Below are 71,772 nucleotides of genomic sequence, written 5' to 3' on the forward strand. Positions count from 1 at the left end.
CCTTGTTTAAACCTTAGAATGGTATGACAATTTTCCCTTGTACAAGGCAGTTGTTGCTAATCGTAGGTCATACGGTAAGAATGAAGCCCAGACCCATTTCCTGCAGGAGAAACCATAAATGGTTGACCACCATGAGATATCGATAGTTGTTTAGTATTGGTGCCAGACCCGTCAGCTAAGAAGGACCAGTCACAGAAGAACCGTACCAAGATGAAAGGACACAAGAATTGAGGAAAAAGGTTATGCCACTACCGGAAGAGCCCAGAGTAGGAATTTTCCCGAGGATCTGAGAAGATCGACACTGCCAACAATAAGGATGGCGTATATGAGATTTGATGGAACTGTAACAATGCTTCTATGGGTGGTAGCACCCGAGACTCCCTGTGATGATCGATGGATTTTGAGAAGACCCTCGAACCTAACCTATTTCTTGCTAGCCTCTCCGAATCCGAGGACGAGATTCATTTTAAGGGTGGTAGGTTTGTAACATCCCAAAATTCTAAATTTTGGAATGTTGTATTAAATAATAGTTTTGATTGATTGTTTGATTGTGGTGTGGTTGCTTGTGTGAAATTGAGTGAAATTTGAAACTTTTTGAAAGATTGAATGAGAGGGAATAAAAGGACTTTCCCAAACTTTCACTTTGCATTATGATCTCCATGAATCAAATTCATTCCATCACAAAACCCTAGAGTGAAGATGACATGACTTCTTCCATTTAAATAAATGAAAAGGGTTTTGAAAATATTTGAATTCCATTTGGAAATATTTCAAATTCAGAAACTTTATGCAACTCAATGATTTTCATGAGAGAAGATAAAATGACTTCTTCAAATCATATGAAAGAGAGTTGGAAGTTTCAAAGAATCAAATTTAACGTCCCGTTGAAATTATTTTCAATTTGGAGTTATTTGGTTTTATTCAAATTATTTTTCTCAAAAAATAAAATATATGGAAAATAGGGTAAAATGATTCCCTACAGTAGAAAAATGGAAAGAAATAAGTTTGAAATCATTTTGGTATTTTTAAAATGTTTTTTATTGCAGCAGTAGCACTGTTTGCTTTATTTGAATTTTGTGTAATTTATTTGCCATTGAAAAAATGTTCATGTTGTAGAAAATCTTTTTCTGAAAATTTTGATATATAATATGCCTATGTTATATTTTATTTTTATTTGGTTTTATTTTTATTTTGTTGCGTCTATTTTTTATTTTAAACTTCGGACCGACTGGGCGGAAGCCCAGCCGGCCTAGCAGCGCCGCCTTCCCCGCGACTGACTCCCGCTGGAGTCCGGCCGCCGCACGCCACGCCGCCTCGTCAGTCCGGCTCAGACTCCGCCTCGCCGCCGTCTTTGCCCCTCCTCCAAGCACCTCCCCCCCCCCCAGTTTTATTATTAGGTTAGTTTATTTAGCGGATGTTCGTCCGTTAGTTTTCGGTAGCGAACAGTTTTCGTTCGTTAGATTTTTTCTTTTTCTGTTTATTTTCGGTCAGGGACCTAGCCGTAATTATTATCATCACAGATTAGTCCCTGATCTTTAAACCCTCACAACTTTTTGCTCGCTTATCCAAATCACCCTAAGCCAACGCCAAAATCTTTGTTATGATCCCCTTTATCCAGATAACCAACTTAAACATATTTTTGAAATTTTAAAATTTGATTTCAAGCAATTTTGAATTTGAATTTATTTTGTTCATAACTTGAGTTTCGTAACTCCGATTTAGTTGATTCTTTTTGCAAATTGAAGCTCTTGATCTAAACTTTCTGTTAAGAACTAATCCACATAATTTTGGTACTATTAGAAATTGTTTTCTGTTGCAAGAGTTAATTGCTTGTTTTCGAAGTTTTCCGAGATCTCTTCTTCGATTCTTTTGCATGAGTGCTTATGTATGCAATTGCTTGGTTACGATAGATTGATCGGAGTGGACGAGTAGATCTATCACGAGTTATGAGTGCGACGAATCTTCATCAACAGTACAAGGCAAGTTCACACTTTGATCATACTCTTTTATACCCAGTTTTACTTGCATTAGTTTCACCGTCAAAGATTGCATGAGTAGGATTGGGAATTGGGGTATTGCTATGTAGTTGATGAAGTAGGAACCTATTACCTTTTCGATTCACCCCGGGAATTTACGTTATGCTCATATAGCTTAGCCTTGCTCGTAGACGTGGACTGGTATGTGTGATTCATGAAAGATGAGAGTGATAAAATAATTAAGGGAAACTTAAGGTGGCTACTTTAATACACTTCTGGGTGGAATGGTTGGGGCACCCTGGGGATATACCAGTGGCTTGCTCGGGCACCTGGGGAATCCAGTGTTGTCCTAGGAGATCCCGGGGTATCTGTGTGATCATCCTATGGAATGCCACCCAGCCTCAAAGGGATCATAAGATTATTCATGCTAGAAACTTCCGTGTGCAGCCACAAGCCATTATGGGCTCTGGCATAGTTGAGTAAGATGTGGGAAACCTTTCCATGATAGGCTAGCAGATGTAGGGGATTGTAGGTGTACCGGCCTATCTATCGGTTAAGGGGACCTCTTCGGAAAGACTGTGTCTCGATCATCCGTTTCTCAAACATCATGCATTGCGAGAAATACAACGGAGGAGATCGAGTCTTGTGGGGAAAAGTGCGCAAACCTCTGTAGAGTGTACAAACTAATCATGATTAGCTGTGTCCCCGGTTATGGACAACTTGAGTATCTGGTATTTGGATTATTGGTTGATCTCATCACTCTATTTAATGAAATTGTTGGGTTATTAATGATTTGGTGATTTTTGGGATTGGGTTGGGGTTACCTTCTCAATATGGGTAATTTAACTTGGTAGTTAAATAAAATCTATTCCTTTGTTGTAGGGAAAAATTAGCTTTATGCAAAATTAAACCTAGAGCCTCCACCAGCCAAATATGCATATAGAGATAGACCTTCTCATTATTATTCTATGGTGTGAATTTGCCAGTACATTCAATGTACTGACCTACATGGTTGCAATGTCTCATGTTGCAGGATTCTTATGACGAGTAAGTGATACGTTAGGGTTACGATGTCTACACTCAACTTTGTCGTTGGTGTTGTTGGGACTTCACAACTTTGTTGTTACTTCCGCTATATGGATTGAGGTAATAGTATTTACGTTACTTTATACATGTGATTTACCTCTGTTATAAATCCTCGAGTACTGTGTGTGTCAGCATACCGATCCAGGGATGACACCTAAGCACAGAAACTTTGATCCATTCGGGTCGGGTCGCTACACCGGTGCAAGTCTCTGTTCTCCCGCGATCCCATCTGGAGGCCTTCTCCGGCACTCTGCCGGAGGGGGGATCGATCACGGAGGACTTCTACATCAACCTTCTTCCCTTTCGATGATGCGTGAGTAGTTCACCACAGACTTACGGGTCCATGATGTCTACTACGCAACCTTCTTCTTGTAGATTCGTGTTGGGCCTCCAAGCGCAGAGTTTTGTAGGACAGTAGCAAATTTCCCTCAAGTGGATGACTTAAGGTTTATCAATCCGTGGGAGATGTAGGATGAAGATGGTGTCTCTCAAACAACCCTGCAACCAAATAACAAAGAGTCTCTTGTGTCCCCAACACACCCGATACAATGGTAAATTGTATAGGTGCACTAGTTCGGCGAAGAGATGGTGACACAACTGTAATATGGATAGTAGATATAGGTTTTTGTAATCTGAAAATATAAAAAAAAGCAAGGTAGCAAGTAACAAAAGTGAGCAAAAAGGGTATTGCAATGCTTAGAAACAAGGCCTAGGGTTCATACTTTCAATAGTGCAAAGTCTCTCAACAATGATAACATATTTGGATCATATAACAATCCCTCAATGTGCAACAAAGAATCACTCCAAAGTTTCTATCGGAGAATGTAGGACGAAAACTTGCATCAACCCCTATGCATAGATTACCCCAATGTCACCTCGGTAATCCACGAGTTGAGTGCCAAAACATACATCAAGTGAATCAATAGAACATCCCATTGTCACCACAGATATCCCATCGCAAGACATACATCAAGTGTTCTCAAATCCAATACTCAATCCAACATAACGAAACCTCAAAGATCAAGACTCAATTCATCACAAGAAGGTAGAGAGGGAGAAACACCATATGATTCAACTATAGTAACAAAGCTCGCGGTACATCAAGATCGTGCCAAATCAAGAACACGTGATAGAGAGAGATCAAACACATAGCTACTGGTACATACCCTCAGCCCCGAGGGTGAATACTCCCTCCTCGTCATGGAGACAGCCGGGATGATGAAGATGGCCTCCGGTGATGGTTTCCCCCTCTGGCAGGGTGCCGGAACAGGCTCCTGATTGATTTTTCATGGATACAGAGGCTTGCAGTGGCAGAACTTCCGATCTAGGTTTCTTTTCGGGGGTTTCTATATTTATAGGAATTTTTGGCGCCGGGAACAAGTCAGGGGTGTCCACGAGGTAGCGGCAAGCCAGGGGGCGCGCCCTAGGGAGGGCACCCTCCACCCTTGTCGCTTCCTCGTGAAGCTTCTGGCCCAACTCCGATGCTCCGTGGGCTTCTTCTCGTCCATAAAAAAATCACTGCAAATTTTCAACTCGTTTGGACTCCGTTTGGTATTCCTTTTTTGTATAACTCAAAACAAGGAATAAACAGAAGCTAGCACTAGTCTCTAGGTTAATAGGTTAGTCCCAAAAATAATATAAAATAGTATATTAATGCATATAAAACATCCAAAACAGATAATATAATAGCATGGAACAATAAAACAAATTTGATATGTTGGAGACGTATCAAGCATCCCCAAGCTTAATTCCTGCTCGTCCTCGAGTAGGTAAATGAAAAAAAATGTGGAACGCTACCTAACATATTTATCAATCCAATCTTCTTTATTGTGGCATGAATATTCAGATCCATAAGATTCCAAACAAAAGCTTAATATGAAATAAAAACAATAATACTTCAAGCATACTAATAAAGCAATCATGTCTTCTCAAAATAGCATGCCAAAGAAGGTTATCCCTATAAAATCATATAGTCTGGCTATGCTCTATCTTCATCACACAAAGTATTAAACCATGCACAACCCCGATGACAAGCCAAGCAATTGTTTCATACTTTTGATGTTCTCAAACTTTTTCAACTTTCACGCAAAACATGAGCGTGAGCCATGGATATAGCACTATATATTTTGGGTTCCTTGGCCTCTTTTTTCTTTCTTTTTTCTCTTTTTCCCTCTTTTTATTATATTTTTCGTCCGGAGTCTCATCCCGACTTGTGCGGGAATCATAGTCTCCATCATCCTTTCCTCACATAGGACAATGCTCTAATAATGATGATCATCACACTTTTATTTGCTTTACAACTCAAGAATTACAACTCAATAGTAGAACGAATTTATGACTCTATATGAATGCCTCCGGCGGTGTACCGGGATGTGCAATGACTCAAGAGTGACATGTATAAAAAATATGAATGGTGGCTTTGCCACAAATACGATGTCAACTACATGATCATGCAAAGCAATATGACAATGATGAAGCGTGTCATAATAAACGGAACGGTGGAAGTTGCATGGCAATATATCTCAGAATGACTATGGAAATGCCATAATAGGTAGGTATGGTGGCTGTTTTGAGGAAGGTATATGGTGGGTTTAATGCACCGGCGAAAGTTGCGCGGTACTAGAGAGGCTAGCAAAGGTGGAAGGGTGAGAGTGCGTATAATCCATGGACTCAACATTAGTCATAAAGAACTCACATACTTATTGCAAAAGTCTATTAGCTATCGAAACAAAGTACTACATGCATGCTCCTAGGGGGATAGATTGGTAGGAAAATACCATCGCTCGTCCCCAACCGCCACTCATAAGGAGGATAATCAATAAATAAATCATGATCCGACTTCATCACATAACGGTTCACCATACGTGCATGCAACGGGAATCACAAACTTTAACACAAGTATTTCTACCAATCTACAATTACTCACTAGAATGACTCTAATATCACCATCTTTATATCTCAAAACAAATGTAAGGAATCAAAATTCTCACATATTCAATGCTCTTTATATGAAATTTTTTATTATATCCCTCTTGGATGCCCATCATATTAGGACTAAATTCATAACCTAAGTAAATTGCCATACTATTTATAATACTCTCAACAAGATATAAGTGAAGCATGAGAGTTCATGACAAACCACTCCAAAAGGTATAAGTGAAGATCAATGAGTAGTTAAATAATTAAGTAGCTATGTGTAGACTCTCTCTCATCTAAGAATTTCAGATATTAAGTACTTTATTCAAACAACAAGCAAAACAAAATAAAATGACATTCCAAGGATAGCACATATCATGTGAAGAAGCAAAAACTTAGGCTCAACCAAAACTGACTGATCATTGTTGAAGAAGAAAGGTGGGATGCCAACCGGGGCATCCCCAAGCTTAGATGCTTGAGACTTCTTGAAATATTAATTAGGGATGCCTTGGGCATCCCCAAGCTTGAGCTTTTGTCTCTCCTTAATTCCTCTTATATCGCGGTTTCGCTAATTCTTAAAAAATTCATCCACACAAAACTCAACAAGAACTCGTGAGATAAGTTAGTATAAATCAATGCAAAACCTTATCATTCTCTACTGTAGCAAATCACTAAAATTATTATTTAACATTGCATACTAAATGCCTCTGCATATTTAATACTCCTATCCTCAAATAGAATCATTAAACAAGCAAACATAAGCAAACAATGCAAACATAACAACAATCTACCTAAACAGAACAGTCTAAAAAGAATGCAAGAGTATTCATACTTATTTAACTCAAACAATTCTAAAATTTTACCACACCGTAGGAAATTTATCATAACATACTGTGTAAAAATTTCAAGATTTTATCGCGTTCTGACATTTTTTAACAATTCAGACAACGATAGAAAACTTTCTGTTTTCAAAACAACAACATATGGACTTGCAAAATAAGCATGGTAAAGACTATACTTGACCTTTCTATTGAAATAAAATATGCAAAACATTACTCTAAATAACAGAAAGCAAATAATAATAAAATAAAACGATGCTCCAATCAAAACTCATATCATGTGATGAATAAAAATATAGCTCCAAGTAAGGTTACCAATAATGTTGGAGACAAAAGAGGGGATGCCTTCCGTGGCATCCCCAAGCTTAGTTGCTTGGATCTTCCTTGAATATTACCTTGGGGTGCCTTGGTCATCCCCAAGCTTAGGGTCTTGCCACTCCTTATTCTCCTCATATCGATGTCTCACCCAAAACTTCAAAACTTCAATCACACAAAGCTTAACGGAACTTCGTGAGATGGGTTAGTATGATAAAGACGAATCATTCACTTTGGTACTGTCAAGATAAGATTCATAATTGTTCTCACACAAAGCCTACTGTAACTTATCATTTCCACAATTTATATCACTAAGTATAAGCTATGGAAACACTAAAACAAGCAAACTATGCATTGAAAACAGAATCTGTCAAAAAACAGAACAGTCTGTAATGATCTGAACAACAACCATACTTCTGTTACGCCAAAAATTCTGAACAATTAGGACAACTTAGGAAATTTTTATATCAATAATGTGTAAAAACTTCAGAATTTTATCACGCTCCAGTGAATTTAAACAATTTTGTGACTGGAAGCTAAAGTTTCTGTTTTTGCACACAATCAAGTAAACTATCATCCACTCTATCCCAAAGGCTTTACTTGGCACTTTATTGAAACAAAAGCTATAAAACATGATTAGTACAATAGCCTAATCATGTGAACACACAAAAACAGTAGTGGTAAATGTTGGGTTGTCTCCCAATAAGCGCTTTTCTTTAATGCCTTTCTAGCTAGGCATGATGATTTCAATGATGCTCACATAAAAGATAAGTATTGAAACATAATGGGATCGTCATGAAGCATATGACTAGCACATTTAAGTCTTACCCACTTCCTATGCATAGTGATTTTGTGAGAAAATAATTTATGGGAACAAGAATCAATTAGCATAGTAAGGCAAAACAAGCAAAACTTCAAAACCTTCAACACATAGAGAGGAAACTTGATATTATTGCAATATGTAAAAGCATATATTCCTCTCTCATAGTAATTTCCAGTAGCATCATGAATGAATTAAACAATATAACTATCACATAAAGCATTCTTTTAATGATTTATAAGCATAGAAATTTTACTACTCTCCACATAAGCAAATTTCTTCTCATCAATAATAGTGGGAGCAAATTCAATGAAATAACTATCATATGACACTTGATTCACATAATCAATTTGAGCATTAAAATCATGATGAAAAGTTTCATGGATATCATTACTCTTTATAGCATACATGTCATCACAATAATCATCATAGATAGCAACTTTGTTTTCATAATCAATTGGAACCTCTTCCGAAATAGTGGAATCATCATTAAATAATGTCATGACCTCTCCAAATCCACTTTTATCATTATAATCATCATAAATAGGAGGCATGCTTACATCATAATAAATTTTCTCATCAAAACTTGGGGGACTAAAAATATCATCTTCATCAAACATAGCATCCCCAAGCTTGTGGCTTTGCATATCATTAGTATCATGGATATTCAAAGAATTCATACTAACAACATTGCAATCATGCTCATCACTCAAATATTTTATACCAAACATTTTATTGACTTCTTCTTCTAACACTTGAGCATAATTTTCCGCACCATCATTTTCAAGAAAGACATTATAAAGATGAATAATATGAGGCAACCTCAATTCCGTTTCTTGTAATTTTATTTTATAGATTAAACTAGTGATAAAACAAGAAACTAAACGATTCAATTGCAAGATCTAAAGATATACCTTCAAGCACTCACCTCCCCGGCAACGGCGCCAAAAAAGAGCTTAATGTCTACTACGCAACCTTCTTCTTGTAGACTCGTGTTGGGCCTCCAAGCGCAGAGTTTTGTAGGACAGTAGCAAATTTCCCTCAAGTGGATGGCCTAAGGTTTATCAATCCGTAGGAGACGTAGGATGAAGATGGTCTCTCTCAAACAATCATGCAACCAAATAACAAAGAGTCTCTTGTGTCCCCAACACACCCGATACAATGGTAAATTGTATAGGTGCACTAGTTCAGCGAAGAGATGGTGATACAAGTGTAATATGGATAGTATATATATAGGTTTTTGTAATATGAAAATATAAAAACAGCAAGGTAGAAAATAACATATTTGGATCATATAACAATCCCTCAATGTGCAGCAAAGAATCACTCCAAAGTTTCTATCGGAGAATGTAGGACGAAAACGTGCATCAAACCCTATGCATAGATTACCCCAATGTCACCTCGGGAATCCACGAGTTGAGTACCAAAACATACATCAAGTGAATCAATAGAACATTCCATTGTCACCACAGATATCCCATCACAAGACATACATCAAGTGTTCTCAAATCCAATACTCAATCCAACATAACGAAACCTCAAAGAGCAAGACTCAATTCATCACAAGAAGGTAGAGAGGGAGAAACACCATATGATTCAACTATAGTAACAAAGCTCGCGGTACATCTAGATCGTGCCAAATGAAGAACAAGAGAGAGAGAGAGAGAGAGAGAGAGGGAGAGAGAGAGAGAGAGATCAAACACATAGCTACTGGTACATACCCTCAGCCCCGAGGGTGAACTACTCCCTCCTCGTCATGGAGACCACCGGGATGATCAAGATGGCCTCCGGTGATGGTTTCCCCCTCCGGCAGGGTGCCGAAACGGGCTCCTGGTTGATTTTTCATGGCTACAGAGGCTTGCGGCGGCGGAACTTTCGATCTAGGTTTCTTTTTGGGGGTTTCTATATTTATAGGAATTTTTGGCGTCGGGAACAAGTCAGGGGGGTCCACGAGGCAGCGCCAAGCCAGGGGGCATGCTCTAGGGGGGCACCCTCCACCCTTGCCGCTTCCTCGTGAAGCTTCTGGCCCAACTCCGATGCTCCGTGGGCTTCTTCTGATCCATAAAAAACACCATAAATTTTCAGCTCGTTTGGACTCTGTTTGGTATTCCTTTTCTATAAAACTCAAAAACAAGAAAAAACCAGAAACTGGCACTAGCTCTAGGTTAATAGGTTAGTCCTAAAAATAATATAAAATAGCATATTAATGCATATAAAAAATCCAAAATAGATAATATAATAGCATGGAACAATCAAAAATTATAGATACGTTGGAGACGTATCAGTCCATAGCTAGTAGGTAGATGGCTTCTTCTCTCTCTTGGATCTTCAATACAATGCTCTCCTCGATCTTCTTGGAGTTATATCCAATGTAATCTTCTTTTTGTTGTGTGTTTGTTGTGATCCGATGAATTGTGAGTTTATGATCATATTATTCATTGAAAGTAATTGAGTGTTTTGTGAACTTTATTATGCATGATTATTATAGCTTTGTATTTCTCTCTGATCTATCTGTTTGGTTTGGCTAACTAGATTGATTTATCTTCAGCGGGAGAGGTGCGTTGTAGTGGGTTCAATCTTGCGGTGTCCTCACCTAGTGACAGAAGGGGTAGCAAATTTGTATTGTTGCCGTTAAGGGTAGAACGACGGGGTTTAGTCATATTGCTTGGTTTTATTCTGTCTACATCAAGTCATCATACGTCATGAATTACTCTGTTTTTATGAACTTAATACGTAGAAAGACAAGCATAGAAGCGCTCTCGAAGTGGAGCAATGGTAGTAGATGCAGGTAGGAGTCAATCTACTTGTCACGGACATGATGCCTATATATTTGATCATTTCCATGAATAACATCATAACTATGCATTTTCTATCAATTGCCCAACAGTAATTTGTCTACCCATCGTAGTGGGCTATGTTTAGAGAGAGAAGACTCTAGTGAAAAGTATGGCCCCCGGGTATACTTTAATCATATTGCTAAAACCAAAAATACCTTGCTACAATCTATTTACTTTTCAATTTATATATCTATCACTATCAGATTTAGTCCTTGCGAGTAACGAGTTCAAGGAGATTGACAAACCTCTTGCCCGTGCTGGGTGCAAGTATTTGCTCTTATGTGTGTAGGTGCTGCTTACTAGGCATATGCGTGGTTCTCCTATTGGTTGGATAACATTGGTTCTCACTGAGGGAAATAGTGCCTGCTACTATATTGGTTCTCCTATTGGACTTTTTTGCAATGCAAAGTATTTTTTCCAAATTTGCAAAGGTTCTCTTGAAAACGCCAACATTCTCTAATTTTGAAATTTGGCTAAATGCTCAAACATATTTTGAAAAAATGAATATTTTTTTAATGATTTTAGCAAACACGAACATTTTCTGAAACTGCAAAAAAACAATTTTTGAATTGTTTTTCTTATGCCAATGTTTTTCAATCTTGCAAACTTTTTATGAAAAAAGGAAGATTTTACAAAATAAAAATGGAACTAGAATCATTTTATCAAATTAGAAACATTGAAAAATGGATTTTTTTTAATTGTGAACGTTTTAAAAAAGTTTTTTTAAAAAGAATAAGAGAAAACGAAAAAAGGATAAAAACCAGCAAAACAAAACCTGAAAATCAATAAAAATGCACTTGTCCCTATGCGTTTTGGTGACATCTAGTTTGGCAGCAAAGTTTCTAGAAAACCATGCTAATTGAAAACCACAGTATTCCCATGGGTGGGCAAGGAATACTACAGTTTTCTAAAACCAACGTTTTTCTCAGTTTTACATGTGTTTGGATGATGCTGATTTATCAAAGTTTTGACCCAAGTTATTCAAAAGGGAATACAATCCTAGGAGTTGTCGCCATTATATGTCTATACGTGCATATACTCCCAACCGGTCCTAAATTCTTTTGTGCCGTTGTTTACACTGAATCGGGTAGCTAGCATATATAGCTTGCTGCGTACCTACGAGTGTTGTCCAGAGGAATCAATCGATCTAATCAATGTGCTACTCGCCGGAAATAAATTGGTAGCCAAGGACTCAACGGAGAAATAGCCTGAATCGTAACCAGGAGATATAATAATAGAGGTCGTTTACCATATAACAAAAAGAACGAAAATAAGATAGGATCGCAGCTGGATATCTTATCTCAACGTATAGGGCAACATCAACTGCGATCATCCCGATGATTACTGTCCGCTCTGTTTAGAAAAAAGAGGTCGGGACCTCTTTTCCAGATATAGCAAAAATATCATGGTTTCTGGGATACCGTAGTTTACAAAACTTCAATTTTTGTTGAAGCCAAACGCATCAAAGTATTCAAAATCATGGTTTTTTTTTCAGAAACTGCGGTATTATCAGAAAACTTTAAAGAAACTTTGATGCCAAAGGCAATCAGCGTAGAAGAGTCAAAATACTCAAAATCTAATGAGAGACAAATCAGTAATTAGGTTAAAAATAGCAATAGCATTTATTTAGAACACGGGCACCTACCATTGCACACTGCGTACCATTATTGCAAGTGTGCAATTTGAGGAAGATTTTCCAAAATGGAGAAGTAGGAGTGAGTTGTATGGATCTTTCCCGTCCTGCATATCAGGATTGATAGAAAAGAACTGCAACAATCTAGGTTTATCAATAGCTAGTGACTATTTTGGGGGGAAATAAAGGTGGCTGATAGTAAGAAAAAACAATAACTTATTAATAGAACACTTTATTATTTATATTTATAAATTGGATACATTATACATCGATAATATCACAAGATTATCTAGTGCGCAACATAAACTAAACTCCATTTAAATAATACAAAACCATATGTTATTCTTAACACCATACACATTTTTCTACATCTCTAGGCTCTTGAGGATCATGGGAAGCCCAAACTTAGGCCGCAGCGTAATCACATCCATGGGGGCATGGACATACTTCGGTGATAGGGAGAATGAAAATCTCTGAAGAATCACGGGGATCACAGCCTTGGCCTCTATCATTGCAAAGTTCTGCCCTATGCACGACCTCGGCCCACTGGAGAAAGACAACAAGGCATTGGGGTGCTTTCCGGACCTCGTCACTCCATTCTCGAACCTCGTAGGCTTGAATTCGTTGGCATCTTCTCCCCATATCTCCTTGTCATGATGTATTGTCGCGATTGGGATCGTTAGGACCGTGCCCTCGGGCATTTTGATGCCACCAACCTCGAGATCCGAACCCGCCTACCTCTGAATGAGTGACACAGGGGCGTATAACCTCTGAGTTTCTAGAAGGAACATGTTGAGCAAGTGCAGTTTGTTGAGCATGTCACCGGTGGGAACCTCACTGCCACACTCTCTTAGCACCTCCTCCCTGAGCTTCTCCTGCCACTCAGGGTGCGTACTCAGCAAGAACATGGTCCATGTGAGCAGGTGTGAGCTGGTGTCATGCCCGGCAAAGAAGAAGGTCTTGCACTCATCTATGATCTCGTCCATGCTTAAAATCGGATTATGCCCGCCCTCTGCCGCGCACGCCTCCAACATAAGCCCAAGCAGGTCGTTGCCGTAGCCCATGGTGTCTTTGGTGGCAAGACGCTTTGGATGATGTTCATCAGCATGGTCCTCACCTCCTTGTCAAGCTTCCATATCTTGAGGTTCTTTTCAGTTGGGAGGTACCTTATTAATTCCACACACACATAAAGATTAATTTCTGCTCTGTGAAAATGTATGTTGTGTCTCAACGACGGTACAGGAAGAAGAAGAACCACCATTACCTGAATGCTGGGATTTGCACGTTGAATATGGTGGAGAAGGCAAGAAACTGGAGCTCCCTCTGCGCGAGGAAGACCTTTTTCCCCTGTTCGTAGCTGCTACCGAATGCCGTGTGAGAGATGACATCCGCGGCGAGCTCCTCAAACTGGGTGCTCAGCTCAATCTCCACGCTGTCGCCCTTCGCCATCTTTGCCTTCCACTCCGACATCATTGACCCGGCACAGTCGGACATGGTCACGGTCATCATCTGTCGTACAGATAACAGTTAGCGGAATTCACACATTGTGCACACTGAAAATCGAATACTAGTTCAAAACACACACGCCAACGCGTGTCGTGCTGGAGCTGGACACAGACCTTGAGCTTGTCCATGTTGAAGGCGGGGTGGACGACCTTGCGGTGGCGCTTCCAGTCGTCGCCGTCGGTGAGCACGAGCCCGTTGCCGAGCAGGCGGGCGATGTGCGGGTTGCTGATGTTCTTAGGGTACAGCCCGCTGCGGTCGGAGAGCACCTGCTTCACCGTGTTCACGTCGGCCACGCACAGGGTCGGCCTGGCCCCGAACCAGTAGAGGAACGTGCGCCCTGCAGCAGACCAGAACGTAAGAGCAGGAACTAGACGGTGGTGGCATAGAATACAGCCATGGATTGGAAGGAATTGCAGTGTGTCTGAGTTTCGTACCGTGGATTGGGATCCATTTGCGGAAGTACGGCTGGACCATGGGGACGAAGTCGTGGTTGCCGACGTCCAGCGCGGCGCCGGCGGTGTCGGCGCGGAGCCGCTTGATCTCGGCGAGGTTCCCGGCGAAGAACCTGTAGCCCGGCCCGCCGACGCCCTGCGCGCGGAGCTGCCTGGTGATGGCGTGCGGCCTCCACAAGAGGTACACCAGCGCGTTGAACGCCCACGAGGCCAGCACCACCGCCACGGCCGCCGCCACCATCCAGACGAGACCCATGGTAGACCGGTGTTCACTCAGGATTCAGGAACAAGGAGAAAAATACCAGCGACCTGTATTGTATGCCTCTGCCTGTGAGTGATGAGACCGGGAAATGTGTGTGTGTTTCTGCTGTGAGACTCGGGACGGGGAGGTGGGTATTTATATGTTTTGCTGGTCAGTGGCGAGGTACAGAGGGCAGAGGAGAGGTGTTTCGTCGCGGTGCGGCTGAGATCAGCCGTGATGGCCGTGATGCGTGCAGGTACGAGCCAGCCCCGGACGCGCACTAACTACTACTGGGGGGCTCGTGGGAACGTGTGGCGCTGCTGGTCGACGTCGACGGCATATCCGCACGGGTCTGCCTTCTACCTTCTAGACAAAACTTCTTTTATTTTCAAGCAGAAGATGCCTTCTAGAGATACTACCTCCTTCTGCCGCGACCATGCGGCATACATTGTGCAGGCTGACAGCAGCATGCACGCACGGGTCGCTACCAATTGACTTCTCTTCCTCGCAAATAATATACAGTTTTGCTAGAACTCATCTAGATGAGACATAATTTGGTCTCATTCATCTTTTATAGCCATTGAATGTGATGCTATAAGATGCGTGTGTGCTGATGTGGGTTGTATCTGTTCTTGTTTTCTAGGTGAATGAGACCAAATTATATCTCATATAGATGAGTTTTAGGTACTCCCAATAACATATTTCTTTTCAAACATGGTCCTTCTAGAAAACATATATTTAATGCAAACAAATCATGAGTAGTACCCCGCGAAAAAGTATAGTACACCATCAAATGGATAAAAATGTCCTCTCAATATAAAATACAGTAAATGAATAAAAATGTTTCTTTAGACAATTACTACTAATACCTCGTCAAATGCATTGATGCTTAGATGAGGTGTTAAGTGCATAAAAGACTTAGCAACTAATCTCACACGTACTACTAGCTTTTGTATCTAAGAGCATCTTCAATAGATGATGTATATTTTGGTGGTCCAAACCGGTAACGGTCCAAATTTGAAGCATCAAAAAATGTTTTTTACATCTTCGAAAAAGGCTCAACTCTAACAGATGGTCCAAAACGGACATGTAAATAAAAGAGCAACTCCAACAGATGGTTCAAAACGAAGATTAAAACGACCAACTACTACATCTCAACATAGTTCAAACATGAAATTCAACATAGTTCCATACACAAAATCAACTACTACTTATTCGAACTACTAGATGAAACTACTCCTCGTCGTCGGAGCCGCGGAACTGCTCCCAGAACTCGTCCTTGGTTGGGTCATCGCACCCCTCGTCCTCCTCCTTGGAGTCACCCTAGTCCTCATCCGACGACTCGATAGGGATCACAGTCGAGGGGCCGGCCTCATCCTCCTTCTTCACCCTCTCTTTTTTTCGCCTCGACGTCGCGCTTCCAGTAGTGCTCCAGCTCGGCCTGGACGTACTACGGATGCTCTCACGCAAACCGAGCCATCGCCGCCTCGTCACTCTCGCCTGGAGCGACGATAACCGGCGGTCTCTTCTTCGCCTTCTTCGCCGGCATCTCCTCCATCCGGATGCCCTGCGGCACGAGCCACTCCGCCACCGCCTGGGACTGGACCTTCGGGAAGTTGAGGTCCGTCTTCAGCTGTCCGGCACGCCACACCGCCATGTCGTAGGCACGTGCTGCCTCATCGGTGGTGGGATACGTGCCGAGCCACCAACGCCGCCCGGCGTCGGAGAATTCCACTCCGAAGTTCCCGGAGGGCTTTGCCCTCACGCCAAAGAAACCGGACTTGCCCTTCGGCGTCTTCTTCGGCGCGGGGAGCGGGCGGCGGCCGAGCGGGGAGCGAGTCGGGGCGGCGGTGTGCGGCGCGGGGCGGATGCGGACGGAGCGGGGCGGCGGCGTGCGGCGCGGGGCGGAGGCGGACGGAGCAGGGCCGCGGCGTGCGGCGCGGGGCGGAGGCGGACGTAGCGGGGCGGCGGATGGACCAGAGGCGGAGGCGGACGGAGAGGAGGCGGACGGAGAGGGGCCGGGTGGAGGACAGACCGGAGGCGGAGGCGGCCAGAGAGGAGGCGGACGGGGTCGAGGCAGGGCGGAGGCGGCCGGAGCGGAGGCAGACGCGATGGGGCGGCGCGGCGGCAGGCGGCAGCCCAGGTGGGGTGGAATCGGTGGCGGAGGGCTGGATCTACGGTGGGGCAGTGTCGGAAAGTTGTGGCGGGGCGGCGGGCGGGTCGCGGACGGGCGGTCGTGAGGCGGAAGGGGAATGAAGTGGCGGTTGGTCGTTTGGCGGGCGGCCGCGGTTTTACATCAGTCGTATCTCGTGATGTAAATTTGTATCACGAAGTTTTCAATTTTACATCTACGGAAGGCGTTGGTCCAATTTTTTTTTACATATGAACCGTCTGTTGGAGCAACGCCTTTGCTCTTGAAGTTCCAAAAGTTAGTTATTTTTACATATGGACCATCCTTTCTTATTTAATTGTTTAGTATTTTTTTTCATGCATTGGGTGGTAGATATTTTATATAGGTCCCTGCGCTCGTCTTTTACTGAAGTCGTCAGAGTGATCTATCTCTTTAATTTCTTTCGAGGCTCCACCGCCGGCCAGCTGCTCAGTAGGGCCCGAAAGACACAGATTTGTGGCAAGCAGTTCTTAGGGCACCGAGTCCCTCTCGTGTACTTTTATTTTTGGTTTTCGGATTTTAAACTTTTATATCTTTAGAACAAAAAATACAAATTAAGTTTTGTTTCAATATTCGTGTTTCTCGTGATGAGGACTTTCAAATAAGATTCATTTTGAATACATCTTGTTAAATTTTGAAAATAAATGTTAAATTTCAACTCTTGAATATTAGTACAGGCGACCGACAAAATTACAATTTTTATGCCGATGACCGACCAAATAAATGTCTTAAATTTTTTTCTATGAAACTTGGTAAGAGTGAGTCAGAAAATCGCAAGTTTCAGATAAAAAATCAAAAGTTTTAATAGTTAACACTTCAAACTTATTGTGCCCTCGTGGGGGGTCCAACTACTTTGCGAACCATGAGGCAATCGAGCTGCTGGGCAGGGTTTGGCAGGTACATGCCCGGTCCTGCGCGCCCATGTAAATTTCCGGGACCCTGAGTTGTCGTAAACAATACCATGCAGCTACCTCGATCCGCCACGGTTCCAGGACGCACTTATTTTCCTAATCATTTTACAAAAATATAAAGTGATGTTGTGAAGTCATTTATGAAAACATACAATTCCTAGTTGCATGATTTAAAAACGGTATTGTTTCAATTCTGTTCCAGTAATGAAGTCTCTTGTTCGAGACATCCCGACTCTCCGGCACCCCCAGGAAACCTAGTGCCACCACCCTCCTCATGCACCCCACACTCGTCATCACTGTCCACCGCAAGGGGACCACCTCTTGTTCCTTTTTCTGGTTGTGGTCGCCTTTTGGTCATCTTGTGTGTCAATTTTTTCTCGCTATCGTTGGGCAAAGCCCGTATGGCGGACGACGGCGAGACCACCTTTCGTTGCTTTTTTCCGGGCGTGGGCATTATGATCTCGAGTTTCTTGTCTTGTGCGCCATCTTCTTCGACCAAGGGGGTCGAGCGGGTGCTGGGTGGCCCTTGTTTGTTGCCAACTTTCACGACTGTAGAGGTTCCCCTACTCGACCGAAGCCGTCACCTCAATGGTTTCCCTACTTAGCATGTGCACCATCCCGATGGCTCTAATGAGTCACTCTCTATGTTGGGGAACGTAGTATTTCAAAAAAATTCCTACGGTCACGCAAGATCTATCTAGGAGAAGCATAGCAATGAGCGGGGAGAGTGTGTCCACGTACCCTCGTAGACCGAAAGTGGAAGCGTTTAGTAACGCGGTTGATGTAGTCGAATGTCTTCGCGATCCAACCGATCCAAGTACCGAACGTACGGCACCTCCGTGTTCAGCACACGTTCAGCAGGATGACGTCCCTCGAGCTCTTGATCCAGTTGAGGACGAGGGAGAGTTCCGTCAGCACGATGGCGTGGCGACGGTGATGATGAAGTTATCGTCGCAGGGCTTCGTCTAAGCACTACGACGATATAACCGAAGTGTGTAACCGTGGAGGAGGGGCACCGCACACGGCTAAGACAAATCTTGGAGTGCCTTTGGGGTGCCCCCTGCCCACGTATATAAAGGAGGGAGGGAGAGAGGCCGGCCCTCCTAGGGGCGCGCCAAGTGTAGGGAGTCCTACGGACTCCCAAGTCCTAGTAGGATTCCCTTTCCTTTTCGGAGTAGGAAAGAAGGAAAGGAGGGAGAGGGAGAAGGAAAAAGGGGGCCGCGCCCCCACCCCTTGTCCAGTTCGGTTTGGGCAGGGGGAGGCGCGCGCCACCTCGTGGACCTTCTTCCCTCTCTCCACTGAAGCCTAATAAGGGCCATTAACTTCCCCCGGCGAATTCCCGTAACTCTCCGGTACTCCGAAAAATACCCGAATCACTTGGAACCATTCCGATGTCCGAATATAGCCTTCCAATATATGAATCTTTACCTCTCGACCATTTTGAGACTCCTCATCATGTCCGTGATCTCATCCGGGACTCCGAACAAACTTCGGTCATCAAATCACGTAACTCATAATACAAATCGTCATCGAACGTTAAGCGCGCGGACCGTACGGGTTCGAGAACTATGTAGACATGACCGAGACACATCTCTGGTCAATAACCAATAGCGGAACCTGGATGGTCATATGGGCTCCTACATATTCTACGAAGATCTATATCGGTCAAACCGCATAACAGCATACGTTGTTCCCTTTGTCATCGGTATGTTACTTGCCCGAGATTCGATCGTCGGTATCATCATACCTAGTTCAATCTCGTTACAGGCAAGTGTCTTTACTCGTTCCGTAATGCATCATCCCGCAACTAAGTAATTAGTCACATTGCTTGCAAGGCTTATAGTGATGTGCATTATCGAGAGGGCCCAGAGATGCCTCTCCGATACTCTGAGTGACAAATCCTAATCTCAATTTATGCCAACTCAACAAACACCATTGGAGACACCTGTAGAGCGTCTTTATAATCACCTAGTTACATTGTGACGTTTGATAGCACACTAAGTGTTCCTCCGATATTCGAGAGTTGCATAATCTCATAGTCAGAGGAACATGTATAAGTCATGAAGAAAGCAATAGCAATAAACTAAACGATCATAATGCTAAGCTAACGGATGGGTCTTGTCCATCACGTCATTCTCTAATGATGTGATGTCGTTCATCAAATGACAACACATGTCTATGGCTAGGAAACTTAGCCATCTTTGATTAACGAGCTAGTCAAGTAGAGGCATACTAGGGACACTCTGTTTGTCTATGTATTCACACATGTACTAAGTTTCCGGTTAATACAATTCTAGCATGAATAATAATCATTTATCATGATGTAAGGAAATATGAATAACAACTTTATTATTGCCTCTAGGGCATATTTCCTTCACTCTATCCACTGTCGTCATCGGTGCCTAGATCAAGTAAGCTCTTTGCCCGATCTTGGTGCCATAGAGTTCCAACCTCCACACTATTCCAAATCTGTCGCCCTCACATCTCCTTGGTTCACTCCCCATCATTGATGCGTTGGGGTTCCCCTGGCTCGCCGTCGCAGCTCATGAGGTGGGTCATTGCACCGCCGACTTATGTCGTCCTCTTGTTGGTTGTAGCGTTGCCAATCGTGGTTGTCATGTTCCTTGTTTTGGTCATGGTTATGTTTCTCGCTCGTCATCGGTCAGATATGGCAGTTGTTCTCTCGGATTTGAAGCATCCGCCCGCGTTGACTCATCTCCAACCAGGGTTGGTTTTTTGACGTGGTCGTGTCGTGGTTCATCGTGGGCTTGTCTTGGGGTTGGGTGCGGATGGCGGTTTGGCTTGCACTGCTCGGGAATGCATCTTATACGCCCTTTTGCTTCCCCTGATCCGTGCTCGTCTACCTCCATGGTCCCTCTTCTATTGCCAAGTGGACTCAAGTTCGATGGCGTTGGGTAGATGAAGTTGCTCGGTGATGTTAAGCCTATATACTCATCCATGTGGTTGGCTCAAGGCTTGTGGCGCGTCTGCACTGTAATGTGTGGGTTCAATCGTTGTTGTCATCACGTAGTTTAGTTTTGGGCCTTGTTATTGTGGGTGTGTTCCATGTTTTGTAGTGGGTGGTTTTCCCTTCCATGCCTTGTGTTTTATCTTTTGCTCTAGTTTAGGTTGAGTTCGGTCACCAACTTTTGTGTTCATGACCCTTATGTCGTTTAGGGTTTCTTTGTCGAGCCATACGTGCCTCTGTGACGATGTATAGGTCATATCTTCATCGTCATTGTATTATCTTCTTTCTTAATTAATACACATGCAACTCTCCTGCATGATTCGAAAGAGGATAAAAAGATACCAAATCCACACATATTTGCGAGCTACTGTGCTAGTAATGACACGTGAGTGGATATATAGCTATCTACGACGTTTCCGAGCAAAGAACAGAGGCTGTCAACACAAACGTAGCCACGTTGAGCACTTGATTTTATCCCAGCCCCCTTGACTTCTCTTCCTGGCCAAGTATCTTCATTTCTTGTCAAACATGGACCTTGTGTATCAAGACAGTGATGTTTGCAGAGAGAAATTAGCATGTCCGTGGCATGATTCTAATTTCTTATCAAACATGGTCCATGAATTTTTTTGCCTTCGTGGAATGTCAAATTCCATTAAGCAAACGCAAAGAACGTTAGATACTCACAGGAGAGTCAATAAATTAGAAGCCTCTGAGAGCAAATGATTAAAGCAACAACAACCTTTTCGCAAAAAAAGCAACAACAACCGAAACAAATGTTCCTTTAAATAACTAACATCGGCACCACACACACGCGCTAGCTACGACTTCAACGATTTCCTTGGATCACCAGCCGCTGACTATTTAAAATACTAGCTGGTTTCTTCCGCAACTAGTTCGAGGTAGCTTACGTTCTGCCCGCCTTCCTCATCATTTTCTTTGGAAATAGAGGTAATAGCACTGCAGGTCCTAGAACTTATCTATATGTGATGGTTTAGTTCTATAACTTGCAAAAGCTAACAAATTAGTCTTGGAACTTGTCTCAGATGTGCACATTTAGTCCTGGGCCAGTCACGAGCAGCAAAGTGGAGCCAGCTGGACCAAGCCGTTCAGCGCTGCACTTTTTGCATTTACTGAAGGAATATGCCCTAGAGGCAATAATAAAGTTGTTGTTTTATATTTCCTTATTTATGATAAATGTTTATTATTTATGCTAGAATTGCATTGATCGAAAACCCAAATACATGTGTGAATACAAAGACAAACACTATGTCCCTAGTGAGCCTCTACTTGACTAGCTCGTTGATAAAAAAAATGGTTAAGGTTTCCTAACCATGGACATGAGTTGTCATTTAATAACGGGATAACTGTTGGGGATCGTAGCAGAATTTTAAAATTTTCCTACGCTCACCAAGATCCATCTATGGAGTATACTAGCAACGAGGGGAAAGGAGTGCATCTACATACCCTTGTAGATCGCGAGCGGAAGCGTTCCAATGAACGTGGATGACAGAGTCGTACTCACCGTGATTCAAATCACCGATGAACGAGTGCCGAACGGACGGCACCTCCGCGTTCAACACATGTACGGTGCAGCGACGTCTCCTCCTTCTTGATCCAGCAAGGGGGAAGGAGAGGTTGATGGAGATCCAGCAGCACGACGGCGTGGTGGTGGATGTAGCGGGATATCGGCAGGGCTTCGCCGAGCGTCTGCGAGAGGGAGAGGTGTAGCAGGGGAGGAGGGAGGCGCCCAAGGCTGTAATGCTACTGCCCTCCCCCCCTTTATATAGGCCCCCTGGGAGGGGGGGCGCCGGCCAGAACCCATCTGGATGGGGGGCGGTGGCCAGGGGGGTAACTTACCCCCCAAGTCAAGTGGGGCGCCCCCCACCCTAGGGTTTCCAACCCTAGGCGCAGGGGGTAGGCCCATGGGAGGGCGCCCCAGCGCACTATGGGCTGGTTCCCTTCCCACTTCAGCCCATGGGGCCCTCCGGGACAGGTGGCCCCACCCGGTGGACCCCCGGGACCCTTCCGGTGGTCCCGGTACAATACCGATAACCCCCGAAACTTTCCCGGTGGCCGAAACTGGACTTCCTATATATAATTCTTCACCTCCGGACCATTCCGGAACTCCTCGTGACGTCCGGGATCTCATCCGGGACTCCGAACAACTTTCGGGTTTCCACATACTCATATCTCTACAACCCTAGCGTCACCGAACCTTAAGTGTGTAGACCCTACGGGTTCGGGAGACATGCAAACATGACCGAGACGCCTCTTCGGTCAATAACCAACAGCGGGATCTGGATACCCATGTTGGCTCCCACATGTTCCACGATGATCTCATCGGATGAACCACGATATCGAGGATTCAATCAATCCCGTATGCAATTCCCTTTGTCAATCGGTATTTTACTTGCCCGAGATTCGATCGTCGGTATCCCAATACCTTGTTCAATCTCGTTACCGGCAAGTCTCTTTACTCGTACCGCAATGCATGATCCCGTGACTAACGCCTTAGTCACATTGAGCTCATTATGATGATGCATTACCGAGTGGGCCCAGAGATACCTCTCCGTCACACGGAGTGACAAATCCCAGTCTCGATCCGTGCCAACCCAACAGACACTTTCAGAGATACCCGTAGTGTACCTTTATAGTCACCCAGTTACGTTGTGACGTTGGGTGCACCCAAAGCACTCCTACGGTATCCGGGAGTTGCACGATCTCATGGTCTAAGGAAAAGATACTTGACATTGGAAAAGCTCTAGCAAACGAACTACACGATCTTTGAGCTATGCTTAGGATTGGGTCTTGTCCATCACATCATTCTCCTAATGATGTGATCCCGTTATCAATGACATCTAATGTCCATAGTCAGGAAACCATGACTATCCGTTGATCAACGAGCTAGTCAACTAGAGGCTTACTAGGGACACGTTGTGGTCTATGTATTCACACATGTATTACGATTTCCGGATAACACAATTATAGCATGAACAATAGACAATTATCATGAACAAAGAAATATAATAATAACCATTTATTATTGCCTCTAGGGCATATTTCCAACAGTCTCCCACTTGCACTAGAGTCAATAATCTAGTTACATTGTGATGAATCGAACACCCATTGCGTCCTGGTGTTGATCATGTTTTGCCCTAGGGAGAGGTTTAGTCAACGGATCTGCTACATTCAGGTCTGTATGTACTTTACAAATATCTATGTCTCCATTTTGAACACATTCACGAATGGAGTTGAAGCGACGCTTGATATGCCTGGTCTTCCTGTGAAACCTGGGCTCCTTCGCAAGGGCAATAGCTCCAGTGTTGTCACAGAATAGATTCATCGGGCCCGACGCATTGGGAATCACCCCTAGGTCGGTAATGAACTCCTTCATCCAGACTGCTTCCTGTGCTGCCTCCGAGGCCGCCATGTACTCCGCTTCACATGTAGATCCCGCCACGACGCTTTGCTCGCAACTGCACCAGCTTACTGCTCCTCCATTCAAAATATACACGTATCCGGTTTGTGACTTCGAGTCATCCAGATCTGTGTCGAAGCTAGCGTCGACGTAACCCTTTACGACGAGCTCTTCGTCACCTCCATAAACGAGAAACATATCCTTAGTCCTCTTCAGGTACTTCAGGATATTCTTGACCGCTGTCCAGTGTTCCATGTCGGGATTACTTTGGTACCTTCCTACCAAACTTACGGCAAGGTTTACATCAGGTCTGGTACACAGCATGGCATACATAATAGACCCTATGGCCGAGGCATAGGGGATGACACTCATCTTTTCTATATCTTCTGCCGTGGTCGGGCATTGAGCCGTGCTCAATTGCACACCTTGCAATACAGGCAAGAACCCCTTCTTGGACTGATCCATATTTAACTTCTTCAATATCTTGTCAAGGTATGTACTCTGTGAAAGACCAATGAGGCGTCTCGATCTATCTCTATAGATCTTAATGCCTAATATATAAGCAGCTTCTCCAAGGTCCTTCATTGAAAAACACTTATTCAAATAGGCCTTTATACTTTCCAAGAATTCTATATCATTACCCATCAACAGTATGTCATCCACATATAATATGAGAAATGCTACAGAGCTCCCACTCACTTTCTTGTAAACACAGGCTTCTCCATAAGTCTGTGTAAACCCAAACGCTTTGATCATCTCATCAAAGCGAATGTTCCAACTCCGAGATTCTTGCACCAGCCCATAGATTGAGCGCTGGAGCTTGCATACTTTGTTAGCATTCTTAGGATCGACAAAACCTTCCGGCTGCATCATATACAACTCTTCCTTAAGGAAGCCGTTAAGGAATGCCGTTTTGGCGTCCATCTGCCATATCTCATAATCATAGTATGCGGCAATTGCTAACATGATTCGGACGGACTTCAGCTTCGCTACGGGTGAGAAAGTCTCATCGTAGTCAACCCCTTGAACTTGTCGATAACCCTTAGCGACAAGCCGAGCCTTATAGATGGTCACATTACCATCCGCGTCTGTCTTCTTCTTAAAGATCCATTTGTTTTCTATGGCTCGCCGATCATCGGGCAAGTCAGTCAAAGTCCATACTTCGTTTTCATACATGGATCCTATCTCGGATTTCATGGCTTCTAGCCATTTGTCGGAATTCGGGTCCGCCATCGCTTCTTCATAGTTCGAAGGTTCACCGTTGTCTAACAACATGATTTCCAGGACAGGGTTGCCGTACCATTCTGGTGCGGAACGTGTCCTTGTGGACCTACGAAGTTCAGTGGCAACTTGATCCAAAGCTTCATGATCATCATCATTAACTTCCACCCCAGTCGGTGTAGGCACCACAGGAACATCTTCCCGCACCGCGCTACTTTCCGGCACGGAAGGGGTGACTATCACCTCATCAAGTTCCACTTTCCTCCCACGCAATTCTTTCGAGAGAAACTCCTTCTCCAGAAAAGACCCGTTCTTGGCAACGAAGATCTTGCCTTCGGATCTGAGGTAGAAGGTATACCCAATAGTTTCCTTAGGGTATCCTATGAAGACGCATTTCTCCGACATGGGTTCAAGCTTTTCAGGTTGAAGTTTCTTGACATAAGCATCGCATCCCCAAACTTTTAGAAACGACAGCTTAGGTTTCTTCCCAAACCATAATTCATACGGTGTCGTCTCAGCGGATTTCGATGGAGCCCTATTTAAAGTGATTGCGGCAGTCTCTAAAGCATAGCCCCAAAATGAGAGCGGTAAATCGGTAAGAGACATCATAGATCGCACCATATCCAATAGAGTGCGATTACGACGTTCGGACACACCGTTTCGCTGAGGTGTTCCAGGCGGCGTGTGTTGTGAAACGATTCCACATTTCCTTAAGTGTGCACCAAATTCGTGACTTAAATATTCTCCTCCATGATCTGATCGTAAGAACTTTATTTTCCTGTCACGTTGATTTTCAACCTCACTCTGAAATTCCTTGAACTTTTCAAAGGTTTCAGACTTGTGTTTCATTAGGTAGACATACCCATATCTACTTAAATCATCAGTGAGAGTGAGAACATAACGATATCCTCCACGAGCTTCAACACTCATTGGACCGCACACATCGGTATGTATGATTTCCAATAAGTTGGTTGCTCGCTCCATTGTTCCGGAGAACGGAGTCTTGGTCATCTTACCCATGAGGCATGGTTCGCACGTGTCAAATGATTCGTAATCAAGAGACTCCAAAAGTCCATCTGCATGGAGCTTCTTCATGCGCTTGACACCAATGTGACCAAGGCGGCAGTGCCACAAGTATGTGGGACTATCGTTATCAACTTTACATCTTTTGGTATTCACACTATGAATATGTGTAACATCACGTTCGAGATTCATCAAAAATAAACCATTGACCAGCGGGGCATGACCATAAAACATATCTCTCATATAAATAGAACAACCATTATTCTCAGATTTAAATGAGTAGCCATCTCGAATTAAACGAGATCCAGATACAATGTTCATGCTCAAAGCTGGCACTAAATAACAATTATTGAGGTTTAAAACTAATCCCGTAGGTAGATGCAGAGGTAGCGTGCCGACGTCGATCACATCGACCTTGGAACCATTCCCGACGCGCATCGTCACCTCGTCCTTTGCCAGTCTCCGTTTATTCCGCAGTTCCTGTTTTGAGTTACAAATGTGAGCAACCGCACCGGTATCAAATACCCAGGAGCTACTACGAGTACTGGTAAGGTACACATCAATTACATGTATATCACATATACCTTTGGTGTTGCCGGCCTTCTTGTCCGCTAAGTATTTGGGGCAGTTCTGCTTCCAGTGACCACTCCCCTTGCAATAAAAGCACTCAGTTTCAGGCTTGGGTCCATTCTTTGACTTCTTCCCGGTAACTGGCTTACCGGGTGCGGCAACTCCCTTGCCGTCCTTCTTGAAGTTCTTCTTACCCTTGCCCTTCTTGAACTTGGTGGTTTTGTTCACCATCAACACTTCATGTTCTTTTCTAATCTCCACCTCCGCTGATTTCAGCATTGAATATACCTCGGGAATGGTCTTTTCCATCCCTTGCATATTGAAGTTCATCACAAAGCTCTTGTAGCTTGGTGGAAGCGACTGAAGGATTCTGTCAATGACCGCGTCATCCGGGAGATTAACTCCCAGCTGAGACAAGCGGTTGTGCAACCCAGACATTCTGAGTATGTGCTCACTAACAGAACTATTCTCCTCCATTTTACAGCTGAAGAACTTGTCGGAGACTTCATATCTCTCGACCCGGGCATGAGCTTGGAAAACCATTTTCAGCTCCTCGAACATCTCATATGCTCCATGTTTCTCAAAACGCTTTTGGAGACCCGGTTCTAGGCTGTAAAGCATGCCGCACTGAACGAGGGAGTAATCATCAGCACGCTGCTGCCAAGCGTTCATAACGTCTTGGTTCTCTGGGATTGGTGCTTCACCTAGCGGTGCTTCTAAGACATAATCTTTCTTGGCTGCTATGAGGATGATCCTCAGGTTCCGGACCCAGTCCGTATAGTTGCTGCCATCATCTTTCAGCTTGGTTTTCTCTAGGAACGCGTTGAAATTGAGGACAACGTGGGCCATTTGATCTACAAGACATAGTGTAAAGATTTTAGACTAAGTTCATGATAATTAAGTTCATCTAATCAAATTATTTAATGAACTCCCACTCAGATAGACATCCCTCTAGTCATCTAAGTGAAACATGATCCGAGTTAACTAGGCCGTGTCCGATCATCACGTGAGACGGACTAGTCAAGATCGGTGAACATCTCCATGTTGATCGTATCTTCTATACGACTCATGCTCGACCTTTCGGTCCTCCGTGTTCCGAGGCCATGTCTGTACATGCTAGGCTCGTCAAGTCAACCCAAGTGTATTGCGTGTGTTCCGAGGTCATGTCTGTACATGCTAGGCTCGTCAACACCCGTTGTATGCGAACGTTAGAATCTATCACACCCGATCATCACGTGGTGCTTCGAAACAACGAACCTTCGCAACGGTGCACAGTTAGGGGGAACACTTTCTTGAAATTATCATAAGGGATCATCTTACTTACTACTATCGTTCTAAGCAAATAAGATGCAAAAACATGATAAACATCACATGCAATCAAATAGTGACATGATATGGCCAATATCATTATGCTCCTTTGATCTCCATCTTCGGGGCACCATGATCATCTTCGTCACCGGCATGACACCATGATCTCCATCATCATGATCTCCATCATTGTGTCTTCATGAAGTCGTCACGCCAACGATTACTTCTACTTCTATGGCTAACGCGTTTAGCAACAAAGTAAAGTAATTTACATGGTGTTATTCAATGACTCGCAGGTCATACAAAATAATAAAGACAACTCCTATGGCTCCTGCCGGTTGTCATACTCATCGACATGCAAGTCGTGATTCCTATTACAAGAATATGATCAATCTCATATATCACATATATCATTCATCACATCTTCTGGCCATATCATATCACATAGCACATGCTGCAAAAACAAGTTAGACGTCCTCTAATTGTTGTTGCAAGTTTTTACGTGGTTTGTAGGTTTCTAGCAAGAACGTTTCTTACCTACGTATGACCACAACGTGATTTGCCAATTTCTATTTACCCTTCATAAGGACCCTTTTCATCGAATCCGTTCTGACTAAATTAGGAGAGACAGACACCCGCTAGCCACCTTATGCAACTAGTGCATGTCAGTCGGTGGAACTTGTCTCACGTAAGCGTACGTGTAAGGTCGGTCCGGGCCGCTTCATCCTACAATACCGCCGAAACAAGATACGACTAGTAGCGGCAAGAAGAATTGGCAACATCAACGCCCACAACTGCTTTGTGTTCTACTCGTGCATAGTAACTATGCATAGGCCTGGCTCATGATGCCACTGTTGGCGATCGTAGCAGAATTTTAAAATTTTCCTACGCTCACCAAGATCCATCTATGGAGTATACTAGCAACGAGGGGAAAGGAGTGCATCTACATACCCTTGTAGATCGCGAGCGGAAGCGTTCCAATGAACGTGGATGACGGAGTCGTACTCGCCGTGATTCAAATCAGCGATGACCGAGTGCCGAACGGACGGCACCTCCGCGTTCAGCACAGGTACGGTGCAGCGAAGTCTCCTCCTTCTTGATCCAGCAAGGGGGAAGGAGAGGTTGATGGAGATCCAGCAGCACGACGGCGTGGTGGTGGATGTAGCGGGATCTCGGCAGGGCTTCGCCGAGCGTCTGCGAGAGGGAGAGGTGTAGCAGGGGAGGAGGGAGGCGCCCAAGGCTGTAATGCTACTGCCCTCCCTTCCCCTCTTTATATAGGCCCCCTGGGAGGGGGGTGCCGGCCAGAACCCATCTGGATGGGGGGCCGCGGCCAGGGGGGTAACTTACCCCCCAAGTCAAGTGGGGCGCCCCCCACCCTAGGGTTTCCAACCCTAGGCGCAGGGGGGAGGCCCATGGGGGGGCACCCCATCCCACTATGGGCTGGTTACCTTCCCACTTCAGCCCATGGGGCCCTCCGGGACAGGTGGCCCCACCCGGTGGACCCCCGGGACCCTGCCGGTGGTCCCGGTACAATACCGATAACCCCCGAAACTTTCCCGGTGGCCGAAACTGGACTTCCTATATATAATTCTTCACCTCCGGACCATTCCGGAACTCCTCGTGACGTCCGGGATCTCATCTGGGACTCCGAACAACTTTCGGGTTTCCGCATACTCATATCTCTACAACCCTAGCGTCACCGAACCTTAAGTGTGTAGACCCTACGGGTTCAGGAGACATGCAGACATGACCGAGACGCCTCTCCGGTCAATAACCAACAGCGGGATCTGGATACCCATGTTGGCTCCCACATGTTCCACGATGATCTCATCGGATGAACCACGATGTCGAGGATTCAATCAATCCCGTATGCAATTCCCTTTGTCAATCAGTATTTTACTTGCCCGAGATTCGATCGTCGGTATCCCAATACCTTGTTCAATCTCATTACCGGCAAGTCTCTTTACTCGTACCGCAATGCATGATCCCGTGACTAACGCCTTAGTCACATTGAGCTCATTATGATGATGAATTACCGAGTGGGCCCAGAGATACCTCTCCGTCACACGGAGTGACAAATCCCAGTCTCGATCCGTGCCAACCCAACAGACACTTTCAGAGATACCCGTAGTGTACCTTTATAGTCACCCAGTTACGTGTGACGTTTGGTGCACCCAAAGCACTCCTACGGTATCCGGGAGTTGCACGATCTCATGGTCTAAGGAAAAGATACTTGACATTGGAAAAGCTCTAGCAAACGAACTACACGATCTTTGAGCTATGCTTAGGATTGGGTCTTGTCCATCACATCATTCTCCTAATGATGTGATCCCGTTATCAATGACATCCAATGTCCATAGTCAGGAAACCATGACTATCCGTTGATCAACAAGCTAGTCAACTAGAGGCTTACTAGGGACACGTTGTGGTCTATGTATTCACACATGTATTACGATTTCCGGATAACACAATTATAGCATGAACAATAGACAATTATCATGAACAAAGAAATATAATAATAACCATTTATTATTGCCTCTAGGGCACATTTCCAACAATAACATCATTAGGAGAATGATGTGATGGACAAGACCCATCCGTTAGCTTAGCATATTGATCATTCAATTTTATTGCTATTGCTTTCTTCATGTCAAATACATATTCCTTCGATTATGAGATTATGCAACTCCCGGATACCGGAGGAATACCTTGTGTGCTATCAACTGTCACAATGTAACTGGGTGATTATAAAGATGGTCTACAGGTATCTCCAAAGGTGTTTGTTGGGTTGGCATAAATCAAGATTAAGATTTGTCACTCCGAGTATGGGAGAGGTATCTCTGGGGCCTCTCGGTAATGCACATCATAAGAAGCCTTGCAAGCAAAGTGACTAATGAGTTAGTTGCAGGATGATGTATTATGGAATGAGTAAAGATACTTGTGGTAACGAGATTGAACTAGGTATGTAGATACCAACGATTGAATCTCGGGCAAGTAACATACCGATGGACAAAGGGAATAACGTATGTTGTCATAACGGTTAGACCAATAAAGATCTTCGTAGAATATGTAGGAGCATCCAGGTTCCCCTATTGGTTATTGACCGGAGAGCTGTCTCGGTCATGTCTACATAGTTCTCGAACCCGTAGGGTGCGCACGCTTAACATTCGATGACGATTTAGTATTATATGAGTTATGTGATTTGGTGACCGAACATTGTTCGGAGTCCCGGATGAGATCACGTACATGACGAGAAGTCTCGAAATGGTCGAGAGGTAAAGATTGATATATAGGATGATAGTATTCAGACACCGGAAGTGTTCCAGAGTGTATCGGGTATTTATCGAAGTACCGGGGGGTTACCGGAACCCCCGGGGGAAAGATATGTGACATATGGGCCATAAGAGGGGAGCACACCAACCCACAAGGGGTTCCCCCCTATGGAAGGAGGCCGAGTGGGAGAAGGGAAATAGGGGGTTCGCCCCCCTTTCCTTCTCTCCTTCCCCTTCCCTTTTCCCCCTCCGGCAATTATGGAAGGGGGGAGGCCGAATTGGGGAGGACCCCAAGTAGGATTCAGCCTACTTGGGGCGCCCCCTGGCTGCCTCTCCTCCCCTCCCACCTATATATATGTGGGGAGGGGGCGCCTAGAAGAGACAACATCAATTGTTAGCCATGTGCGGCGCCCCCCACCACAGTTTACACCCCTGGTCATAGTTTTGCGGTGCTTAGGCAAAGCCCTGCAAGAATTCAAGGGAACACTAGAGAAGGCAAGAGATCACTGGGACGCTTTCATGAACTTCAAGGAATCGGAAGTAGCTCAGGAACGGTCGGGAAAAAATAAGATTAATGCCGCGAAAAAGCAATGGCACCATAATCTGGGGCCAGGTGGCTACGAGGTGGCTCGATCTAAGTGGGATCTTGATAACCCACAAGTATAGGGGATCGCAACAGTTTTCGAGGGTAGAGTATTCAATCCAAATTTATGGATTCGACACAAGGGGAGCCAGACTTGGAGCTTGTAGCGTCACTGGTGGAAGCTTGTAGCTTCACTTGACCAAGATGGAGCTTGTAGCAGCACTTGAAACCACCCGATAAGCATCCACTCGGCAGCAACAAGAATACGACCAAGCGATGCTACAAGATCCATCCATCAGTCTTCTCGCCCTTGCAATATCCAACTTTTGGGTGACCCGAGCAAAGAGAGAGATAGGAAACAAAATTAACTAGTGGCCTCAACCCATAAAGGACAAACAATATATCGTGCCAAAGTTGCGAATATTTTCTTTAAACACGGATGTTTTTTCAAAAATTTGAAACTACAAACATTTTTTTCAAATTTGCAAAGGTTCTCCTGAAAAACGTGAGCATTATTCCCAATTTTTTAGCTTTTCTAAAAGCACAAACATATTTTGGAAAACATGAATATTTTTCAAAATTTTAGTGATTTTAGAAAAGACGAACATTTTTTGGATTCTCTTTGCTTCATTATACATTACAAACAAGACCCAGAAGTACTGGTTTCCTTACAAACAAGACCTGGTTTTCTTAGAAACAAGACCCAAAGGTGTTGGTTTTGTTACAAACAAGGCCAAATTTTGGACTCGTGCGGTTTTTCGCTAGAAATTTCGGCAGCATAATGCGTGAGGGAGAATCCAAATCAGAAAGAATAATCTCGTGTTTTTCATTCCAAAATGTATACATGCACTCCAAGTCAGTTAATACACTAGATGAAACAATACATATCATCCTACCAAATCATTTCCCCAACAAAAGCCGACCACAGTTAAATCTCAGCTTCCACAAGCTACTCCCTGCTGGCCCTTCCTTATGTTGTCATTCTCCAGTTTGAATAAATGGTCACAGGTATCGACGCATCGAGACACTTGGAGCTTGTAGCGTCGTCACTGGTGGAAGCTTGTAGCTTCACTTGACCAAGATGGACCTTGTAGCAGCACTTGAAACCACCCGATAAGCATCCACTCGGCAGCAACAATAATACGACCAAGCGACGCTACAAGATCCATCCATCAGTCTTCGCACCCTTGCAATATCCAACTTTCGGGTGACCTGAGCAAAGAGAGAGATAGGAAACAAAATTAACTAGTGGCCTCAACCCATAAAGGACAAACAATATATCGTGCCAATGGAAATATGCATTTTATAGCAGGGAACATCACAGCTACCTAAAATCCTACATATGCACTATATTGGTTGATAGACACACCATCAAAAAATTATCAAGTGCAACTATGATGTCAGCAGGACCATGTTTAGTTTGTCAGCACAAGTGCCATTGCACAAAAGAACGTCAGTGCACAATGCACCCATATCCTCCCATGAAATACCTAATCACAGATGCATTTTCATCTCCAGCAAGCAACAGGAAAAGAAATCTGAACTGGGACCATGGCATAACAAACACAAAATAATATATGATTGCGTAAGCTAAAAATAAACTTGAGCTGCACTCGCTATGATAGCGATAACAGGAAAACAATTGCACCCATAATAGTATATTCGGAGTCGATAATAACCAAATAAGTACGCCTGGGGAAGAAAGGAACTCACACGGTCCATGTGGCAGAGTAGGAAGGAGAAGAACAAGCAGATGATGTCAATGGTCCAGCACCTGGGGAACTGCTGCCACCAGGAGGGAGCCAGCTTCATCTCTCCTCAAACAAGCCATGATAAATAATCTTCTAAGACTGTCTCTTCCAGCGCTTTCAAGGCGCTGCTTCAACAATGATATCTTTGCTTCTTCGGCACCGAACCAGTTGCTCCTGCGCAACAAAAAAAGAATTGAGCACATCAAGCATGTTTTTGCGTTGAATAAAGTGTTATAAGTAAGAAATCAACTTCTTTATGCCATGGTCAAGACAGACAGCCAAGGAAAAAAATGTTCTGATGATTTTGCTAACATCTAAAGCAACATCCTACCAGTTGCAAGGCTGGAAGTGTTTTTTCTTCCATATGAAGGAACAACAATAATTTACTCCAGGTTCCACTATCAGAGATAGAGAAACAAGCACATAGTTTAGCAATCAAACCAAAAGCGAAGAAAAGAAATCATTGGCACCCAGCCGGCGTGACCAACACTCATGTAGTATCAAGCTCCAAAAGCTAGCCAGTGGAAGGCTGGAGGTTTGTACAAGTTAGTTAAATATTGCACAATTTAAGAAAATACACGAGTTGTTGATATTTCATAAAATGAAGTGCCAAAAGGATATTTAAATATTATTTCAGTGGCAGTCAATCATCCAAGATAATACACCAGTTGTTACAAACAAGTATAGACTAAATTTTGTAAGCATGCAATGACAACTATTCCTCGCAAGTTACAATCATTCGAACGACCATGTTACTATACACACATCACAACACATGGGAATAGGTCAAGTATGCCACAGTTATCAGCAACACAAAGCACAACAACACTTGGTAAAAGGTCAAGTAGAGAATATGTTTCTCCTTGTCCACTCCTATCAACAGTGAACATATGATAAGACTAAGGGCCATCCTCACCTGATTGCACCAGTGAGCATGTGCCTGGAAGTCATCCAACATTCCACAACCATCATTGTCGTCGTTCTAGACACAAAAGCCACAAATTATCTGCAACAATCAACAGATGAATGGCCAACATTAGCAATTCTAGACACTATAGAATCACCTACCAATACTATAGCATTTCCAAAAAGCATATCCGTTGAATTGCAACCCAAACAGTAGCAGAACCATGATCAATAGTGTCACTATATCATGCAACTCAAACCTAGCTTATCATCATCTGGAAATAAACAACCCATACCAAGAGCAACTAAATTAGCCATGTTCCTGTCAACTTTACCCCATACAAACAGCAACAACATCCCTGTTCTGGAACCCTTGGTAACACATCAGGTAGAGAATATCGCTCTCTTCTTGTCCAATCCCATCAAACAAGACCAAGAATCATCCGCCAATACTATAGCATTGTCAGAAACCATATCCGTTGAATTGCAACTCAAACAGTAGCATAACCATGATCAATAGTCAGTATATCCTGCAACTCAAACCTAGAATATCATCATCTGGAAAGAAACAAGCTATACCAAGAGCAACTAAATTAGCCCTGGTCTTGTACATTACTCCATACAAACAACAACGACAAGATCATCACAACTACAATATTGTGGTGTCGGAAGAGCACCACCACATAATCAACCACAGCCAAATGGCTGGCACACTGAGCGGACATAGCTTGAAGGCCAACTCCCAGAGCAAGTGGAAATGAGGGGAGGACCAAGGAAATCCAGGAACATACGAGAATGGATGTAGCCGAGGTCATACAGCACCGTCGTCGCGCGGTGGGAGGCCCACACAAACGAGGACATGGGCACCAAACAGAATCTTCAACCTTTCGCCAAATTTCTTGAAAATCTGGTAAAGCAAGCTCGTCAACCAATCTATTCAAAGGAAACATCTAGACATGGCAGGCAACGAATATATGTGCAATTACTAGAGTGGAGCCTCTAGAAAGTACATACATCATCCATCAGATGCTCAAAGCATAATTCATATCCTTCACAGTACTAACAATAACATAATTCTCTCAAATTTTCTTAATAGAAGATGAAAGATATGACTAGATGCGCACATGAAATGACTCTCCAGTTCACACATTGCTTTGGACACTACCGACAACAGAACATTTGAGCCAAAGAGTAGAGGATGGAACAAAACCAATAAAAAGGAAAAGGGCCGTCTCTCATTTTAAATCAAACAATGAGGACATACCAAGTTGGCAATCTTAAAACCATGATACAAAATGAGTCTAAATCTGCAGGTCAAATCTGTATTTATACAAGCTAATATATTCACTGCTGATGGGCCGCAAATATCCAGAGAACTACAAAGAGGGACTTTATCTCCAGCCAACTGGAATTAGGCTAGAAAAATACAAAAATGCAACAACAAGCATGATGCAAATTTTCAACAAATGGGGAATTGTGCATTAGTCAACCCTTTTTAGGAAAACATGAGATCAACAAAGTAAACCCCATCTCTAGCAACTACCAAACATAACCTAGCCACATGATACAACTCAAGCAATCGACTCTAGAAGTCATTAATTGGCTCATAACAGACTGTATCAAGTCAACTCCCGTGGGTAATAAGAGAGAGTATAAGTGCTCCACAAGTCATCTCCTTGAACTGACCAAAACTAGTTGACATTTTAGAACAATAGCATGGTAAGTCCTTAGTGACAGACGCTACTATTACCTAGCCAAAACCAACAAAACAAGATAATAACCCTGGCCTATTGTTGGCAAGGCAGCCATATAACTCCTTAGCTCATAGTTGACCAAATCTAGGCACATTCCACGGGCTATGTAGCATTCATATCCACTCCAGTGAGGAAAATGGCTAATAAACCTAATTGACTACTCCCTCCGTCCCAGAGCATAAGACATATTTGGAAGAAACATTGCTTCCAAAGACGTCTTATATTATGAAATGTAGGGAGTAGAAGATGCCAAAATGTGAAGTCAAGTTAATATTATTTGGACAGAGTGCAGAGGGAACCCTCCCCAACTGAGAATAAAAAGGTACAATTGTCACCTAGGATAGGAGCTTGTCACACATAGAAAGTTAGAAACTAGTGAATATTGACAAAGCCTAAGTAACATCCCCATGTGCATCATTTAAGAACCGCCCATTTTTCTATTTGACAACAGCAGTCTAATTTATCAAATCACATCTAACTTATTAGTCCATCTCAGGCTAATTGAGAAAACAATTATTTGAGCACCCGTTGTCGAATTAATTTGATGCACGAGCTGTAAAATACTCAACATTAACTCAATCCCTTGCGCTAATCATCATGTAGTGTGAAACTTTTATGTTCACAGAACTCAGCCAATGTCGAACTGCTACCACGACTCGATGGATGTGGGCACACAGAGCATAAGGAAAAACAGGGGAGAGGAACAGAAGTGGCTTACCTCTTCCGGAGTGGAAGAAGAAGCGACAACTAGAGGCGCCGCACGGGAGTGAACGCCGTCGTAGGCAGAGCTGCATCGCTGACCAAACTCGTGACAGATGGCAGCGCCTCTGCACCATGGTCGCCAAAGGCACACCAGACAACAACACTTCTCAGCAACCCGACCATGGTGGTTCCATGCTACATGTAGAGGAGGATGCAGAGCTCCAGGCTGACACTCTTGTCGACGTCGAGCTTCTCGTCCATATAATCTGAACCATACACAATCAAACTACAAGTTGAGGACATCAACACCACACAGCAATTCATCCCCCCTGCAAACTGACTGGTACTAGTACAAATTATTGGTAGAATAAGCAGATTTTGATTACCTTGGAATTGCATGTTCTTCATTCCATCAAGGTTGATGCCAAGGCCAATGGTAGAGCGTCCCAATCTGAAGAAAAACACTGGGTCCATTACAAATTGATATTACACTTTCTAGCTACAACAATAGGAGAAATTATTTGAAGTAGCCCAAGAGTCCAGATTTAATTTCAGAGTGTGAACATTCAATTTCTTCAATCCCAGTAAGTCGATGAATTGAGACGAGAGCAGGTTAATTAATTGAACAAACATATTACAGTCTAACATAGCTACTCCCTCCATCCCATAATATAAGATGATATTACAACCAACATACTCAGCTATTAGTTATAATAACATCTTATATTTCAGCATGCAACTAAGCTGAAACTAAGTGAAACAAATCGCAAGCCACTGAAAGGCTAAATGTTCGATCCCAGTTTAATAAGTTACCTCAACAAGTTAAAATGTTCAATATCTCAAACTTGCTGAAACTAGACATATAGCTCAATAATGTCAGTATATATTGACATCTCAGCGACATATCGACCTACACAGAACAGCAGAATGACTGTGTATGTGGTATAATATCTAGTACTGTCTACAACAGCGATGTTGTAAGTGCATCTAGTGCCACCCCTAGTTGGTTTTGGAGTATTGACGACAAACTTGGTTGAGGGACTAATGTGTTTGTGAGAATTGCAGGATAACACAGGTAGTAGTCCCATATTGATTCGATTTACCTACCAGAGATGACCCCTAAAACTGTGTGAAGACATTGAAGACTATGGTGGTCTGTGAAGTTATTCATAGTGAAGATTATGGCATGAGAAGACATTCACGTGAAGACTATGGAGTGCAAAGACATAGTTGTTTCATAGTTTTCGTTTCTTCTTTGTTGAGTCATAGGAACCACCGTACTGTTAAGTGGGGTCCAAGTGAACAAAGTCAGAGTGACTGATGTGATGCTCAACCAAATCCGATGTCTTCGAGCGAAGACAATGAGAGTAAATCTTATCCAGAGCTGGATGAGTCAGCTTTACTTGTAGCCCAAGTCAAGCTGTCGCGTGTGTTTGAAATCTGACCGTTGGACACGTGCCAGTTCCTTGGTGACCCATGGTCATTTCGGACAAATCAGGTCGGGTTGCCTCCTGGCTATAAATAGCCCGCCCCCTACACCATAAATTGGTGGCTGCTCAGAGTTAGTGCACGGCTTTTGTCGTTTGAGAGCAACCCACCTCCGAAGCATTTGAGAGAGAGATCCTTGCGAGGACAAAGCCCAAAACACCTAAAGCCAAAGAGTGTTAGGCATCACTGAAGTCTTTCTGTCCGCGTGATCTGAAGACTTGTTACACTTGAGGACTGTGAATCCTCCAGCCGGTTAGGCGTCATGTTCTGCGCATCCAGGAGCCTTTGTGGATTGCCAGTGAACAAAGTCTGTGAAGGTTTGGAAGTCTACCTTGAAGACTTACTAGAGTGATTGGGCGAGGACTAAGTGTTCTTAGCTCAAGGGGAATAAGGTGAAGACGCGGTCTTCTAAGTTAAATCTCAGCCTCCCTAACTAGACATACAGTTGTCACAGTAACTGGAACTGGTCTACCAAATCCTTGTCCTCACCAAGCAACTGGTTCTATCCTTCCCATCTCTTTACTTTACAGTTTGTCTTCATGAAGTCATTGCCCGCTTGCATGATCTGATTGTCTTCACTGTGTGAAGACTGCTATTGTTTGGCTTCATACTATCTTCCATCCTGATCCATACTACCTAGCTGCTGATAGTCTTCGTGTTTTCACTTCATTGCTTACTTAACTATGGCTTGTCTAGTGTAGTCTACCTTCCGCTGCATATCAATAGGTTCATTTCTACTGTTTGTCTTCCAAGCCCCCGTGTTTTGAAGACTTTCATAAACATCGCCTATTCACCCCCCTCTAGTCGATAACTAGCACTTTCAATTGGTATCAGAGCATGGTGCTCCCTTGTTTTGTGTGATTCGGTTTAACCACCTGGAGTTTTAGCTATGTCAACTGCAGAGATAATCAAGGTCTCCATTGCGTGCCCTGTCTTTGATGGCACTGATTACCCCTACTGGAAAAATAAGATGCGTATGCATCTTGAAGCCATTGACGTCGACCTCTGGTATGTCGTCAAGAACGGCGTTCCAAAGGTCGGTGAAGGTGTCACCACTGCTGATGTCAAGAGGTTCATTCAACTAGACTCGACCGCCAAGAACATCATCTGTGGTCATCTGACCAAAGGACAGTATGGCTGTGTGAGTGCTCTGGAAACTGCGAAGCTAGTCTGGGACTGGCTCTCCAAGGTCAACGAAGGCGTCTCAACCCAGAGAGACTCAAGGACTGATGTTCTTCGCAACCTCTTCAACCGCTTCAAGAGAAACGACAATGAGAATGTCCAGCTCACGTTTGATCGCCTCACTGATATCACAAATGAGCGTCGCGCACTTGGCGCCACTGAGATCACCAAGCACGAAATCGTCAAGAAGCTCCTCAGATCACTTGACAGCTCATTCGACACCCTGGCATTGATGATTCAAGAACGTCCTGACTTCAAGACTCTCGATCCGTCTGACATACTTGAGAGGCTCAACACACATGAGTTCCAGTTATCTGAGAAGAGAGATATCTATGGTCCCAACTATGGCCGAACTCGCGCTTTCAAGGCAAAGGTTGTTTCCTCATCTGAAGAAGAATCTGACTGCAGTTCTGGGGATCCTGAAGACAGTGGAAAGGAGCTTGCTATGCTTGTGAAGAAGTTCCAAAAGTTCACCAAGAAGAAAGGCTTCAGAAAGTCTTTAAGATCCAGCTCAAGAAATGATGAAGCTTCTACTCGTGACCACAAGAAAAGGACACGCCACAAATGCAAGAAACCTGGCGACTACATCTCTAAGTGTCCACAGTGGGACAATTATACCAAGAAGAAGAAGAAGAAGAAGAAGAAGAAGAAGAAGAGCAAGGAATATGATTCTGATGACCAGAAGAAGAAGAAATCCTCAAAGTCTTCTTCCAAGTCTTCGTCGAAGTCTTCATCACACAAGAAGAGCTCATCAAGCAAGGCTCGTGCGTTTGTTGGCAAGGAGATGGATTCAGAGGAGGAGTCTGCTTCTGAAGAGGCAGAGGTGGAGTCTAAGGAGGAGTCCGATTCAGGCGTGGCAAGCCTGGCTCTGGCTTCAACGTATGTCGCCAAGTCCATCTTCAACACCGAAGACAATGGTCTTGTCCCCGACACTGATGCTGATGATAAGGATGACTTCGCTCCTACCTACTGCTTCATGGCACGTGGTGCCAAGGTAAACTCACGTGATGCTTACTTTCAAACATCAAGTGAAGATGACTTTGAATGTGAATCTAAACCTAGCTACAAAACAATTGCTAAAATTGCAACTGAACAACAAACTGCTATGGAACATATTCAAAAGTTACTAGACAAAAGTGATGACCTGTTGGACGCGGAAATGACCCGAACTCAGTCCTTAATTGAAGACATTAAAATTCTTCGTGTTAAGTACGAGGAACTTGAAAGTCGTCATGAAACTCTCTCGGCTACTCATGAGAAGCTTTCCTATGATTATCTTCAAAGGAAGCAAGAACTTGAGAACCTGAGAGCGTCTCATGAAGATCTTCAAAAGGAGAACGAGTCACTCCATGCTTAATAGATCAGTTCTGCTCAGGAAGGGTTTGAAGCACCATGTCTAAAATGCCTTGAGCGTGATAATGCTGTATCTGTTGCTGAATGTTCTACTGTTGCTACTGTTGCAATATCCTCAACTGCTAATGTGGTAACTAACCCCTCTGCTGAGGATACCACAACTATTGCTGATGAGAATGCCAGGTTGAAGACATTGCTTGAAACAGGAATGTACAAAAGTCTCAAAGGGCATCAGACACTATGTGATGTCCTCAAGAAACATATTCTAAACCGAAACCCTAGGAAAGAGGGTGTTGGGTTCGAGAGAAAATGAATGTTGTTGGTTCTTACTGGAAGCCTAAGCAGTACCAAAAACCACATGGGTTGCTGCAAAGGGACCTTCAGTGGATCCATCTACCTTATCTGGCTTCACTTGTGCTAACCCAATTATCATTGATGAATCCTTTGATGCCAACTATAAACTGTTTAAGAATCAGAATGGTGAAGTGTTTGCCAGGTATATTGGTACTGACTGCAGGAATGGACCACCTTTGAAGAAGATCTGGGTGCCCAAAAGTTGTCTTGAGAAACTTCCTGTGAATGTCATCATGACACCACCTGGGAAGAAGACAAACCCCAGACCAAAGGCTTCATATGGTCCAAAGGCTTCATACAGACAAAGGACTCACCAGAGTCACCCTAACGCCAATGTTTTGCAGGGAAACCATACTCAGACTTATGAATATGAGCGTGTTTCGTCAAACCGCTATGTTCATAAGACCAAGAACTCTTCTGCTTATTCTTATGAGTATTATTCACCTCCTGCAAGGCTATTTTCTAGGGCTCCAAAGCTGAAGTTCTCAGACGCTGCACTTAGACTCATTGCTTCTAAGCCACCCCTGAAGATGTGGGTGGTTAAGAAAAATTAACTCTCTTTTGCAGGGAAAGGTCTCCAGCCAGAAATCAAAGGCGTCTGATGCTTATGCTGGGGACCTAAAAAATCTTGTGGGGCGCAAGATAAAATGCCCAAATGGTCTTATTATGTATTTTGCCCCAGGATTCCTTGACAAACATCCTATTTATCCTAACCAAGATCTGAACTTTCATAATCCTCTTGTTCGTCAAATGTTTATGCTTCACAATACCCTTGGTGAAGCCTATCCCCCAAACTACACTGTAGGGTATGACACCAAAGGCTTCAGAATGGATTATGGACAGTGGATGCACTAACCACATGATTGGTAATCGAAGTCTTCTCATGGATTCAACCCTACGTCCATCTGACAAGAGTCACATCACATTTGCTGACACTGGTAAAAGCAAGGTATTGGGTCTAGGAAGAGTTGCAATCTCAAAGGATCAGCACATGGATAAAGTGATGCTTGTTGAATCCCTTGGTTTCAACTTAATGTCTGTCTCAATGCTTTGTGATCTGAATATGATTATGATATTTGGAAAATATCGTTGCCTTGTGCTTATGGAATCTGACAAATCTATAGTCTCTGAAGCGTATCAAAAAGACGATCTGTATATGGTACATTTCTCAGCAGGACCACAGTTGGCCGTATGTCTTCTAGCAAAAGCTTCAGAGTGCTGGCTCTGGCATCGGAGGCTAGGGCATGCTGGCATGAGGAACCTGTACACTCTCGTGAAGAAGAAGCATGTCATAGGCATCGAGGGCGTCAAGTTCAAGAAGGATCATCTATGTGGTGCCTGCGAAGCTGGAAAGATGACTAGGGCCAAGCATCCCTCGAAGGCAATCATGACGACGACTCGTCCCTTTGAGCTGCTTCACATGGACCTATTTGGCCCTACTCATTACTCTACCCTTACTACCATTGCTTGCCTCTATGGCTTCGTCATTGTTGATGATTACTCAAGATATACATGGGCGGACATAATCCTCTATGAGAATGAAGTGCGGGATGTCTTCAGACGATTCGCCAATCGTGCCATGACGAACTATGGCATCAAGATCAAGCACATCAGAAGTGACAACGGCACATAATTCAAGAACATCGGCCTCGACACTTATCTTGATACATTGGGCATCACACATGAGTTCTCAGCTCCATACACACCTTAGCAGAATGGCATCGTGGAGCGCAAGAACATAACCCTCATTGAGATGGCATAGACGATGCTTGATGAGTACAAGACTCCAAGAAAGTTCTGGCCTGAAGCCATTGATACTGCGTGCCATGTCATCAACCGTGTTTATCTTCACAAGCTTCTAAAGAAGACATCATATGAGCTACTAACTAGTAAGAAGCCAAACGTCAGCTACATCAGAGTATTTGGTGCTAGGTGCTGGATCAAGGATCCACATCACACTTCAAAATTTGCACCGAAAGCACATGAAGGTTTTATGCTTGGCTACGGTAAGGATTCGCACTCCTACAGAGTCTTCAACCTCTTTCACTATAAAGTGGTTGAAACTGTGGGTGTGCGGTTCGATGAGACTAACGGCTCGCAAAGAGAGCACCTGCCAAATGTGCTAGATGAAGCCTCGCCAAGTGAATCTATCAAGCTTATGGGTACTGGAGAAATCATACCTTCAGAGGCACAGGCTGAAGAAGAAATCATCATTTCTGCACCTAATCAACCCGAAGACACTGCTCAGCCTGAAGTCAATACTGAAGATGAAGACAATGATCAGCAAGAGCAAAGTCTTCGTCTAGTTCATCCTCGTGTGGCAAATGAAGTACAGATTGAGAAGATAATCGATAGCATCAATGCACATGGTCCACTCACTCGTTCAAGAGCAACACAGCTAGCAAATTTCTGTGGGAACTTTGCATTTGTCTCTATATCTGAACCCAAGAAAGTTGCTGAAGCCTTCATGGAACCTGAATGGACTCAAGCTATGCAAGAAGAGCTTCAACAGTTTGAGCTGAACAATGTTTGGGAACTAGTAAAGCATCCTAATCCTCGCAAGCACAACATCATAGGCACTAAATGGATCTATCGCAACAAACAAGATGAGCATGGTCAAGTTGTCAGAAACAAGGCTCGTCTCGTTGCTCAAGGCTACACTCAAGTAGAAGGGATTGACTTCGATGAAACATTTGCTCCAGTGGCTAGGCTTGAAGCCATTCACATACTGCTGGCCTATGCCAACCATCACAACATCCTTCTGTATCAAATGGATGTAAAGAGTGCCTTTCTCAACAGAAAAATTGAAGAAGTGTATGTTGCACAACCACCTGGTTTTGAAGACCCAAAGCATCCTGACATGGTATACAAGCTCAATAAGGCACTGTATGGCCTCAAACAAGCCCCTCGTGCTTGGTATGACACGCTCAAAGAATTCCTGAAGAGCAAAGGCTTCAAACCTGGTTCCCTGGATCCCACACTCTTCACGAAGACATATGATGGTGAACTGTTGTGTGCCAAATCTATGTGGATGACATTATCTTCGGCTGCACTGACAAGAAATATAGTGATGAGTTTGGACATATGATGCAAGAGCAATATCAGATGTCCATGATGGGTGAGCTGAAATTCTACCTCGGTCTTCAAATCCGTCAGCAGAGCAACGACATCTTCATATCACAAGAGAAATACGTCAAAGATTGCCTGAAGAAGTTTGGAATGCAAGATTGCAAAGGATACACAACGCCAATGCCAACCAAAAGTCATTTGGGCCCCGACGACAATGGTAAAGAGTACGATCAAAAGGTATACCGCTCCATGATTGGTTCTTTACTCTATTTATGTGCATCTAGGCCAGATATAATGCTTAGCGTTTGCATGTGTGCCCGATTCCAAGCGGCACCAAAGGAATCGCATCACTTAGCTATGAAGCGAATTCTTCGATATTTGGCTTACACCCCAACACTAGGATTATGGTATCCAAAGGGCTCAGAGTTTGATCTAGTTGGATTCTCAGATGCTGATTATGCTGGTGACAAGGTTGATCGCAAGTCCACATCAGGCACATGTCACTTTCTTGGACGATCTCTTGTCTGTTGGTCTTCAAAGAAGCAGAACTGTGTATCCCTCTCCACTGCTGAATCTGAATACATTGTTGCTGGATCTTGCTGCGCTCAGCTTCTATGGATGAAGCAAACTCTCAAGGACTATGGCATCCACCTGAAGCAAGTGCCACTTTACTGCGACAATGAAAGCGCCATAAAGATTGCCAACAACCCAGTCCAGCACTCCGAGACAAAGCACATTCAGACCCGTCATCACTTTCTCAAAGATCATGTCATGAAGGAAGATATTGATATCATTCACGTCAACACTGAAGAGCAATTGACAGATATCTTCACAAAGCCCTTGGATGAGAAAAGGTTTTGCAAATTGCGGTGTGAGCTAAATATCTTAGGGTCCTCAAATGTCCTGTAATTGGACACACATCCTAACACTTATGCATGTTGATGACTTAGATGTGCAACACATGAAGTAACGTATGTCTTCAATCAATGAAGACATACACTCTAAGTGTGAAAACATTAACGCGGAATTTGACTTCGGAGCGCCATGATAATTGTGCGTCGTGTCTGGGTCTAATACTTCCTATACGGTGGGTAACGCCACCACCAAAATCTTATTGAAGTGTTTCATTTGGCGTCATGATTGCATAGTCTTCGCATTTGGTTTGTCTCCGACAATGATTTGACTTCAAGGTTTATCTTCGCAATGTTGAGTTGGTCTTAAACTGATACACACACACATACATATATATGTGTGTTCTGTCCCCTACAACATTCACTTATAGCTATGTCTTCATACTTGAATTTTTTCCTGATCTAAGTGAATGTGATCGGACCCTAACCCCCTTTTGTGCTTCTTCCCCAAATTCTATCTATCTATGTCATATGCACTCTGTTGAAACCTGTCAAATGTCTTCTCTGAGTCCTTGTCAGCAGAAGACACAAAGACAAACATTTAAATCTGTTTTAATGCCATATCCTTCTTGCCTGAATACCAGAGAAGCCGGAACGACCACCCGACAATCCAGGCGTGCGTGGGAATATGGAACAACTTCCAATAAGTTGCATGCAGGCCACGTGTCCTTCAGATGTGAACCGCCAGGGACATCATCGTAATTACGCTGTGCCATCCCTTTCCTTATAAATACACACACCTCGAGTCATTATCTCTTCTTCCACCTCGCCACCTCGCTCAAACCCTAGCACCTCCGCTAGTTCGCGTCGATGCCGGAGACGAAGCGCTTAGTTGCCGCGACTTCTTTGACGTCGTCCTCACGCCGGCCGCGTACCTCGTCCTCTCCGCCGCCGCCGTACGTGTCTTCCGCCGCTAAGTTAGGGCGCGGGAGATTGAACTGCTCGGTTTCCTTCTCTGCCTCATCTAGCAGTTCGTCAGCGGTAATTAAATCTCACTTTTTACTGCCTTTTTCGATCCGTCAAATCCATCCACTTCAACCAAAAGTGGTTTCTACACTTCCGAATATGGATCCATCTTTATCTGCATCTCATATCATGCTAAGAATATTCACTTATGCTTCATAACTAGTTAGATTCCTCACTTGTACTTATTCATGGATTCGTACAAATCTGGAACCAACTCTCTTCAAATAAGTGAATGTCTTCGCTCTATGAGGTCAATGTCTTCAAACTGATTTATCTTCAAAATCTTCTGAGAATGCATATGACCTCTTCCCCTACCCTCGCACCTCTAATGCTGTCACAACTACATGTCCGTGGGAGAATCCCTTGGTTCTCATAGTTTGCATTCATTTGTAGAGTTCTTACAACATCATATTCACTCCCCTGAAGCCAGTTCTTGTCTGACCAGTAGACGGAAGACTTTCACAGTTCTGAAGCCTATCTGCTTGAATATCATGGACACAGAAAAGTCTGCTAGGAAAGGTGGCCGGCAGCGCAGAGGCAACACAGCTCTAGATCTGCCTCCGGATCTGTATAAAATGTACAAAACTGATCCAGAGGAGAACTACAATCAGCGCAAGACCCGAATCCAAAGGATTCGAAGATATTGGACAGAACAGTGGTTCAAGTACAACTTCGTCACTGCCGAATATGCTGAGAAGAACGCCATCAAGCGCCCATGGGCGATATATTGTACAGGAATCTGTAGCCAAAGTCAAAGCCTGAAGTTATTGCCCAAGGCTTCTACCCATGCATGGTCCGAGGACCGAAGCCTGAGAATGCCGACCCATCATCCATGTTATGGTGTCGTGAAGACAATCTCTTTAAGCGCAACTATTAGTTTGCCAAGGAGTCAGCTGCCAAGAACAAAAGGGACCTTGGACTAAATTTCAATCCTGGTCCATCTGCTCCAAGGCCGGATGGCACACGTGAAGCTAATCCCAATGTCATAGGCCCTTTCAACAGCTTCGATTGGCTCCTCACTCATATTGCTGCTCAGAGGGCTACAGTGGATCACTCCGCGGATGATGCATACTCTGAAGATGCGCCAGCACCACCGAAGCAGACGAAGAAGAAATCAAAAGCTTCGAAGCCCTCTGCCGCACCAAAAGCTTCGGCTGTGAAGCCATTGAAGTCTGCACCTCCTGAACACAGTGTGCAGTCTGAAGATTTGTCTCATGTCTCCAAGAGGACCAAGAAGACGCAGAAGCCCAAGAAGATTTCTGGGCATGAACTGATGTAGCGCCCAAGATGCGATTATATCCCAATCACATGATGAACTCACGATTGGGGCACAACCACATTTCGAGCGCATAGCAAGGTGGATATCATTACAACATACCATGTACTGAATAGATGAGAATACAAGATAAAGGCTTACACTCGCCACAAGATACAACATCAATACATAGCAATCATCATAAAGAAGAGCAGGATCCGACTACGGATGAAATCAAACGCAAAAGAACAACGACATCCACCCTGCTAATCTTAGGCTCCCCGACCCGGAACCTAACCCTTGATCGAAGAAGAAGAAGAACACCAAAAGTAATCAAGCATCGCTCTCACGTCAGACCATCGCATTAGCTGTACCTGCAACTATTATTGTAGTAAACTATGAGCCACGAGGACTCAGCAATCCCATTACCATGGGTATCAAGACTAGCCAAGCTTAAAGGTTATGGAAAGGATAAGTGGTGAGGTTGCAGCAAGCGACTAAGCAATGTATGGTGGCTAACTTTCGAGTACAAGAGAAAGATGAGAAACTACGCAACGGTCGTAAACTAGTAGTAATCAAGAAGTGATCCTGAACTACTTACGTTCAAACATAACCCAACCGTGTTCTCCTCTTGAACTTCCCCGAAAAGAGACAGTCACGGTTACGCACGCGGTTGATGTATTTTAATTGGGTTTGCTTCAAGATCACTAAAACCGGTTATTAACAAATTCCCATCTGCCACATAACCGCGGCCACGGCTCTCGAAAGTTTAAACCCTGCAGGGGTGTCCCAACTTAGCCCATGACAAGCTCACGATCCGCGGAGACAATCCTCCATCGCAGGACCCTCCGATTAGACTCGGAATCCCGGTGCACAAGACATTTTGACAATGGTAAAACCAAACCAGCAAGACCTCCCGGCGTGCCGACACCCTGATAGTAGCCGCGCGTATCTCGTCTCAGGCCACGACCGGATTGTCCAAACTTCTGGTAGGCCAATCACAGAGTTGCCCCTGGCGGCCACCGGCGGTTGACAGGTTGGACCAACACTCATGAGGAGCACTGGCCCAGGGGGGTTGATTAAGAGACCTCGGAGGCCGGCAGGACCCTATGCAAGTTTTTAGTTGTTAATAGGCAAACGGTAAAACCAATGTTGGGCCTTGCTGGAAGAGTCTTATTCAAAATGAACTGTCAAGAGGGGCCCATAAACCCTCACCGTGTTAGGGACGCAAAATCAAGGAACATAACACCGGTATGACGGAAACTAGGCGGCAAGAGTGGAACAAAACAACAGGCAAAAGGCCGAGGCTTCCACCCTTTACCAAGTATATAGATGCATTAATTAAATAAGATATATTGTGACATCCCAAGATATCCATGTCCCAACATGGAACAACCTGCAACTAGCAACGCTATAAGAGGGGCTGAGCAAAGTGGTAACATAGCCAAACAACGGTTTGCTAGGATGGGTAAAAAGGTTAGAGGCTATCATGGCAATTCGGGAGGCTTGATAAACAAGTGGTAGCTAGCGCGACATAGCGATAGCATCGAGACAACTAGCATAGCAAAGATAGTAGTGAGATCCAAGGTGACGGTCATCTTGCCTGAAATCCCGCTAGGAACAAGAACGAGTAAATGAAGTAGACGAACCAATGTAGTCGAATGGGTCCTCACAATCGCAACGTAACCGGAACTATCGAGAAGAAGTACAACCGGAAAGAAGCAAACAACATGGTAAACAACCATCACGTAAACATGGCATGATGCACAATCAAGTATGATGCATGTAATGAAACATGGCATGGCAAAGTGCACAAACAATACTACAAGTTAAGTGGAGCTCAATATGCAACGAGTTGCATATTGACGGAACACCACATTCATTTATTGAGTTCTCTCCCGTTTATGTACCCAACAATATTAAATGTTGGTTAACATGGCAAGAGGTGAGGCATAATAAAACAACCTATCTAGTCAAGTTTAAATGAGTCCGGAAACAACAAACAACAATTCCGGAAAATCCCCATGTGCATATTTTGGATTTGGTATTGTTCTGCCCTATACACAATTTTAGATTTGTTAAACAGTAAAACAAAGTGCACTATGTTAATCTATGCATTTTTTTACCCCATTTACATATAAAGGTTATTTAAAATGGAGCTACGGTTATTTAGTTATGAAATAAAGCATTTTAGCATGCATTTGTGCAACTTAATGCAAACAGCAAGGTAAACATTTTTTAACATGGATGAAAGCAGCATATTATGAAACTAGATGAAATTCTAAGCATTTTACGTATTTAAAACATTTTAAACCGATGCACGGTTTGTGAGATATTAAATGCATGATCTAGAGGGACTATTCTGTAAATATGCAGTTCTCTGGATAATTAGCAAATTCGCAGACAGGGAAAAAACATGCACTGGGCTGAAACTGGTGCACTGCTGGGCTGAACAGAGAGGAGGGGCTGTGGGGAGCCTACCCATGGGCCTCGGCCCAGTCAGTGCAGCGGCTCGGGCAGGCTAGATCTGGAGGGGAAGAAGGAGGCGCCGGTGCGTATTGCGGGCGGCTGGGCCTTGGTGCCTGGGCCGGCCTTGGAGGGCTGTGCTGCTCCTGGACGCAGAGGCGTTTGGGATCGGTCAACGCGGGGACGACGCGTCCTCGACGCAGAGGAAGCAGGGGACTTGACGCGGGACTGCAGGGCCGGCGGCGCGGTCTTGGGCGTGGGAGGTCGATCCAGACCGGATCCTTGACCGGCGCGCGAGAGAAGGTAGTCCAGGGACTTGGCGGGACTCCAAGAAGAAGATGGCGGCGGTGACACTGAAGATGGCGTGGGCGAGCGATGCAGAGGAGCGGTGGAGGACGGCTCCGAGGCAGACGGGCGCGGGTCAACGAGGACAGCAGGAGCGGGAGGCTCAACCCCGATCTTGTTCGAGGGAGTTGCAGCGGCGAGGGACTCCAGTCGGAAGGGGAGGTCGCGGAGGAGGCCGATCGGCGCGAATCCGAAGGGCGGGGACGAGGACAAACAGCGGCTATGGCGATCTCCTGCTACAGCAAGTATAGGGACAGAGAGAGAGATATGAGCCGAAGTGAGAGAACGTAAGAGAGGGACGGGAAGAAGCGGAAGGACCGGAGAAAGGGGGCGCGGCAGGTGCTCATCTTGTTGGCTGCTGATGCTCCGGCGGCATCGGAGGCCTCCGGCAAGCTCGAGGACGGGAGGAAGGAGGTACCAAGGGACAGGCGCTGGTGCGCGAGCAGAGGAGCTCCTGCTCCTGTGGTCACGGTCCGAGGCGGCTGCACGGCCGAGCGCAGGGTCAACGAGCAGAGACTCGAGCGGCTGGGCGAGGATTCGAGGAGAAGGTGGAGTCTGCGGGTGGATCTGGAGGCTGGCTCGCGATTGGGAGCGCGCGAAAAACGAGGAGGAGATCAGGTGGCTGGCGGCGGCCAGAATGGACGGATGGGACATCCTCCCTAGAAGTTAGGGTTGGGTCCGTTAGTAGGTGGCTAGAGTTAGGGTTATTTGGTCCCTCCGATCGTAATCGGATGGATGGGAAAATAAGCTAGAGAGTCCAAAAAATAAAACGAAGATATTTTACGGATGTTTTGGGATGATCTGATTCCAACGGTGATGACTGAGCGAGTCGGGTTCGGGCAAGTTTCGGACGCACACGCGAGGAGGCATGTGTGCTGTGCAGAGAGGCTGGACATTTAGAGGGAGGGGAAATCGAGGACAACGGGGTTTGACAAAATGGCCACGGAGAAGACAAGAGAGAAGAGGGCGGTCTAGTTGGGTGAGAGAAGGTCAACAGAGACGAGGAAGAAACGGCAACTACGAGCGAATGCAAGTTTTAAAAACATGGCGGCAACGGAGTGCCGATGCAATGCGAATGATGACATGATGAAATGCAACAAGCAAATAAAACACATGTCGACAACGAAAAACATGGAAGGCGTCTGGAGCGTCGGTCTCGGGTCGTTACAACTGACTCCAGCTGCCGTTCTGCGCAATGAGGAAGACACCATTGATCTGTCAAGTGATGAAGATCTTGGTGATGAAGCACTTGAGATGCTGATCAAGAGCAAGCAAGAGGCGGAGAACTTCAACGATCTACCCCTCTTTGATGTTGATATTCTGAACAATTTCATCGATAAGTGGTTCGATGACCAGAGCATCAGTATTGATGATCTTCAGCTGCCTATGGACATAAGTGTCACCTTTCACGAAGCCATTGCTAATGAGTTGGCCCTGGCTCAGAAAATCGTCGAGCTCAAGAACAAGATTGATTATGAGAAGGCGCATTTCAAGAAGAATATGGCCAAGCTTAGAGTGGCTGATGTGCAGATATTCTAGAAGATGCTGCATGATCTTAAGAAACAATTTCACAAGAAGCGTGAGGAAGCCAAAGGCTCACGAGAGCGCATGAAGTAGTTCGCCTAGAAATGCGTCCAAGCCCACAATGAAGCTGAAAAGCGAAAGGCACTTGGGCGTCCTGGCATCGACCCCAGGATGGCTGCCAAGCAAAAGAAGAAGTCTGCTGCGGCTGAAACTGAAGCACCAAGGTAGGAAGAACCTCACATTGTCTTCCCTGCCAGTATGATTGGCTTAAAGCCTAAGGTTGCCTCAACAGCTTCAGAGCTGAAGAAAACAAGGGAAGCTGAAGCCGACGCTAGGAAACGCAAGCACAAGGTTACTTCTGATGATGCCCCATCCAAGAAGAAATTGAAGACAAAGTCTTCAAAGAAAGAGCGTGCTGCGGCCTCTGAGCCCCTCATTGTTGAACCCATTTCTATTGCTCTTCCAGCCTCAACCAACCAAGAGCGTTGTCTTGTGATCCATGAGCCTGCTTCCACAGAGGCTCTAGAAGATGAAGAAGTTCCAGCCGTTGACCCCATCATAGCTGAAGACATTGTTCATGAAGACAATGTTAATGATGATGTAGTACTTCCTCAGCTCGGGCCCCAGTCGGTATCATCGCCTGCTCCAACAAGTAGTGAACTTATCAACATTGGTCGTCCATTAACGCCAATTGCTCAGGATGACTCATGGGCCTAGCGACCACAGCAAGACACCCCAGTGCATGATGAGACACCAAGAACACCGCCACCTCAAGTCACCACTCCGGTGCTTGACGACAACAACTACATGGTGCAGACCACTCCTTCACCGAAGGCATCGCCCACATTTCGCAAAGGCCCCAGGCCACAAGTCACCATGTCGAGCATTCCGGAAGGGGAAGTGCAACAAAGCTCAGTCGCACGTCAAGTGTTTCCTGAAGCCACCCCTACTGCGAATGTCTCTGTGTCCGAAGCCAAAGTTGCTGAAGACATTCCAGCTGCATCAGCTGATGAAGGTAATAAAGAAGAAAGAAAAGAAGAAAGAGTTGCCACACCCCAGCCACTAACCAAATCATTCTCGAGGAGAATGTGATTGTGCCCGACCCTCCTGTTATTGAACAAACGGAGGCTGAAAACACTGAGCCTGCCACAAACAACGCCACTGAAGCCAATGACACAGTCATGGCTGAAGACAATGTGGAGCCTGAAACTAATGTGAATGCTGAAGCCACTGTTCCACCTCCAAGGCCTCACACCATGGAACAGGCCTATGATCGTGGCCATCTTATCACAGTAAGATGGCCTATTATGGTTCCTCCCACTGCTCCTGGACCATAGTATGACAATCATGTGGAACAGAGGCCACAAGTTCAGAAGCCCAAGCCACGGCTGCCAAGGCTTCTAGGTGCTGCAACTACACCGGGTTCTTTCAGCGTGCACAACTTCAGAGCACATAACACCTTCTTTGATAGTGCCAAGAATCCCTACACGAAGCCAAAGATCTCTTCCGATCGATTTTAGAGCCATCAACAGCGCAACTACTATTCCTGCATTCTGTACAATCAAGGGCGAATCTTTCCACACATGCGTCTGGATTGTGAAGCTATTGCTGGGCTCCCCTGTCTTGAAGAAGCTCTTGACTGCTTTAGGGATGTTGGTCTTCTACCACAGACAAAGAGCACTAGAATGAAGAGCTTCTGCTGCAGTTCTATGCCCCACTTCATATTCGCGGCTACAACAGGGATCCGAAGACATGGTGAAAGCACAAGTTCTCCCTGGGTGATTTTGGTAATTAATGTCAACATATCTCTTGTTGGACTAATGCTTTCATCTAGTATGTTTCAGATAAGTTCAAAAATGGTGTGGCGTGGACTAGAGGATGTGGAACCCCTTCAAGATGATAAGGACAAAGGATTGGCTCAAGCTCAAAGATCAAGACTCTACATTTTCTATTTTAGTGATCCAAGATCACATTGAGTCCATAGGAAAGCCAATACTATTAAAAGGGGATGAGGTGTTGCTTAATGACTTGCTTGCTCAAAGTGCTTAGTGATATGCTCCAAAGCCCTCAACCACTTTCTCACATCCACATATGTCCTAAACCAAAAGTCAAACTCGGCCCCACCAAAATTTCCTATCCAGCGCCACCGAGTTCACTTGACATAGTCACTGCCAGAAACCCTATTCAATTCGGTCTCACCGATGGGATCTTGGTCTCACCGAGATGGGCTTGCCAACTCTCTGTTGCCTATTGCAGTATTTTCAGTCTCACCGAAATATGCAATCGGTCTCACCAAGTTTGATTGGCCAACTCTCTATTTTGCTTATTACCCAAATCGGTCCCACCGAGTTTGTGTAATCGGTCCAACCGAGATGAGGCTTTACCCTAACCCTAGCACATCGGTCCTACCGAGTTGATCACATCGGTCCCATCAAAAATCCCAACGTTCACATTTTGAACTAAATCGGTCTGACCGTGTTTTCTGATTCGGTCCCACCGAATTTGGTGGTTTGTGTGTAACGGTTAGATTTTGTGTGGAGGCTATATATACCCCTCCACCCACTCTTCATTCATGAGGAGAGCCATCAGAACATGCCTACACTTCTAGCATACATTTTCTGAGATAGAACCACCTACACTTGTGTTGAGGTCAAGATATTCCATTCCAACCACATAAATCTTGATCTCTAGCCTTCCCCAAGCTGCTTTCCACTCAAATCTTCTTTCCACCAAATCCAAATCCTGTGAGAGAGAGGTGAGTGTTGAGGAGACTATCATTTGAAGCACAAGAGCAAGGAGTTCATCATCAACACACCATTTGTTACCTCTTGGAGAGTGGTGTCTCCTAGATTGGCTAGGTGTCACTTGGGAGCCTCCGTCAAGATTGTGGAGTTGAACCAAGGAGTTTGTACGGGCAAGGAGATCGCCTACTTCGTGAAGATCTACCCTAGTGAGGCAAGTCCTTCGTGGGCGATGGCCATTGTGGGATAGACAAGGTTGCTTCTTCGTGGACCCTTCGTGGGTGGAGCCCTCTATGGACTCACGCAACCGTTACCCTTTGTGGGTTGAAGTCTCCATCAACGTGGATGTACGATAGCACCACCTATCGGAACCATGCCAAAAATCTCCGTGTCTCAAATTGCGTTTGCACACTCAAATCCCATCCCTTTACATTCTTGCAACTTGCTGGATTTGCTTTCCGCTGCTCATATACTCTTGTCATGCTTGCTTGATATGTATTGTGAATGTTTAAACTTGTGCTAAAACTCCATTTCAACTTAAAGAAATTAAAAACTGTAATTTTTCTTACTAAGAGTCTATTCACCCCCCCTCTAGACACCACTTCTCGATCCTTTGAATTGGTATCAGAGCATTGATCTCCATTGCTTTGGTTTAAACACCTTTGGAGGAAGATGGATGAGTCTACATTGGGGAGTCTTAGACATAGAGTGCCTATACTTGATGGAGAGTACTTTCATGAGTGGAAAAATGAGATGCTTGAGATTTTCAATGAATATCATTTAACCAAGTACATTACTACTCCTTGTGCTCGCTTTGTTGATCCTTTGCATCCCACACCCGATGAGGATCTTGACATGATTCACAATCTTAGAACTATCAATCTTATTGTTAAAGGATTGCCTAAAAATTTGATTGCTAGCTTACCTGCTCTAGATTGTGCTTACACCCACTACAAGAAATATGTCAACTTGCGACCATCACTATTGGTCACTGAAAGGTCATTGTTTTTCATTTGCGACCTTTTTGTGACAAAAAACAGAAGGTCAAAAGCTGGCAGTCGTAAACTGAAATTAACGACCTTCTCTGTGAGAAGGTCGTGGAATTCCACGACCAAAACAAAAGGTCATTGATTCTATGACCTTCTGTTTTCATCTCTAGTTGTCTGCCCAGGCCACGTCGGATCCGACGTGGCAATCTGACGTGGCAAAATTGCGACCAAGTGAAAAGGTCGTTGATAAGAATCAGCCCGGTCCATTTCGATGCTTTACTTGGGCCGAGGCCAACAATTCAGCCTATTTTTGTGTTTTTATGTCAATTTTTGATCGGCTTCATGGGCCAAGCCCAACATTAGCAGCCTTTTTTATTGTTGGGCCGTGGCGTTTTTGTCTAAAGAATTTCATTTTCTTTTTTTATTAAATGGGTCCACTAGTCAGATGGGTCCCGGTTGTCAGGTTCTGATAACTGGGTCCCATTTGTCATATTCTGGTAAGTAGGTCCCATCTATCAGGCTCATATTCTTCATATTTCAACCAGCAACCAAAAATCACACATGATACTTCAAATAAGAGCAACCAGATCACGTAATACAATGGCAATCACAGTAACAAGCTCTATCTGTGCCAATACATATGACCATGTGTAAAACAGTACTTTACAAGCTCTACAAGTGTAATACACTAGTGCTTTACAAGAAAATGACAACATGTCAGACTCGCTGGACGACCATAGTCAAATGAACAACAAGCCGGACTCGTTGGACAACCATAATCAGGGTCGGGAACAAACAAAACGGCAACATGCTGTAGGATCGAAAGTATGTCTAGAGGGGGGTGATTAGACTACTTGACCAAATAAAAATCTAGCCTTTTCCCAATTTTAGTTCTTGGCAGATTTTAGCAACTTTGCACAAGTCAAGCAAACAACCTACACATGCAATTCTAAGAGTATAGCAGCGGAATGTAAAACAATTGCATATGAAGGCCAAGGGAGGAGTTTGAGGGAGCAAACGCAATGTTGACATGGAGATTTTTTATCCGTGGTTCCGATAGGTGGTGCTATCGTACATCCACGTTGATGGAGACTTCAACCCATGAAGGGTAGCGGTTGCGCGAGTCCACGGAGGGCTCCACCCACGAAGGGTCCACGAAGAAGCAACCTTGTCTATCCCACCATGGCCGTCGCCCACGAAGGACTTGCCTCACTCGGGTAGATCTTCACGAAGTAGGCGATCTCCTTGCCCTTACAAACTCCTTGGTTCAACTCCACAATCTTGACGGAGGCTCCCAAGTGATACCTAGCCAATCTAGGAGACACCACTCTCCAAGAGGTAACAAATGGTGTGTTGATGATGAACTCCTTGCTCTTGTGCTTCAAATGATAGTCTCCCAACACTCAACTCTCTCTCACAGGATTTGGATTTGGTGGAAAGAAGATTTGAGTGGAAAGCAACTTGGGGAAGGCTAGAGATCAAGATTTATGTGGTTGGAATGGAATATCTTGACCTCAACACAAGTGTAGGTGGTTCTCTCTCAGAAAATGTATGTTGGAAGTGTAGGCATGTTCTGATGGCTCTCTCCATGAATGAAGAGTGGGTGGAGGGGTATATATATCCTCCACACAAAATCTAACCGTTACACACAAATCACCAAACTCGGTGGGACCGAATCATGAAACTCGGTCGGACCGATTTAGTTCAAAATGTGAACGTTAGGGATTTCGGTGGGACCGACATGTCAACTCGGTGGGCCCGATGTCGTTAGGGTTAGGGCATAACGTAATCTTGGTGAGACCGATTACACAAACTCGGTGAGACCGATTTTGGTAATAGACTAATAGAGAGTTGGTCAGGCAAACTCGGTGGGACCGATTCGCTCATTTCGGTTGGACCGGAACGTTACGAAAGGGAAACAGAGAGTTTGCATTGCAATCTCGGTGGGACCGATCACTCATCTCGGTTTGACCGAAACGTTACGAAGGGAAACCGAGTGATTACAATCCCATCTCGGTGAGACCGAGATCCCTATCGGTGAGACCAAAAAGACTAGGGTTTCTGGCAGTGGCTATGTCAACTGAACTCAGTGGCGCCGGTTAGAAAGATTCGGTGGGGCCGAGTTTGACTTTTGGTTTGGGACATATGTGGATGTGAGAAAGTAGTTGAGGGTTTTGGAGCATATCACTAAGCACTTTGAGCATGAAACTCATTAAGCAACACCTCACCCCCTCTTGATAGTATTGGCTTTTCCTATGGACTCAATGTGATCTTGGATCACTAAAATGAAAATGTAGAGTCTTGTGCTTTGAGCTTGAGCAATCTTTTGTCCTTAGTATTTTGAGGGGTCCACTTTCTAATCCATGCCATGCCAATCATTGAGCTTTCCTGAAATATTTATCTTGAAATAGCATTAGCTCAATGAGCTATATGTTGTTAGGAATTACCAAAACCACCCAGGGATAGTTGCACTTTCAATCTCCCCCTTTTTGGTAATTGATGACAACATATAGATCAAAGCTTCGACAAAGAATAATAAGATTGAAAAACATCTTCGCTTTGAGAAGTATGTGATAAGCAAGAGCTCCCCCTAAATTTGTGCATTATTTAAAATTTGCTTTTGAATGCAAATGCACAATCGATTAGGATCATGGGTTACTCTTCCATGTCACATACCTCTTGGTGGAGTGCTCAAAATGATAGAAATTAAAAGCATGCACTCATCACCAAGCAAGTGAATGATCATATAAGAATATAAGAGATAGTATCATCCAACAAGCATTAAGGGTAGCATATGATCAAACACATGATCAAACAAGTATCTCACAAGGACATAAAGTATCTCACACAAGCACACAATCAAGAAGTTCAACCAAAAATAGCAAGAGAGCTAAAAAAGCAACACACTCTCTCTCGAAGCCTATGATCTATACATTTTTCTCCCCCTTTGGCAACAAGTTACCAAAAAGTTCAAGGACGATGGCTTGATCTTCAGGAGGTGGTGTTGAGAGAACTCCAAGGACGAAGGCTTCAGATGATGTAGCTGGAGATGGTGGAGTGGCTACTGGAGGTGGCACTGGAGCTGTAGCTGCTGGTGCTGATGCTGTAGCTCGAGTATCTGTCACGGGTGTCGGTGTCAAAACTGGCGGATCTAGGGTAGGGGGTCCCGAACTGTGCGTCTAAGGCGGATGGTAACAGGAGGCGGGGGACACAATGTTTACCCAGGTTCGGGCCCTCTCCATGGAGGTAATACCCTACTTCCTGCTTGATTGATCTTGATGATATGAGTATTACAAGAGTTGATCTACCATGAGATCGTAGAGGCTAAACCCTAGAAGCTAGCCTATGATATGATTGTTGTTGTCCTACGGACTAAACTCTCCAGTTTATATAGACACCGGAGGGGGCTAGGGTTACACAGAGTCGGTTACAAGGGAGGAGATCTACATATCCGTATTGCCAAGCTTGCCTTCCACGCCAAGGAGAGTCCCATCCGGACACGGGACGAAGTCTTCAATCTTGTATCTTCATAGTCCAACAGTCCGGCCAAAGGATATAGTCCGGCTGTCCGAGGACCCCCTAATCCAGGACTCCCTCAGTAGCCCCTGAACCAGGCTTCAATGACGATGAGTCCGGCGCGCAGATTATCTTCGGCATTGCATGGCGGGTTCCTCCTCCGAATACTCCATAGAAGATTTTGAACACAAGGATAGTGTCCGGCTCTGCAAAACAAATTCCACATACCACCGTAGAGAGAATAACATTTCCACAAATCTAATCTGCTGACGCATTTTGCAGCATGACATCACACCACGTCCCGGTCATTATTCGAACCGTTTTTCACAACCTGCCACTGCACATATCGCGAGGCGGTTTCCTTGGCACGTCTTGTCAAAGCAGAGATCGTGTCCCCTTATCACGGGATTCTCATCAATACGGGTGTGGGTAACCCAACCGCGCCATCAATTACGGCGCTTGGGGAATAAGCGATTTTACCAGGTAAGTGGGGAGGCACAGAATCCCTGCTGCCTTTATAAGGGGATAAGGATTCCCTTTTGCACCCATGCTTTCTACTCCCTGATTCATTCCCTTCCGCTCAAGCTCCAGCGCCCAAGCATTCGTCTTCTCTGCCCACAAAAGGTCTTTGGAAGATGTCCGGATCCGGAGCAGGAGGCAAATGGATGGCCTCTACCGTCTGAGAGAAGGATATAAAAATGCTTCGAGAGGCCGGGTACCTGGCCAAGAAAATCAGCCATCGTCTCCCGACGGCGGGACAGATCATCCCTACTCCAGAACCCCACGAGAGGGTTGTATTCCTCCCTCACTTTGTCCGCGGGCTAGGGTTTCCCCTCCACCCATTCGTTCGCGGCATCATGTATTATTATGGGATCGATCTTCATGATCTATCCCCTAATTCCTTCCTCAACATCTCGACATTCATTGTCGTGTGCGAGGCTTTTCTTCGCATTTCACCGCACTTCGGTTTATGGCTGAAGATTTTTAATGTGAAGCCGAAGGTGGTGGGTGGCGAGCACGCCGAGTGCGGGGGCGCCATGGTGAGCAAGATGCCCAACGTCATATGGCCAACGGGACCTTTAATGATTCTGTCAAGGAGTGGAAATAGCAGTGGTTTTATATCACTGAACCGCGCGGAACAGAGTGGGCCGCCTCTCCCGAGTTCCGATCCGGCGCCCCCCTGTGGCTTACATCCTGGGTCAAGAAAGGCTTGGACTGGTCCTCGTCCGACGAACTATCGGTGCTCCAGACGCGCGTTGAAGATATGGGAGACAAGAACATTGAACTTGTCAATGTGGTCCAGGTGATGTTAGTTCGCTGGATCTTGCCTTGTCAGCACCGGACTTGCAATTTATGGGAATTTGATCCGGCCAGGCACCAAACCTTGCGAGAGCTTTTCGGCTCCTCGCACAAGGACATTTGGAAGGTGCTTTTCAAGTCCAGCAAATCGTGGCCGGACTCCGCCGAGGACCATGGGTACCAACTGTCCCGCCCGGCAAGTTTGGTGAGTTTATCAAACTTTTCTATCCGCGTAACCCAAAGGAAGCGCTTAACATGTTTTATACAACTCTCCCAGGGCTGGACGAAGAAGGCGGAGCAGATCCATTGTCCGGCCCCGCTGCCCGAAGAACCGGCCATCCCACTTCTGACGAAGATGCTGGTCCCGGCGCCTTATAAGGTGCCGAAGAAGATGGCCGAGAAGGAGGCCAAAAAGACCCGGGGTGGCCTTCGTCGCCGCGGCACTTCGGACACAATATCCGAAGGCTCCAATGCCCATTCCGCCTCCGAAGAGGACGAGGAGGAGGAGGAAGATGAATCCCCTGCAGGGGGAAGAAAGAAGACGACGGCCTCCGTATACTTGGAGGCCGAGCTGCCCAAAAGGGGAAAGGCTCCTCTTCCAGAGGAGTCCACTGCCGCCGCCGACAGCGGCCCAGCATGGGATCCCAGGGCCCAGCCCCTGGTGAACTCGTAAGTATATAAAATCCGAGTACGTTTTAGGCGTCCGGACTCATTGTGGCTTAGTATTTTAACCTAAGCCATATTTTTTGTAGTCCGGCGAGGTCCCGTACCAAACAATCCTCATCAGAGGACTTGCTGAGCTCAAATGCTATGGAGAGCGGGACGCCCCCAAATGCCCCTTCCTCCAAACAGGTGCATAACTCCGAGGCTTCATCCCAGAAGGACCCCGGCCAAGGAGGAAAGGGAAAAACCGTGAAGGCGGTGCCTGGAGGTCAAACCTCAGGGGCCGGACACGTGGGGGAAAAGATTCCCATGGGAGCTGACGGCGGGGGCGATCCTGAGTTCGGCTCGCAGCCGGATGCGATTCCAGAGGCCTATACGGCTCCAGAATCAAGCAGGCAGCCTCCCTCGGCTGGAGGGGGCGTGCCTGTTCCATCGGCGACCTCTGTCCAATCAGAAGTGTCAGATGCTTTGTTGGTGGCGTTGAAAAACGCCTCCATCGTTGATGAACACCGTGCCCTTATGGGTGCGGTGATTGAGAAGATTCAGTCAACTGAGAGTGGACTGAACGAAGCTTGTATCAACCTTATAAGAGGCTTTGAGGTATGTTTTATGAGTTGTCGAAGAGTGTCATAGTATAGATAGTAGCCCCTGATACACTGTTCGGTGAAAGAAAGAACTGGACAGGGGATCGAATTTATGATCGCAGGAAGACTCATTGAATGATATTGATTTCTCTTCTGTTATAAGCAGGCGTCTGTAGCGGCTGCTGCCTCTCGTACTGTGGAGATCTCTGGACTGAATCAAAGTCTGGAGTGGGCCATAGAAGAACTTGGCCAACTGAGAATGCAGTTGAGAGATAAATAAGGTATGCACAAGCTTTGCTCGCGTTTATTGCGAATGAATTTTCAGTATGAGATAAGCTGCATAATTTGTGCTAGGGATTGTGACCGAAGTCGAGGCCCTTAAAAGGGCCGTGGCCGAGGCTGAGAAAAAGGCAGCCACAGAGCGGACTCTTCGTGAGAAGCACGAGGCCAGGGTTATTAAAGCTGAGCAGGAGCTGCAAGAGGCCGTAAGGAAATGCGAGACCTTGGAGCAGAGTTTAACGGAGAAAGAATCCGAACTCACCAAGGCGCAACAGGCCACGAGCGATGCCCGGGGGGAAACCCAAAGCGCCCTGCAGGGGATCCAAGACGCGAGAAAGATCGCGGCGGGTAAGGCTTTTTCCATGTAAAGCAAGTATTTGAGGGGAAAACTATGTTTCTAATTTTGAATCCGGATTTCTCAGGGGTATTTGCCGAGCTACCTCGCAGCATATCAGATGCCGCCCAATTCTACCGAGCCGAAGAAAGGAACACCGCAGATAAGCTCTTCTGGTCGCAGTATTTGGCGCCGAATTATCCGGTGCCTTTTGCCGATCAACTGAAACAGCTGATCGAACTGCATAAGGCGGCGGAACTAGCCATGAAAGATCTGGTTATCCAGCTATGGCCTGCCAAGCCGATTCCAAGCAGCTACTTCGGGCTCATGAAGCGGCTTGTAAGCGCTTGCCCTCGACTTGACGTCATCAAGCGGTCGGTCTGTATAGAAGGTGCGCGAATGGCCTTCGCCCGTGCAAAGGTGCACTGGGCAAAGATGGATGCTGAAAAGCTGATGACCGAAGGACCGCCAGAGGGGAAGGAGCACCGCAAGCCGGAATTGTATTATGAGAGTGTCCGGAAAGGATCCTACCTTGCAGCGGAGCCATGTACCAAGGACATTATATTCCCATGAATGCAAATCATGTTGTCCTTTGTAATGTTTGAACAAGGTCATTGATTTATTTCCTGTTATATAAAAGTTTACCCTCCTGTGCGGCCGTTTTATATGTTAAATCTGAGAGTTGGCCAGTCGTCGACTTCTGCCCCCACGTAAGAAGTACGGGGGTGTTCGGGATAAACCTGAGCACTCTTTATCCCAGTTTTGGGTCCTTCGAAGGAGGTGCTCAGCACAACAAACCAGGCAATCAGACTATAGGGCTTTATTACTCTCACTTAGCCATAGGAGCTTTAGTAAGGTAGGCGCAGCCCCTGTTGTTCGGAAGACCGTACTAGGAGCTCTGTAAGCACCTGATCGGAGAAAAGACCGATCCATCGCACGCTGCATTGGTTATGGCATTATGCGGGAGAAATCCTTAAAGATTTTACGACCTCTCTAACAGCTGACCAGCTCTCGCCGTATCATGACAGTCAGTTTTCGGCTTTCTCTACTAAGGTGCTCGTCCGGAAGAACCGGGACACAATCGCAGTAGTTCTCCCAGTGCTACCTTAGCCGATATAGCGGAACGTAAGGTACCAAAACATGGGAGCCGGGCAAACCCAACTATTGACCCAAGACATGATTCGGAGCTGATGCATATAATGCTATAGGTTCGGGGTGCCGAACTTCCATGAAGGTGTTCGGACTTTATTGCCATATTATGGGTAAAACGAAGCCCCTGGCATATTTTAAGGCATATCGTTGTGTACGGATGCCACTTGACAAAAGAATTTCGATAAGAAATAACAGCAGGTAAACGTCACATAAATCCACATGTTGTATTTGAATAGTACGTCTATGCGTATGAGTACAAGTAATGTGATAGAAAGGGAATATGATTGCGGAACCTGTTGAGACCAGGGGGAAGAAGCTGAGTGCGGATCCGTGATATAGCCGGATGGTCATTGCGGGGAATGTCTAAGGATTCCCTTGCGCGTTCAAGCTGCCTTCGTATGGCCCGTCCTGGTCGGCGCAAAGGTGAACCTATGAAGGAAATGTAAGAACTATTTGCGTGCCGGAGAGCGGTTAAGCCGCTGAGCTCGGCCTGTCCTGGCCTTTGCCGGAGTGTTTAACAGAGCTCTGGACGAGCCGGGATATCCTTCCGCAAAGCAGTTCGGAGTCCCTTGACGGTGTCCGGGAGCCTGGACGTCAACTCGAGGTTCGGCTGCAAGGTGCTGCTCGTTGATTCTGCTGCTAAAGCAGTAGTGTATTTGTTTGTGCCGGGGGAAGGTTCGGCCTTGCCATTGACCGTGATGACGCCGCGTGGACCGGGCATCTTGAGCTTACGGTAGGAATAATGTGGCACCGCGTTGAATCGAGCGAACGCGGTTCGTCCGAGCAGTGCCTGATAATCACTGCGGAAAGGGACGATTTCGAAGATTAACTCTTTGGTACGGTAATTTTCTGGTGATCCGAAGACTACCCCAAGGGCAATGGAGCCTGTACAGCTGGCTTCCACACCTAGTATAATGCCTCTGAAAGTGGCTTTAGTGGGTTTGATCGCCGAATGATCGATGCCCATCTTGCGCACTGTGTCCTGGTAAAGCAGATTTAGGCTGCTGCCTCCGTCCATAAGGACTCAAGTGAGGTGGAACCCGTCTATTATTGGGTCGAGGACTAGTGCGGTTGGATTGCCATGATTGGCGTTAACCGGACGATCCGTGCAGTTGAAGGTGACCGGCCCTAGTTTATATTATGGGACGGATAGTTCCGTTAAGTCGGCACCCCTAAGGGTGCGTATCCGGTCCGAGTTAGTAATTTGGGTGGTATTTACCACATTCACCGATTGAATATGCGGGGGAAACTTCTTTTGCCTTCTCGTGTTCGGTGATCTAGGCTCTTCGTCGCCATCATCGCTTTGGGACCCCCCTTCTCCGTTTTTGGCGCTTGCCCTGCCGTGTTGTTTGAAGACCCAGCATTCTCTGTTGGTATGGGTGGCTGGCGCTCCTGGGGTGCCATGAATTTGGCATTGGCGATCGAGTATGCGGTCCAAACTGGATGGACCTGAATTATTATTTTTGAGTGGCCCCTTCCGCTGACCGGACTTGGAGCCCCTGAATCTGGCATTGACTGCCGTATCTTTTGCGTTTTCACCATATTTGCGGCGCTTATGTTTGTTGCGTCGTGGTTCGCCGTTGCTATCCCTGGCCTTTGATGTGCCAGGTTTGCTTGCTGTATTGTTACTATGAGCCAACCAGCTATCTTCGCCCGCGCAAGAGTGGGTCATAAGTGTCGTGAGGGCTGCCATGGATTTTGGCTTCTCTTGATCGAGGTGTCGGGCGAGCCATTCGTCACTGATGTTGTGTTTAAATGCCGCTAAGGCCTCTGCATCCGGACAGTCGACAATTTGGTTTTTCTTAGTTAGGAACCGGGTCCAGAATTTCTTGGCCGATTCCCCTGGCTGCTGAGTTATATGACTTAAATCGTCAGCATCCGGCAGTCGCACATAAGTGCCCTGGAAATTGTCCAAGAATGCATCTGCCAGGCTCTCCCAATTTCCGATGGAGTTTGCCGGAAAGCTATTAAGCCAATGCCGAGCCGGCCCTTTGAGTTTTAGCGGGAGATACTGGATGGCATGTAGGTCATCCCCGTGGGCCATGTGAATGTGGAGGAAGAAGTCTTCTTTCCATACCGCGGGGTCTGTAGTATCATCATATGATTCAATGTTTACGGGTTTAAACCCTTCTGGGAATTCGTGATCCATTACTTCATCAGTGAAGCATAGGGGGTGTGCGGCGCCTCTGTGCCGGGCTATATCACGACGCAGTTCATACGAGTCTTGTCTGCTGTGTTCGGCCCGGCCGGATTTGCTTTTAGTGTATCCGGCGTGACGATCATCGTCACGTGTTGGGGTGCGACCCCGTGATCTATAGATCGACCTTCCATGTTTTATTTTGTTTTACAATACGTCTCGCAGGTCCCGCGTATTGCCCCGGGCCTTGGTATTTTTGTTTGAATGGCGGCGGGGTGCGGGCTGGCCTTCGGACTGATGGGCCTCTCTGTCTCGGCCACGAGGCAGCTGATCAGCCGCATCATATGCTGGTGATGTAGGTTTTAATGGTTCCTCTTCGAGTTGAGGAAGCAACCTGCGCTTTGGGTAACTCTTGGTTGGGCGCTTAAGTTCATATTCCTCGGCTGCCAGGACTTCAGTCCATCTATCCGCTAGAAAATCTTGATCAGCTCGAAGCTGTTGTTGCTTTTTCTTCAGGCTATTTGCTGTGGCTATAAGCCGGCGCTTGAAGCGCTCCTGCTCGACGGGATCCTCAGGCACGACAAATTCTTCGTCGTCGAGGCTCACTTCGTCTTCGGAGAGAGGCATGTAATTGTCATCCTCTGATTCTCCGTTTGCTGCCTGTTCCGGAGGGCTAGCTTGTTCATCCTCCCGCTCGAGGTCTGGCTGGACGGGATTATCGTCATCTTCGGCACTATCCGGAGCGTTATTGTCTCTTGTGCCGGTATCGTTGCTTTTGCTATGGCGAGACTTAGAGTGGCGCCGCTGATGTCGGTGCTTGGGTTGCTTCTTGGAGGGATTATCCTTCGTTGTCTTATCGCCATTCCCTTCTTTGGGGGTGTCCACCATGTATATGTCATACGATGAGGTGGCAGTCCAGCGCCCTGTGGGCGGTGGTTCTTGTTCGTCTCCTGCATCGTCGTCCATACCGTTGACGTCTTCGGAGCCGAAGTCGAGCATGTCGGTTAAATCGTCGACAGTGGCTACTAAGTGGGTGGTGGGTGGAGCGCGAATTTCTTCGTCGTTCGCATCCCATTCTAGCCGGACATAGTTCGGCCAAGGGTCTCCCGACAGGGAGAGAGACTTCAACGAGTTTAGTACGTCGCCAAAAGGCGAGTGGTGAAAGATATCCGTGGAGGTAAACTCCATGATCGGTGCCCAATCAGATTTGATGGGCACGGACACAAGCGGCTCGGAGTCCGTGGCCGGGGACGAATCCAACGGTTCGGCAACACGGTTCTCATAGGAGGTGAAGCCAGTATTCGGTGCTATCGCCACTGAGTGTGCGGCCTCTGTGGCGGGGTCCATCCATCCGTCCACAGATGGCGCAATTTGTTCCGGATTGAAGGCCGGAGTAGTTGCAGGTGTGATCTCCCGAACACAGTCCGATGGCAGAGTTAAATCATGCTCGTCGTGATCGTGCAGCGCACCTAACATGGGCTCGAATCCGTCGAAGATCAAGTCTCCGCGGATGTCGGCAGTATAGTTCAAGTTTCCAAACCTGACCTGATGGCCAGGGGCGTAGCTATCGATCTGCTCCAGATGGCCAAGCGAGTTAGCCCGCAGTACGAAGCCACCGAATATGAAGATCTATCCGGGGAGGAAAACCTCACCCTGGATCGCATCGTTGCCGATGATCGAAGGAGCCATCAAGCCTTACGGTGATGGCACAGTGGAACTCTCAATGAACGCACCAATGTCGGTGTCAAAACCGGCGGATCTCGGGTAGGGGGTCCCGAACTATGCGTCTAAGGCGGATGGTAACAGGAGGCGGGGGACACAATGTTTACCCAGGTTAGGGCCCTCTCGGTGGAGGTAATACCCTACTTCCTGCTTGATTGATCTTGATGATATGAGTATTACAAGAGTTGATCTACCACGAGATCATAGAGGCTAAACCCTAGAAGCTAGCCTATGGTATGATTGTTGTTGTCCTACGGACTAAACCCTCCGGTTTATATAGACACCAGAGGGGGCTAGGGTTACACAGAGTCGGTTACAAGGGAGGAGATCTACATATCCGTATTGCCAAGCTTGCTTTCCACGCCAAGGAGAGTCCCATCTGGACACGAGACGAAGTCTTCAATCTTGTATCTTCATAGTCCAACAGTCCGGCCAAAGGATATAGCCCGGCTGTCCGAGGACCCCCTAATCCAGGACTCCCTCAACGGGCACTGCAGCAGATCTTTGTCCTCTAGGCACTGTAGCAAAAGCATTTGTAGTAGACTTGCCCTTCTTCTCCTCTGCTTCCTCTTGAAGCTGCTCAACTTTAATTTGGATCTCAGTTACCTTCAGATCAAGATCATAGAATTTGGTCTCTATAATCCTCTCCAAGCTCTCCTGGTTTTGAGTCAGGGTGGCCAAGCCCTTCTCAATCCTCAAGGTGGATTGGATCAGATATGCCAACTGATCTTGCTTGCTCTTCAGGAAAACTTGAGATGCCTCTTCATCAGTTGGCATCTTTGCAGCTTTCTCTGCCCTTGCCTTCTCTCTTCTCTTGTGCTTGAGCTGATGATGGTTCATTCTCAGTCATGACTACAGTGTTGTCTTCAAACTCAGGATATAAGGGTAAATTCTCCTTATCCAACTGATATGTGCCTGTGCCCATCTTTGAGTTGATGAGCTCCTGAATGTGTGGGGCATACCCACAACTTCTCTTCTGATCAGTTGCTGTCCTTTTGATTGTTTCCACAATCAGACTCATGACTTTGAACGTTTGAGGCACATCAAACAAATGTAGCAAGTTGATAGCATGTCCCCTGATCATCTTGTGATCACCTGACTTGGGTAGCAAAGTGTGCCTTAGGATCCAATTTATGGTAGGCAGACCAGATAACAAGAAGTGGACAGGTCCAAACTTGTGATTCTCGAAAGCATCATCTGGGATCTCTCTATACATGTGTGCCATAGTGTTGTGGTCTTTCTTCTTCTCAGCATAAACATCCAAGTCATCCTCATTTTCTTCCAGAGCATTGATCAACTGAGCCCATTCTTCAACAGTGGATTGGTACCTTGTACCTTCAGACATGCAAACTATCCTTCCATCTGGATAAAAGTGGGCAGTGGAGTAAAACTGCATGATCAGCTCATCATTCCACTTGATGAGCTTCTGGGCAACAAATGTATCAACTCCACATGCTTTGAAGCTGTCATATACTCCTGGATAGTGATCTTCATTCTTCTTGATGTACTCCTAGTCAATCCATATCATGTCACACACAATGGGCTTCTTGTCAAAAAAAATGTCTCATAAAAGTCTTGCTGTTCCTTAGTGTGAAACCTGTAGTCAACAGCAGTTCTCCTCCTGACAGCATATGGATCAGACTGTCTCCATAATCTCAGTCCTGCATCCTTCCTGATCTTCATGTTTTCTGCAACGGGATGTGCATCATTGTGGTCAGGGATCTTGGGCTTGAGCTTTCTCAAAACAAGTGAGGCATCTTCCTCTTCTTCAGCAGCCTCAGGCACTGGGGCCTTGTTTTTCTCCTCAGCAAGAATGTTTCTAGTGCTTCTCTTGGGTTTAGGCTTTGGAGCTGGAACAGCAGCCTTGGGAGCAGCTTTGGGCTTAGATGGAGCAGCCCCTGATCTGATTGCATCTCCCATGAGCTTCTGAGCTTTGGGTGCTGGTGCAGCATCCTCCTGTTCTTCTTCTTCTTCTTCAGAATCTCTCCTCATTGAGGGCTTGCCAAGAACTTTGGCAGTAGTGGTTCTTGCCCTTTTCTTCTTCTTATCCTCACCAGCAGCTTCTTCTTCAGATTCAATGGTGAACTTCATGGTTTCACCTGTGGCAACTTTCCTTGGCTTTGACATTGGAACTCTTCTTGCTGGAGCCTTTGTTTTCATTCCTGGCTTTCTTGCAGCAGCTGTGCCATACTCCTTTTTCAGCAACTTTTTCCTTGAAGTGGCTTCATCCTCTACAGCCACATAATCTTCATCCTCTGAATCAGAATTTTTCTTCTTCCTTGTCCTCGTAGCTGCCTTTGGCAAGTTACTAGGTGTGCTCCTGCTGCCCTCATCATAGCTGCTAGAGGGATCAGAACCCTCACTCATCTGCACCTGCTGTTCAGACTTGTTCTGGCTGTTATTTTGGTCAGACATCTTGCAAGCAAACTGTCAGCAGACCCTGTGAATAGATTATATATGAGGTAGAGAAGATGAGCATCACAAAGTACAGGAGTTTTGCAAAACAATTGAGTCAAAAAGTTTAGTTTTAGTTCTCTACAGAAGTGATCTCGGAGCTACCGAATTGACAAACTCGGTGATACCGAAGCAACACTTGGAACCTAAACTAGTGAACTCGGTAGGGCCGAGTCACAGTTTGGTGGCACCGAGATTGCTAGGGTTTCACAGAATCTTGAACTCGGTCACACCGATTTGCAAGTTTCGGTCAGACCGAAGAGCGCATGTGCAATGGCCAAGGCCGAATCGGTGAGACAGATTTCTACAGTTCGGTCGGTCCGAGATGAGTTCTGCGGAGAGCTAACCCTAAAATTTCGAATCAATCTAGACCTAAGGAAGTTTTAGCTGGATGGATCAATCTCAATCGTGGCAAGAAACATGGCATTGTCCTTGTGCTAGGAATCGGAGTGAAAAAGACAGCACAAGGGATCGAACACTTACCCTAGAACGAAGAGTGTTCGCTACGGCGGCAACGGCGGAGCAGATTGTCGTTGACAGCGGCGGAGACCAGCGGCGGGAGGTCGCTGGCGGCGAGAAGACGATCCGGAGACCCGAAGAGGCAGAGCAGGTTACGCGCGGGTGAAGGGTTTCGGAAAATTTTCCAAAATTTGACCCGTCGGTATATATAACCTGACCCTGTCGGTGTGACCGAGTGGAACAACTCGGTGGCACCGAGATGCAAAACTGCAGGTAGTTACTGCAACTCGGTGTGACCGAAAGGTTCTAATCGGTTGCACCGAGATTGAAAACCTAGATCAACTTAGTGATCTCGGTAGGACCGAAAAGGATGCATCGGTCAGACCGAAATGCACAAAGAGGTTTTGGAAGTTTAAGTCTATGACGAATCGGGGACTCCGAGTGCTCCTCACAGAGAGTGGTTCGAATCTGACTTGATCAAACTTTGTGATGTAGCATGCATAGAGTTTGAGACAAGAAAAGCATAGATAGCTAGAGGGAGTTCTTAGGCATTCTTGTCCGTCCATTTGGCAAAAGAGAAAAAGCCAAACAATCAAAGCAACAAATGGATGTCCTTGAATGAGTAAAACATGCATCCAACATGCTCACACAATAAACTGACAAAAGAAATATGTGACAAAGCATGCACAAACACTCTAGCATCTATCAAGGAATTTGGCGATGACTAGGTCATCTATATATGAGTATATTGACTTAGGGGTCAAATTAGAACATTTGATCATAGGTCATACTCATCGTTTAAGCACAAGTGGGGTTGCCACTTTTACATAAAGCGTTGTTGTGCTCACATCATTAGAGTTGCTTTAGCTCAATTGATTAGAGTAAAGCTCCCCCTAGATGTGATATCCCCCCTAAGAGGGATGAACTAACCTTGGGTTTTGTCGATGATGACTTCATGTAGGTGTTGAAGATGTGGATGCTCAAAGTTGATGTAGATCATTCGGAGCAATCCATTGGAGTGAGTTGCACTTTCAATACCTACACGGGTTAGTCCCACAAGGAACAAACAAGGATATCCATAGACATAGAGTGATGTGTACACAAGATGATGTCCATGAAAGCATTAGGTTACCTTGTCCCTTGTCTTACCAACAAGAGAGTTTGTGACTCCTTGAACTAGTGCAAGATATGAAAGTTGTTTGCACTTGTCCTTGCCAAAATGATGAGAGTGAAGTACGTTGGCGGAGTCATCCTCAAGAACTCTCTAGTTCTTCTTCTTCGGGATCCACACCATCTTGATGGGAATCCTTGGAGTTGTAGTCGTATTTGATGAAGTAGAACTTGATGTAGTC

General features: G+C 45.4%; 1 long non-coding RNA gene and 1 pseudogene across 1 annotated transcript; both read right to left on the reverse strand.

The window, feature by feature from the left end:
• Nucleotides 1-12,641: 12,641 nt before the first annotated feature.
• On the reverse strand, nucleotides 12,642-14,751 carry LOC109779176 (cytochrome P450 709B1-like; annotated as a pseudogene).
• A 19,031-nt stretch (nucleotides 14,752-33,782) lies between these two features.
• Nucleotides 33,783-37,432, reverse strand: LOC120974454 (uncharacterized). The gene is made up of 4 exons (XR_005769849.3): nucleotides 37,195-37,432; nucleotides 35,514-35,629; nucleotides 34,733-34,822; nucleotides 33,783-33,990 (listed from the first exon to the last, which is right to left on the reverse strand). It is a non-coding gene; the product is annotated as an uncharacterized lncRNA (long non-coding RNA).
• Between the last annotated feature and the right edge of the window lie 34,340 nt (nucleotides 37,433-71,772).

The sequence above is a fragment of the Aegilops tauschii genome, chromosome 2, assembly GCF_002575655.3.
Source record: "Aegilops tauschii subsp. strangulata cultivar AL8/78 chromosome 2, Aet v6.0, whole genome shotgun sequence".
Taxonomy (NCBI): domain Eukaryota; kingdom Viridiplantae; phylum Streptophyta; class Magnoliopsida; order Poales; family Poaceae; genus Aegilops; species Aegilops tauschii.